This window comes from Aricia agestis, chromosome 14, assembly GCF_905147365.1.
Source record: "Aricia agestis chromosome 14, ilAriAges1.1, whole genome shotgun sequence".
NCBI lineage: Eukaryota > Metazoa > Arthropoda > Insecta > Lepidoptera > Lycaenidae > Aricia > Aricia agestis.
In genome coordinates this window covers 1,201,709-1,273,797 of record NC_056419.1, presented here as the reverse complement: position 1 = coordinate 1,273,797, position 72,089 = coordinate 1,201,709, and the positions used below count along the sequence as shown (strand labels likewise).

Below are 72,089 nucleotides of genomic sequence, written 5' to 3'. Positions count from 1 at the left end.
CGACAAGCTCTGGAGAAAACTCCGTGAAGATACGAATCTGCCATATGCATGTAATACGTTTTTATTACAATTTGTTTTTGAAATTAGAATAAACGTTGTGTTGTTCTGAAATAAGAAGTTTTATTATTATTCTCTATTATACTACAACATAATACTATAATTCTATAACATAACATAATTTGACCATACCTGAAATAAGAAAAACGACAATTAAAGTTTATTCTAAACTATTTTTTACTATTAATCTTAAAATATGAAAACTCTTGAAAAATATGAAAACTTGCTCGGTAATGCTTGTCAGTTGTCACAGATAAAACTCCTTCGGCTTCTCCTCTTGATGTTTGTCAAATTGTGGCACAATTAATTTTTGCCACTATGAATGGGCGCCAATTTTAAATAAGGAAATATTATTTCCTTTATATCTCCCCCCCTCAGAAAAAAAAATCATAAAGATTTTTCAGCCAAATCCACTAGGCACTGCAGCTGTCGAATGTTTTCTCCAATTCAGGAACGGGGATCAGCTTTGTGATGTGAAAAATATTAGATTCTGTCTTTTTATGTCCAGTATCTACTCTAAATATAGTGCTAGATAGTTTTTCTATAATTTTATATGGTCCAATTCTTAGTTCGTCTAATTTCTTTCTGTTTAGCTTATTCCCATTTTCTATGTATACATATTCACCTACTTTATATTCATGAAATTTCCTGTTTTTGTCAAATATTTTCTTATTATAATCATGTGATTTAATAGTATTTTCCAATGCTCTATTTTTGTCTCGAATCCAATCATTTTCAGATATTTTATTTTGCTTCAACTCTTTCGGTAAAATAGCAACGTCTCTTCCAAATAATAGGTAGCTCGGTGTATAGCCAGTGACTGTATGTGGGGTATCATTGTATAGCTTGACACATTCTTGGGCTATGGTTGTCCAGGCTCTTGTATTTCCCTGTTCGTTAATTTTACATCTAATTTTATTCACTAGGGTTTGATTTAGCCTCTCATTTAAGCCATTGGAAAATGGAGCATTAACCGCTGTGAATACTAGAGGTATTTGTTTTTCATCTAAATATTTCTTGAAATCTTTTGAATTTATCCCTGGGTATTGGTCCGATAGTATCATACCAATATTGAAAGTTTCAGGTATTTTTGATACTAAACTGATGAAATCATTAGCACTCTGTGTTTTGGAGGTGAGAATAAATGCATGTCTTGTGAAATGGTCGACTAACAAATGAAGATATCTTTTTGTAGATCTCGAACCTCCAAAGCCTCCAATAGTGTCTATGGAGACAATGTCGAAAGGTTTCTTTGCTGGGCCCAATTGTGACATCATACCATATTTATATTGACCTCTTGATTTATTTTTTACACATGTATCACAGTTTTTGCAAATTTTCTTAATATTTTCAAATAAATTCTTTGTTATATAATATGGACTTACAGTATTTTGCATCTGTTTCATTCCAATATGACCCAGGTTATTGTGCAATTTCTTTAAAAACTTCATGCTAAATTCTTCTGATATAATAACTTTTTCCTTTTCTCTACTTTTCTTAAAGTAAATATTGCACTTTTCAATCAATTTACTTTTGTTATTTTGAATATGAACATTTTTATTTTGATCTAATATAATATCTTCCAATGTAATTAAGTTAACAGTTTTTAGTTTTTCTTCTATATTATTATCTGGTTCTAATACCGGATTCCTGCTTAGACAGTCAGCTTCTATGTTTTGTTTTCCAGGTGCATATTTTATTTTGAAATCGTACTGTGACAGATAGTAAGTTAAATCACCTAAGTCTTCATCTGGTCGAGCTTTTAAATTTAAGTTTTCTAGTGGCTTATGATCAGTGTAGACAGTGAATGATCTTCCTATCAGCCAAAATTGCCAATACCTAACTGCTTCTTTGATGGCTAGACATTCAAGGTATATTGCTTTTTTCTTCTTCTGTGCATTATTAAGTTTCTTTGAGAAATAAGCCACTGGCTTTTCTTCGCCATTTGGTTGTACCTGTTTCAAAATGGCACCAATGCCTTCCAATGAGGCATCTGTATATATATTTATGGGTAAATTCCTATCATAAATTTCTAGTATAGGTTTTGAACACAGTAACTTTTTTATAGTATTAAATGCTTCTTGACATTTTTCAGACCAAATGAATTTTTCATTTTTCCGAAGCAAATTATGCAAAGGGTCCAATATTTTAGCACTGTTTGGTATAAATCCATGGTAAAAATTTATTTTCCCTAAAAACTGTCGTACGTTTTTTTGAGTTTTAGGGACTGGAAATTCCATTATTGAAATTAAGTTATCATTGATTGGCCGAATAGAATTGTCTTGGATTATATGTCCCAAATATTTTACCGAGTCAGATGCGAATATGCATTTGGTAAATTTTAATCTGAAACCTTCCCTTGTAATTGCTTCCAGTAATTGTGTTAGATGGCTAATGTGTTCTTCAAATGTTTTTGAATATATCAATATATCATCGATATAATTAACAGCAAAGCCGTTTAGATGATATTTTCTTAAAATTGTACTCAATATCCTTTGGAAAATAGCTGGTGACGTTTTGAGTCCAAATGGCAAACACGTCCACTGGTAGTGCCCTTCTTGGGTAACAAAAGCTGTTTTCTTTCTGTCTTCGATACGTAGCGGGATTGCCCAAAACGCAGAATTTATATCTAGGGTTGAAAAAAATCGACAGTTTCTCGTTTTTATCATCAGATCTTCAATAAGAGGAAATGGTTGGGCCTGTGGTACCACTAATTTATTTAATTCCCTGAAATCTATACAGAGTCTTGACTTTTTGTTGTCTTCTTTTTTAAACGCTAGGGTAACGGGTGCAGCAAATGGGCTGTACGACTCTTCAATAAGTTTATTTTCCAGTAACTTAGCTACTTGTGCCTCTATTTCTTTCTTGTCCTCTACTGTGCATTTATATGGTCTCTTACTACAATATTTATCCATTATCAAATCTATCCTTGATTCATACCCATTAACTGTACCAATATCGTATTTGTCCTTTGCAAAAACATTTTTATATTTAGAAATTAATTTCATTATTTCATGCTGTTGTTCTTCCTTTAAATGCTTTATCTTTATATCAAAATCTTCTTTTATAATATGTTCATTAAAATTAATCATGTTCTGTATTTGTCTCTTATCATTTGTTGTTATTTTCTGGGATCTTTCACATGTAGGTATAGATTTATGGATGTTCAGATTTTGTGAAACTGTTAAATTTTCATTTTGAATCAGTTTATACTCTTTTATCAGGTCCAATCCAATTAAGAAATCATGATGCATTTTTTCCTCATCCATAACATAAATATCAACATTTTTTTCTAATGCAAACATTTTAATTTTCAATTTCACCAAGCCACTTGTTTCCGTAACACCACTAATTGTTTTTAAATTTGTTTCATTCTTGCCAATACCTTTTCCTTTTAATTTAAGGAATCTTGAATTTATTAATGAAACATTTGAACCAGAGTCATACACTCCATATAGTTCAAGTTTATCATCCAATTGTAGCTTGACGTATATTAATGGTGTTACAACTCGTTTTTTTGGTCAGTTATCAATTCAGCTTCAATCACAGAGTTGTTAACATGTTTATAGTCCCTTTTTTTAACTTGTCCATTTTCATTTGACCGAAACCAGCAAGTAGCTTCCGGATGGTAACGGGTACCTTTATTTAACTTGTCACATATTTTACATGGACTTTTCTCTTCATTTTTACTCACATACTTCTGGTTTTCATATTTCCTTGGAGTTATCCTACTTCTTCTGTTCATCAGGTGTTCATATTTACCGAGTTCGTTAAATAAATCTACTGTGTCTTTTTAGGATTCCCTGTCAATCTTGTTTAATATGAATTCTGGTAAACCAGCCGCAATGATATCAATTAAAGTATCTGTATCTATTGATTTTCTCATCTCCAATAATAGTTTCTCCTTTCTCATTGCATAATCCACTAGTAAACCCTCTTTATATTTAAAAGATAATGCATATATCACTGGATTCCAACCTTTATTGATAAATGAATGACAAAACTTATCTTTCCATTGCGACCAATCTGAATTCATTGATAATTTTATAATCATTGAATTGTACCAGTCTAAACAACTTTTGTCCAAAAATAATCGGAGTACTTCAATTTTACTTTCATCGGTTGTGACATCACATCGAATGCACTCTTTCTCAAACATCTCAATCCATTGACTTGCATTTGGATTTCTTGTTGTAAATTTTTCTATCACAAATTTTTCTGCTATATTTTTCAAATTCTGTTGCTTATTGCTGCTAGTTTGAGTATTTTCCAGGAACCTCACAAATATTTTTTCTAATCTTTCTGTTTCCGTTGGCAATGTATTACCAGTAAGGGATTTCTCTATACTTATTTCCTCCAAATACTGGTCATTAAATTGAATATTATTATCTGCATCTAGATAAGTTTCGGACAGTTCTTTTGACAAGGTTATCCATATTCTTCTTTTTTGGTATCGTTTCTTTAAGCTATTTTTTACTTTAGTAAAGGATGTAGTAGAACATAAGGTCTTATGATGACTAACTCCTTGTAATTCTTCTGGTATAGCATATACTTTGCTGTCCGGTGTGCCAATTGAGGTTATACATAAAATATTAGATTTTCCATCACTACTAGGCAACAAAGTAAATTCGAATTGAAGTTTTTCCATTGTTTTTTATAAACAAATTGTCGTTTTGTAATACGTTTTTATTACAATTTGTTTTTGAAATTAGAATAAACGTTGTGTTGTTCTGAAATAAGAAGTTTTATTATTATTCTCTATTATACTACAACATAATACTATAATTCTATAACATAACATAATTTGACCATACCTGAAATAAGAAAAACGACAATTAAAGTTTATTCTAAACTATTTTTTACTATTAATCTTAAAATATGAAAACTCTTGAAAAATATGAAAACTTGCTCGGTAATGCTTGTCAGTTGTCACAGATAAAACTCCTTCGGCTTCTCCTCTTGATGTTTGTCAAATTGTGGCACAATTAATTTTTGCCACTATGAATGGGCGCCAATTTTAAATAAGGAAATATTATTTCCTTTATATGCATTTATCTCAATCTTGAAGTATTGGTATGCAAATCAGAGGAATTACGTGAAGTGGGCAGGAGTACATTCTGACATGTTCAGATTGGAATGCGGGGTGAGACAGGGGGGGGGGGGGGGGGGGGGGGGGGTAAGCTCTCCAACGCTTTTCAATCTGTACATAAATGGGTTAATTGATGAGCTCAGCAGTGCTGGTGTCGGATGCTCTATTGACGGTACCTTTGTCAACAATATTAGCTACGCAGATAACATGGTCCTGCTGTGCCCATCAATAAGTGCTCTTAAGAAGCTCATTGACATCTGTGAGCGTTTCGCTACGGCCCATGGCCTTAGGCATAATACTGCCAAAAGTGAGTTGCTGGTTTTTAAAGCTGGTAACAAGAGCTATCAGGTCCCGCCTGTGACACTTAATGGTGCTGTGATTGCTCAGGTTAAAAACTTTAAATATCTGGGGCACTGGGTCGGTGAAACGCTCAAAGATGATGAGGATATGGAACGGGAGCGCAGGGCTTTATGTATAAGAGCTAATATGTTGTCCCGTAGGTTTGCCCGATGTTCCAGTAGCCTTAGCACGGCCACCAGTAGAAATGCGAAAGTATGGACAAACTGTGGACATAAACTAAAGGTGCCGGTCCGATCTTTACCGCGGCCAATCGCGACCGACAAAAATTCAATTAAAATGCCACTTTATGACAGACTATAGTATACGTCATAGAGTAGGATATTGTTTGAATTTTTAGGACTTTAGTCTGTCATAAAGTGGCATTTTAATTGAATTTTTGGGAACGAAAAAAGATCGGAACGCTATCTTAAGTTTATTTCCACAGTTTGTCCATACTTTCGCATTTCTACTGGTGGCCGTGCTAAGGCTACAGATGAGTGAAAATAACGCTTTTTAAAGCGTATTGTCATTCTCTGTACACGGGCAGCCTATGGATCAACTATAGTCAAACTACGTATAGAGCCCTGCGCACCCAGTATAATAACGCCTTCAGGGCGCTGCTGGGGCTGCCCCGACACTGTAGTGCTTCAGGGATGCTAGCTTCAGCTGACGTTGATAGTTTCTCAGCTATCATTAGGAAATGTGTGGCATCCTTGATACCTGCTGAGGACAGTAGCGGAGAGACTGGATGTGGACAGTGCTACGATGCAGCACTGGACTCGCGTCCACCTAGTTAAGGACACCAATATCACGTATAATAGTTATATTATACGTGATATTGTGCTTGCCCCATAATATATAATTATTTGTAATGTTGTATTCTTACTAACGTAGTATTTAAGTAAAATGTTTACTAACACTATATTATGGTCACAGACCGAAATAAAAACGTTTTTAATTTTTTTTTTAATAATAAGGGAGTTACAATTTTTTTATGAAAGTAAAGAACACGGATCATTTAACAAAAAAACAATAGAATATGTCAAGTAGTGTCAAGTAGTTTATACGTGGGAGAGCCATGCTTCGGCACGAATGGGCCGGCTCGACCGGATAAATACCACGTTCTCACAGAAAACCGGCGTGAAACAGCGCTTGCGCTGTGTTTCGCCGAGTGAGTGAGTTTACCGGAGGCCCAATCCCCTAACCCCTACCCTATTCTCTTCCCTACCCTCAACTATTCCCTTCCCTTCCCTTCCCTACCCTCCGCTATTACCTTATTCCCTCTTAAAAGGCCGGCAACGCACTTGCAGCTCTTCTGATGCTGCGAGTGTTCATGGGCGACGGAAGTTGCTTTCCATCAGGTGACCCATTTGCTCGTTTGCCCCCTTATTTCATAAAAAAAGTAGTTCCAGACAATTTAATTTAATTCAGTTGGAAGTTTTAAATTGTTACTGGGGACACTGGAAAATCCTGGAAAAAGAGAGGGAACTATATCACCATAATAATTTCTTTCTTCTTTCTATTTGAATTAAGTTTTTAATTAACCAAAATAAAGTACCAATGGACAGATTTTAATTAACCAAAATGAAGTACAAATGGCGCCGTAACACAAAATATGCCAAAATGTGAGTAATAATTAGTACTATAATAGTGTGTGAGGATATAACGGCCAATCATGCGATTCCAGAGATATTATGCTCATTTTTCATGTCGGCTCCATACTAAAATTTCTTAAAAAAATTATTACTTCCTTATTATTACACGTAGATGAGTCTTTTTACATTTTATTATGTAATAACAACTAGGAAAACATATTTCAGCCCAAAAAAAGACATCTGGAAATTCAAGTTCCTTTGTCTATGAAACTCGATTTTCGATCCACTGTGCGGCGCTCTGAAGGTAGCGCGCGGCCGCCAGCGGCCGCGAGCGTCCACTAGCGGCCGCCCGCGGCGACGCGAGCCGCCTCTGCCGGCCTTGCCGCGCCTCGCCGCGCCTCTTCGCGCCTCTTCGCGCCGCTGCCGATCCGGTGTGAATTGGCCCTTAGTAGCTACGCCGAGCCGCTGCTATTATAATGGATTCCATTATCTTCGAGAACAGAGAGAGGTTATAATATAGCGATTGGTCCGTAATTGGAAGGGTTTGAGCGATCACCTTTTTTGGGGATCGGGTGCACCAAGGCACCAAGGTATTTATAAATCCGGGGCTGCTCCTAAAGGATAAAACATTATTTCGGGTGTGTGAAATAGAGGTTGACTCAGTCCAGTCCTTCCGAATAAGCAGTAAGCACTCAATACTTGTATTAAATCAGTCCAGCCCTCTCGTAGGAGTTTGTCAAAAAAACTGTTTCGAAGAAAAAATAAAACCGGCCAAGTGCGTGTCGGGGCACGCGCAATATAGGGTTCCGTAGTACCGCTAGTTTTTGATAATTTTTATATGGTCAATTAATGTACATTTGTAACGTTTTACAAAACTGACAACTTCATCTCAGGCCATTTAGCCGAAACTTTACGTTTTCACTTCGTTATATTTCATCAATTTTTTACAAAAAAAATTGACATTAAACGAGTCGAACGTCAACGTCATATTATTAACAATAAATAAAATAAAATAAAAATTGTTTTATTTCTGAATAAATTTGAATCAAATATTTTCAGAATGTTGAACTACATGTTGCCTACCACCGGTTCGGGAACTAACCCGGCGGGAAGAACCGGCGTAAGAAACTCGCACGGGGCCACTTTTTAGTAAAAAAGTGGAAAATTTGTCTTTTAAAAAAATAAAATTTACAATGTAAATAACTTAATCTATACAATATGAATACACAATTGTAAGTCACATATAATAAATGTAGAAGCAGCCTTGCAAGCAGCCATCCTACTCCCAAGATGTGCTATCGTTTAGGAAATCTTTGACCGTATAGTAGGCTTTGGCACACAAACGTTCTTTAATTACTTTTTTAAATTTATTAATTGATAGATTTTGAACGTTTTCCGGGATTTTATTGTAAAGGCGTATACATTGACCTTTAAAAGATTTACTTATTTTGCTAAGTCTGATCACTGGTATTTCCAGCTTGTGCCTATTTCTAGTGTTTCTACCGTGACTATCACTTTTAGTTTTAAATTTAGTTAAATTCTTTCTAACATACAATACATTATCCAAAATGTATTGAGAAGCAACAGTTAGAATACCAATTTCTTTAAACTTTTCTCTCAGAGATTCAAAAGCTGACATTTTATAAATTGAGCGTATAGCTCGCTTCTGCAGCACAAAAATTGTATTGATGTCGGCAGCGTTTCCCCATAAAAGGATACCATAAGACATTCTACTGTGAAAATAACTAAAATAAACTAGTCTTGCCGTGTCTTCATCAGAAATTTCCCTAATTTTTCTGACTGCATATGCTGCAGAACTGAGCTTACCTGCAAGATTAGCAATATGAGGACCCCACTGTAATTTACTATCTAATGTAATGCCTAAGAATACAGTGGAGTCCACCAAATTCATTTTCTCATCATTTAATAGTAAATTGGTTTGAACTTGCCTAACATTGGGCAAAGTAAATTTTAAACATTTGGTTTTCTTAGAGTTTAAAAGTAAGTTATTAACATTAAACCAATGTACTATTTTTGAGAGAGCACTATTTACCTCGTCGTAATTTGACTGCCGTCGCTTCACTTTAAAAATAAGTGAAGTGTCATCAGCAAAAAGTACTATCTCATTATCCTTAACTAGATAAGGTAAGTCATTAATGTAGATGAGAAAAAGAAATGGTCCTAAAATGGATCCCTGTGGTACACCTAATTCTATTTTGGTCCCATTGGATCTTTTACTATTAACTTCAACCCTTTGAGTCCTATTTTTGAGGTAAGAAGTCAAAAGGCAGAGTGCTGAGTCCCTTATGCCATAGCGGTGCAATTTTTTGACTAAAGTAGCATGCTCGACACAGTCAAATGCCTTAGAGAGGTCACAAAAAATACCTAAGGCATCCTGTGACTCCTCCCAAGCTTCAAATATGCTACAAAGAAGACCTATACCAGCATCCGTTGTGGAACGACCCTTAGTAAAACCGTATTGGTTATTGTGTAATAAATTATTTAAATTAAAATGTAACAGTAATTGCTGTAAAATTATTTTTTCAAATATTTTACTAAGAGTCGGTAAAATCGAAATAGGCCGGTAATTAGTCGGATCTGATTTAATTCCCGCTTTAAATAAAGGTACGACCTTACTGTGCTTCATTAAGTCAGGAAAAACACCACTCTTAATGCAGTCATTGAAAATTATTGCCAGATGAGGAGCTATGATGTCAATTATCGATTTAATAATTTTTGTAGACATGCCCCAGAGATCAGTAGTATTTTTAATATTCAACAATTTAAAGGTATCAATAATATCTCTAGGGCTAATTTCCCTAAACTTGAAATTGACATCACATTCCTTTACATTGTCTCTGAGTAGCTTTTCAGCAGCTTCTGGTGAGGAATTTAGATTTTTTGTAGTTGAGACCGGAATGTCAGCAAAAAACTTTTCAAAAACCGTCGCAACTTCGAGATTATTTGTAATCTTTTTCTTTTCAAAGTATAATTCAAAATCAGTGTTACGACAGGTGACGTTTCCAGTCTCACCAGATATAACCTTCCATGTAGTAAGTAACGAACGCTTATGTCAATTCCATACATTTTCTTCGGCGATTCTATAACGAAGCGATAACGAAAAGATTTTGGCTCACCCCCCAGTTCCGTTCAAAGGAATTTGAACGAAAAGTTCCTTTAATACTTCGCCGAATACATTTTTTTTAGTTATTGATCTACTATTACTCAATATCTTTTGAAGTCTTCTTAGTCGTGATAGTTTTCCTTTTAAATTCAGCTATTATATATTTCTTACCCCCGTGAGTTTCTTCACATTTCCAGAAACAACCGTTTAGCTGGTAGAAGGGGGGGGGGGGGGCCCACACTGAACTCTCAACGATTTTTTCCACTTTATAACTTCATATTTCACTTACTTACTACTTACTTTCTAAATCGGAAAATGATTTTTGAATACTCATAATATTTAAAAAAAACTTATCCAACGACACCCCACACGATGGGGTGGACGCGAAAAAAAAAGTTATTCCCACTTGATGTGTAGGGGAGGTATCATAAAAATATTTTGTAAAGATTTTATGTACTATTATGTCGCTAGCACAGATCAGACAAAACAGCTTTGTAGGTCCTATAGTTTCCGAGCAAAACCGCGGACAGACAGACGGACAGACAGACGGACAGACAGACGGACAGACAGACGGACAGACAGACGGACAGACAGACGGACAGACAGACGGACAGACAGACGGACAGACAGACGGACAGACAGACGGACAGACAGACGGACAGACAGACGGACAGACAGAAGGACAGCAAGAAACTATAAGGTTGTTGTTGACTACGGAACCCTAAAATCACTCTTGTTATTGTCATAATATTAAGGTGTCCAACACCGCGTGTGGGTCCGCGAAATATGTCTTAATCCCGGCGGTAGCGCTATCAGACACGGACAAGAATTTAATCACGATTTTATTTATATAAATCAATTAATATTATCAGTTAACAGCGGCTGTACTTAGCTACTAACTAAATTTTTCCGCGGAAATTGGCAAGTTGGATCAACACTTTGATAAAATCCAATACTTTACTTAATTTTATAAATAATATGAAAGTGTGTAGCTGTCTGTCTGTCTCTCTGTTACTTCTTAACGCCCAAACCGCTACCGCCCAAAGAATATTATGCCGCAAAATACTTTCTTATTGACATGAGAAGCGCAGGTTGGAGGAAAGAAATGGCCTAATGTGGGGAAAGTTATTATTCGTAGTCTATGAGTAACATTTATGTTTTCTATAACGACTGGTACTTAAGGTGACGCCGCGATAAAGTAAAAAAACCGTGTTGGATATGTTTTAGATTGCTTGTTTTCTGAAGAAATGGAACAGCAAGAGATGGAGAAGGTTTTTGTCGCGTAATTTAAAAACCATAATTTATATATTTCATATAAGCTATCGGCAAATTAAAGAGTATTAAACCAATCTATGTACAAATTTTGGAAGCTTAAATCACTCGATCTCTCCTCTGTTGGCAAAATTAGAATTCCTTTTTTTACAGAGGTCTTTTTGATTGATTATTCTGTGTTATAAAAGTTGACCAATCGTGTTATGCTATGGGTAATTCAAAGACAAAGACATGATGAATACTGACAACTTAGCTTTTGTCATTCCTGAGAAAAATCGATATCGCTACAACCAAATTATCAAGGCGTCGCCTTAAGTACATGAAATATTCTTTTGCTATGATTTAAACTAAAGCAGCTAACTTGTAAAATAACTTTGACGCTAATAACTAGTTCGTAATGTGTCATTTGGCATACAAGGTCCTAAACTATTGAAGAAACTTGAGATCGGGTGTACAGCTGTATTTTATCATCATCATCATACTAACTGAGGGCTGCTAATGTATAATGAAAATAATGAACCACAGAATTTCATACAATTTTTTACATGTAATTGTATATTAATGAACAACAGAATTTCATATTATTTTTACATATTATAAGTATAAAAAGTTTTTCCTCCGGGACTGGTCACAAATATTAATCACACCTTATCTTATGGATTAGTACCATGTCGCGAATCGCGATACTGAGTCGTACTGTAATTATCTTAATCTCAGTTGTGATAAAAAGAGGGCGTTTGTGACCACTGAATTACGCAATCAAAATATAACTACAATTATATTCAGAGACATTTAACACCTCCATCGTGGGTATCCTAGACAATATATTTTCAATTGTTATGTTGTTATAAGTATATCAATCCCCAAGTGGCTGCCGCTTGGGGATGGACGGGTTAGTGATAATTAAACTTAAATTTAATGAAGAGTTTGACAGATTGAGGCTTATGCCAAAATCTTCATTAATTAATTACAGTTAAGTATTAATATTCGTCTCTGATTGCGGCAGTAAGACGGTCAAAGGTATATTTATTTGCACCTTACTAACAAAAAAGTCGACAATTTGTAGACAGAGGGACGGAGCTATCTTTCAAGAAGAGAGCGTATTCCCTCATAAAACAACGCACCTGCAACTCTTCGTTCGATTGTTTTCTCGTTAGTCGTTTGCCCCTAATTAAAAAATGATACAGAATTTATAGATAAGTAATATATTATTATAAATCACTACCTTAGTATGTTCTTAATTTACATTCTAAGAAGCTAACCTATTCTTTCAAATGAAGCTATAGTCAACAAGGTCTGACACTCAGACAGATCCACTTAGCATTTGTAATATTAGTATGGATCTATTGGCTCATGAATTATTCAGACTTTAGAGTTAACGCTACCGGATGTAGATTGTAGACTCAAAAAATACTTTTCTCACCTCCGGGCGAAAACGTCAACTTTCTTCCCGCTGCGCTTACCGATGTTGCCGTTTTCCGCCTCCGTCGAAGAGAAAAATAGTATACGCACCATGGGCACTGCTCATGGTGCCCATGCAATTACATGTTTGCGGATTTAAATGTAGGCACTCGTGTTCATGGGCAACTAATTTGGGTACTACATTACTTCTGTTTTGGCTTGAGCTTACATATATGACTTTGGTCTTATTGTTGTTGATCACAAGCCCAACATCATGTGACCATTTTGCTAGCAAGGTGAAGTCTTCTTGTAAACGTTGGAGGGCTATGTTTATATCCTCGTCGGCTGAGATGAGGCACGTGTCGTCGGCAAATTGGAACAGGATACAGTTTTTAATTAGGTATACTAAGTCGTTTACATATGTAATAAAGTGGCATGGCCCAAGCACTGAGCCTTGGGCTGTGCCCGTTTAATAATAAATTACGATAAGATAATGTATAAATATACATTAAGTGCTCGTATTCGGCAATAAACGAAACAGCGTCATTTGCCGACAATATTTCGCCGACAAACCGACATATCGCCGACAGGTATCAGGAACCACTTGTCAAGCTAATCCTAGTATACATTTAGGCAGATATTATTGCTTTTCGATCATGGGAATCACCACCTGATAGAATATTAGATAACAATAGAGAACATAGGAGGAATCTAAACCAGTAACCTAACATTTGTATAATGCTTAGACTAATGATATTAACTTAAGTAATGTTAACATGACACACAACTGAATCGGATGAACTGTAGAAGTGTTTTATCTATAAAAATTAAAACTATAAAATCATAATAATATTACTTAACTATTATTGTTCACTTCGACTTTATTAAACAATCATATTAAGCTAATGCTAAGTATCTCGTTTTCCTAAACAAAGTACTAAATGAAATGAGCATAGTCCTTATTGAGAAAGTTAAAAAGCAGAAAAACAAAAAGTACATATCTCCTTTAGATGGTAACATTTTTAACCGACTTCATTAAAAAGGAGGTTATCAATTCGACGCGTATGTATGTTATATTTCCAGAACTACCCAATTGTCGTATATGTTAGTCTATATCAATTATCAGCGTCTGAACAAAATATGTGCCAAATTTCAAAAGTGTACTTATGTATGTAATATGTTTGTATGTAAGTATGTATGTATGTATGTATGTTTTTATGTTTGTGTTCGCATATCTCTGGAAGTACCATACCGATTTCAGTATTTTTTTTTGTTGTACTAGGTATTGTTCAACTTAGGGAATAGTAAAAGTTTCATCAAAATCGGTTTAAGTTTCGATAATCGAGTTTTAATTCTCAATTACGTACAATTTTGAAGTTGGTTTTATCTTTTTAAAATACAGTTTTTAAATAATTGTCTTACATTTTCCGTAAAAAATGTTACGATGACATACAAAATTGACATATTATCTTTGTGAAAAACGAAGGTACAAATTACAACTATTTTTAGCATTAATAAAATGCTTAGGTAATTACAGTATTTCTTGGTACCTATTCATATTCATTAAATGTTAGTTTTTAAGTAATTATTATCATAAAATATCGCTTTGAACTACTGCATGTATCTAACATAGAGCGGGCGCCATAGGTAGATGAGCATGCAAAATATGCGTGCGGGCGCCATAGGTAGATGAGCATGCAAAATATGCGTGCGGGCGCCATAGGTAGTTGAGCATGCAAAATATGCGTGCGGACGCCATAGGTACCTAGTTGTGCATGCAAAATATGCGTGACGAATTTCGCCAACGGATTATAATACTTAACTTTCATTATGCGAAATTCATCAAATAGTAATAACTAATACCTAATAATGTGAATCTTACCCCCTCTCCTTTTTTTAAATCATTTTAATGATATATTTCCGCAATAGTTTATACTTTATAGCCTGGATTCCGTAGCCAAATGGTAAAAAATGGAATCCTTATTATATAATTAGTCATAATATTATCATTTTAACGTTAGATATCTATTTACTATTAAGCAAGATGATGGTGACACAAAAATCTTGGTCATTTGTACCAGTATGGCGGTTCTTCAGGGTTCTAATTACGTAAAGGCAAAAAGGAAAATGATGGTCATAGCGCTTGCACCGGCGGCCCAAACGCGTGGGCGTTAATCGAACGCGTCGGATAAATAACGAGTGTTGAACGATTTGTTCCACAAAAATGCTTGTATTTTCAGATAGTCGAAAAAAAAGAAATAGGCGGTAGCGTAATGCCATACTTCTCTTGTGTAACTTACAGCCCGCCATACCGACGCGAATACATTAATTTAGATAAAAAACAATTCAACCATTTGTGCCAGGCTAATTTTTGCATAGCTAATCATCGTCATTCCCAATGGCTGCCATACGTTCAAAAATCGTTTAACGAAAAAAAAAATCACTCCTTTGCAGTGTAGGTATGGTGGCCATTGGGAACTGTCGGAAAAGTATGGCAAGGTGATGTTCGTGAATTACTCGACGATGATAAGCTATGCAAAAATTTGCCTGGCACCCTGGCACAAAATATGGTTGAATTGTTTTATTTAAATTAATGTTTTGACCAAGAATTTTGTGTCACCATCTCCCGGTCTATAACCAGTAATTAGTAAAGCCTAACTTCCTAAGTCTTACGCTATCCTAGGGACCTAGGAGTCGGGTATGTAACTGAGTGGTAACACCTCCGTGGTCTAGTGGTATTGAGCGCGGCTCTTGACTCGGAGGTGATGGGTTCGATTCCCGCGTTGGAAACATGTTATTTCCAAGTTTAGTTAGGACAGTGCAGGCTGAACACCAGATTGTCTGACAAGTAAGATGATCCATGCGTCGGATGGGCATGTAAAAAGTCGGTCCTGCGCCTTGGGCACTATAAAATTACTCCTGCGTAGCTGGCCTGGTTTCAATGAAACCGGCCACCGTCACCGAAACCGGTGTGGGAGCTATTATTATTATTATTGAGTGGTAAAACGAATTGATGACAAAGATGACATAATAATATTATGTAGAATTGCTACCATTCTTATCTACCACGGTTTACAACTTACAACTCACGTTTGCGGAAACATTATTTACTTACCATTAAATACTTCGTTCACAAAGTAAATAATTACTTTTAAGTCTGGTCTTTCGCTAAGTAATCAAGATTTAATTAATTGTTTTGATATCCATGAAATGATAATTGATAACGTAAGGAAAGTTGATACCTATTTTTCATGTTTTTAGGGTTCCGTACCTCAAAAGGAAAAAACGGAACCCTTATAGGATCACTTTGTTGTCCGTCTGTCCGTCCGTCCGTCTGTCAAGACCCTTTTTCTCAGGAACGCGTGGAGGTATGAAGCTGAAATTTATATCAATTACTCAGGTCTACTGTCCCTTGAAGCTGTGAAAAAATCAAACTTCTAAGCCAACGCAATCAAAAGATACAGCCGTTTATGCCGCAAATTTTCGACACTTGCAAGGGAATCAAAACCTACAGGGTGCTTCCCGTGAACTCAGAATCTTGAAATTTGGTACGAAGCAACGTCTTATAGCATAGATAAAGGAAAAATTACGAAAACCATAAATTTTTAGTTACATCACATAATATATATTTTTAGGGTTCCGTACCTCAAAAGGAAAAAACGGAACCCTTATAGGATCACTTTGTTGTCCGTCTGTCCGTCCGTCCATCTGTCAAGACCCTTTTTCTCAGGAACGCATGGAGGTATGAAGCTGAAATTTATATCAATTACTCAGGTCTACTGTCCCTTGAAGCTGTGAAAAAATCAAACTTCTAAGCCAACGCAATCAAAAGATACAGCCGTTTATGCCGCAAATTTTCGACACTTGCAAGGGAATCAAAACCTACAGGGTGCTTCCCGTGAACTCAGAATCTTGAAATTTGGTACGAAGCAACGTCTTATAGCATAGATAAAGGAAAAATTACGAAAACCATAAATTTTTAGTTACATCACATAATATTTTTTTTTTAATAATTTTAAACTTACTACCCATTTCCTCATAAACGCGTAGAGGTATTAAATTGAAATTCGTAACAAATACTCAGGTCTATAATACCTTTAAGCTGTAACAAAATCAAACTTCTATGTCAACGCAATCAAAAGAAACAGCAATTTAAGCTGCATATTTTGAAACTCGCAAGTACTCGCAAGGGAATCAAAACCTAAAGGGTACTTCCAGTCGACCTAGAATCTTGAAATTTGGCATGAAGCAACGTTTTATAGCACACATAAAGGAAAAATTCCGAAAACCTTAAATTTTTAGTTACATTACAAAATATATATTTTTTAATAAATATAAACTTATTACTTTTTTCCTCATGAACGCGTAGAGCTATCAAGTTGAAATTCATATCAAATACTTAGATCTTTGTACGGAACCCTCGGTGCGCGAGTCCGACTCGCACTTGGCCGGTTTTTTAATAATTTTAAACTTACTACCCATTTCCTCATAAACGCGTAGAGGTATTAAATTGAAATTCATACCAAATACTCAGGTCTATAATACCTTTAAGCTGTAACAAAATCAAACTTCTATGTCAACGCAATCAAAAGAAACAGCAATTTAAGCTGCATATTTTGAAACTCGCAAGTACTCGCAAGGGAATCAAAACCTAAAGGGTACTTCCAGTCGACCTAGAATCTTGAAATTTGGCATGAAGCAACGTTTTATAGCACACATAAAGGAAAAATTCCGAAAACCTTAAATTTTTAGTTACATTACAAAATATATATTTTTTAATAAATATAAACTTATTACTTTTTTCCTCATGAACGCGTAGAGCTATCAAGTTGAAATTCATATCAAATACTTAGATCTAATTGCCTTTAACCCGTGAAAAAAAAAAATCTAAGTCAACGCAAAAACGCAAAACGCAAAAGTACTCGTACAACCATTGATACCGCAAGTCGCGACCGACCGCCGCCGCCGCCGATAGTCTGCTGCAAGGCTAGTATAAGTGTTTCAGTTATATTATAGATAAATGATATGTGTTAATATAAAATAAAGGATTACTTAAACGATAAAGAGATCTTTGTCTTAAATTTATGCTCCTCCATCTTTCCCCATTGTAATGTTATGAATTTCATTTTGCAATAAAAATACCATAGTTATGACTCGATTGTCGTAATGAACGAACTTTGTAAACCTTGCAGGTTTGTACGGAACCCTCGGTGCGCGAGTCCGACTCGCACTTGGCCGGTTTTTTTTTTAAATATCTTTGGAAATTAATATTAAGAAACAAAATTGTTCGGTTAAGGAGTTTTTAATATAGATTTACTAACAATTTATTCAAATAAAATGTATAATTATCCTAGTTAATACTTATATTTCGATGAAATAGTGGGAGAAATACGTGGGAGAGCCATGCTTCGGCACGAATGGGCCGGCTCGACCGGATAAATACCACGTTCTCACAGAAAACCGGCGTGAAACAGTGCTTGCGCTGTGTTTCGCCGAGTGAGTGAGTTTACCTGAGGCCCAATACCCTAACCCCTACCCTATTCCCTTCCATACCCTCAACTATTCCCTTCTCTTCCCTACCTTCCCCTATTACCCTATTCCCTCTTAAAAGGTCGGCAACGCACTTGCAGCTCTTCTGATGCTGCGAGTGTCCATGGGCGACGGAAGTTGCTTTCCATCAGGTGACCCGTTTGCTCGTTTGCCCCCCTTATTTCATAAAAAAAAAAATAGATTTTTATCGGAGGTGAGTTTGTAAATTAATTACAGCCAAAGTATTACGTTTTATTGAAATGTTTATGGTTTAAGGTATTTTGAATATTGTGCTTTATATCTCATATTTTTAAACATTTTGTTATTATATTGGAACTAGGTAAACCGGGAGTCACGGAATAACAAATTGGGGTTTATCCTCGCCTTAAGATATTATTTGAATGTAATGAAGATCTTAAAGATGCAGTAAAAATGCAAGAAACAGTAAGAACGGCCCTTCTCAGAGCTTGTACACTACAGCCCCTAGCCAAGACTTTTTACGTGACTTCCAAAACTTCGTTATAGTTATGTTCGTCTGTTTATATTTTTTCTATGGAATTGTCATTAGACGAGTCGAACGTCAACTTCATATTATTATCGAACGCTTATGTCAATTCTATACATTTTGATTGGCGATTCTATAAAGAAGCGATAAAGAAAACGTATTAGATAAAGGGCCCGATTTGTTTTCTTTTCACTTTTTTACGTACTTATTCATAATTGTAGCAACATAGTGTAGCTAACTTTACGATCATAATTTTTACTACAGTACCGAAGAATGCTGATCAAATTGTATAATTTATTTTTCTACAGTTTTTTCTTACGTCATTTACTTTTATTTTCTCTGATTTCAAAACACCCAATTTCTGAATTGGATAGAACTAGGAGCGCGTGGGAATCGCAGACTCAATAGATTTTCAATTGTTATGCGACAGCCGGGTGCAGCTTGGGGATTGATAGGTCAATAGAAATGCCAAGTGGCAGGATTGTTGGCGGACAAGATAATCTTGCCCATTGTCGAGAGAGGTCTTTAAATCATATTAAAACATCACACAGTTCATAGCATAACAATATAAAGATCTCGACAGTACAGTATAACAAATTACGACAGTGCATTCAAATCCCCTTAAGTTACGAATACCAGAGTAAAGAGAAGTTAGTTCTGTTTACTCTGGTATCAGTAGGCCGACTCAGAAGAGATCTCGAAAATTATACGTTTGACATAACTACATATTGGCCGGCGCGCGCCGTACTAAGGGCCTGTCCATATTTCCTCGTCACGACGTCGTCAACGTGGAACGATACGTGGGACGGTACGTTTACGTGACGTGTAAATTACGTAAAATGCACATCACGTTCACGATATAGCAATATTGTACGTCGCCATCAGCCATGCCTTGTAAAACTGCTACATTCTTCACTACAGCGGGGCTAAAATGGTCGCTTTGAAGAATCATGATATGAATCATAATATGATTCATTTTTCTATAATCGCAAAATGCAACTCTGCTTGCAATTCATTTTTGTACTGATTTGACATTTGTCAGTTTGACAGTTTTGACAATTCATTTGCTGAATTGATTGAGAGGAATTGCTAAATGTGACCATTTTAGCCCCGCTGATCTAGATATGGACCGCACAATACGTATTCTGCTATTGTTAAAAACGGAGAAAGAGAAGAAAAAAGACATGCATTTAACGTTATACGTTGACGTAAATTTCCACGTTACATCAACGTACCGTGCCACGTTACCGCACCGTTCCACGTTGACGATGTCGTGACGTGGAGATGTGGACAGGTCCTAATGCGTAATGTAAGCCATACACGCTACAGTCTACCGGAGAGGTCCACCTGTGCAGGTATGCCTGCCCAGGTAGACCGGAATGTGTGTGGGAATAGACTTGTGCAGTTTTTTGGACCTGCGCAGGCGACCGGCGCAAAATCTATTCTCACACACATTCCGGTCTACCTCAGCGCAGGTGGACCTCTCCGGTAGACCGTAGCGTGTATGGCTTACATAACGCATTATGAAGCACTAGATGACTCCTGCAAATTCGTTTACCACGCGGGAACCGTACATTTTTCCGGGATAAAAAATATCCTATGTCCTTTCCCGGGACTCAAAGTATCTCCGTAACAAATTTCAGAAACATCGGTTCAGCGGTTTGGGCATGAAGAGGTAACAGACAGACAGACAGACGGATGGACAGACAGACAGACACACTTTCGCATTTATAATATTAATGGCCTGTTTCACCAGTTCCTGATAAGGCTATCCACCACTTAACTTGACAGATGTAGTATGGAGAATCTGTCAAATAAGCCTATCCGGCACCTTATCAGGAAGTGGTGAAACAGGCCCTAAGAGTATAGAAGTATAGATAGTATGGAAGTATGGTTGTTGAAAGTGACAGTCGCGTCCAACTCTCGTATATTCGCCCGTTTGTTTGAAGTCGAGGTACTCTATTAGTTCTGTCTACTCTGCGAATACGTTGTCAACAATGCTAAACCCTTGCAATTGAGGTGAGTGTGTCGGTCTGGTCCTTTATGGCGGAATAAGGATAACTCCTTGTCCCACTTACTGCTAACTGCTCGCTTCCTGCTCCGTCACCTTAACTACCATCCGTGTGAATCTGGAGGTCACACGATGAAATGAATACTAATTAAATCAAGTCTTTTTATGTAGGACATCCAATTGAGTTTAGTTTTTTCTGTAGGACGTTCAGTTTTTTCTATAGGATATTGAGTAAATTTTTTATGCCATGTCAAGCAAAGGTCCGAACATACCTAGAGTGCAAGAGAATCCTTCTCTTCTCCAGCAACAACTTTTAGAATGAGCTATAGATTTATAAGTACTCATTAGTAATTTACCTATTTAGGTATATAAATACATATAGGCGATACTAGACTAGGACCCATCTTAAAAAATCCACTTTTTCACTTTCTTCGCAAAAATGTAGTCTTTGCGTTAGCCGTTAGGAGGAAAGTGAATCGTCATCGGACATCGTCGGTCGGTGAATTATTATTAAATCGAATAGACGAAGAATTTTTGCGGCATAATATTTCACAGCAGATCCGAAAAATACGAGTATGCAGTCGAAAGAATGGTCTTAACCACGGAACTGATAACAAAATAACTTTAAATTATTAAGTAATAAGTTTTCAGAAACTTTTTTTTAGAGACACTTTAAAGAGCTAAGTAGACCTTCAAACATTTCCAGATGCAAGGTGCCAGAATGCGAGTCCAACCCCCCGACCTTCGAGATCAACGGGTGGGGGCCCTGGGCGTACCCTGAGGACGGGGGGTCCTGCGACCGCCTGCTCCCCCTCAACGACACCTGCGAGCGGGGGTCTTTCCACCCTATACTCACGCAGACCTGCAACAGCTGGGTCTACCAAAACACCGATAGCATGGTGTATACGGTAAGTTTTTTTCGCATATCTATATATTAATACGTGAGCCAAAAACTTTGTATACCTTTTAACGAAAAATGGGGAAACGTAGGTGAAAGAAATTTTGCATAGTTATAGTTTATATGGTGAAGGAGTGCATCGAGCTAATATTATTTTGAAATTATGCTTTTATCATAATTTTTTTTAACAAATAAAACCAATGAGTTTCTAAAATACTAGAGTAGCAATGTCTTACAAAAGATTCTCAGAAATGCGTAACCACTTTTTTGTTCAAAAGACAATGTCAAGTCATATATTCGTTATGTCATTATGTATGTGAGATATGCCTGCAGGCATCTTCGAAGTGGCAACGCGTTGCTACCGTAAACTTCCAATCTAGTTACGTTAGTAACATAGAATATCATTGAATAAAACATTACACACACTACAATACACACACTAGGAACGATGACAGATTTTTGAGTGACAAGCCTATACATATTACATACGAATTAAACTCTTTTATTTATGGTTGAAGTCTGTTGATAACAAGGTGACAAATTGAAATTGGATTATAGTTTTTTTTTATTGAATCTTAGATACTATTAGACAATGCTTACACGGCCAGTCTCAGATCAGCTGAGTCGCAGAGACAAGAGTTGAAAAGAATATTATGATAGTCAATATTTTTTCACAAAATATAGGTAGTAGTCCTAATGTCGTTGAAACTGAGGTCGAATTTCGACCATTGGGCGATCTCTAGTTCTATTTAGACATTTACATATTAAAGGTTTGGAATTTGCATTAAAAATAAGGCCGCAACAATTCTGGACCGGTTTTGATGAAATTTGGCACATATATTGAGATATTATACGGTACCATGATATACAAAACAAAAACACTTTTATCACTTGAAATAACTGGCGTGAAACCACTTCTAAAATTGCATGCATATTTCAATTATTCCATGCTGGTACTCCACTGTCTCCAAGCAGCTTTACGGTCATGCTTCAGTTGGAAGAACAAAATTTCAGGGCAGTTTTATAATGAGAATCACTCTATGATCACTTTTGTTCCCTTATTGAGTTTACTCGCCTTGTAATAAATAATTGTTTACTTTTCAGTTCGACCTGGCTTGCGAGGAGTGGAGACGTACGCTGGTTGGATCCATGCATAGCGCGGGGCTGTTCGTCGCACTGCCACTCACCGCATTCATTTCTGATACGTGAGTCCAGTATATCTGTCTGTGTGACTGTCTGGCGGTCCTTTTGTATGTCTGTCTGTCTATCTGACTATCTGTCTGTTACCACTTCACGCCCGAACCACTGAACCGATTATGCTGAAAGATCCATACCAAATTTTTTTGGCATCAACTCAATCCATCAGTCTTATCGGGATGAGACTGGCGCATACCCTGGGGTATTTCACTTCCCAACGGACATTTTCTGATCTATAAAGCTTCAGCACTTGATCCATCTTCTTATTTTTTCTCGTTTCTCGTTATTCCTTATACTACAGTCAGTGGCGGCCTTACCCATTGCAGACCCCGGGTGGCAGGTCTTTTCGAGGCCCTTTGGCGGTCTATCTACCGCCGCCAATACCGGGAGACGGGATTCGGGATCTCATCGCCAAAATTCAAATAAAATGCTATCTTATGACCTTTTGCTTGACGCGAGAGCCCTGCAAGAGTGAGGCCCCGGGCGATTGTCCTGAACGCGATCCCACAAGGCCGCTAGTGACTACAATGGTCTTGCAGGTTCGGTCGTCGTGTGGCGGTGATCGGTACTGCGGTGGCGCCGGCTTTGGTGGGCCTGATCCGGTCGTTCTCCACTAGCTACGTCATGTACGTGACGCTGGAGTTCCTGGACTCCGCTGTCGGCGCCGGCGTCTACAGCTCTGGCTTTATTCTTGGTAAGTATATTGCGTTTATAGACGACTCTTGGGATTTCTTTTTTACAAAAAGGGGGAAAACAAGCAGACGGGTCAACTGATGGAAATCAACTACCGTCGCCCATGGACACTCCCAACATTAGAAGAGCTGAAGGTGCGCTGCCGGCCTTTTAAGAGAGAACGCTCTCTTCTTGAAGGTTTTCCGGTATTGGTCCGGCAAAACTGCTGATGATAGTTCGTTCAAGAGTTTTACAGTCCGCGGCAGTTACGCGAAAAACGCTCGATGGAAGAGTTAAGTAAAGAGTTAAGTAAGAGAGAGCATCAAGGTGATATGATGAGAATAGTATATTTCGCGTTGAATTATGGCGAAAAATGGCGTTTGTGATCTGTATAAATAAATTTTAATCAAAAAACTTTTTGAAAAAAGGTTTAACTTAAAGTTAAAAAATTTCTCCTTTAATATTTTAACTTTAAGTTATAACTTATAACCTCAATATATTATACAATTTGCATGATAATAAAAGCTTGTCGCGAGACTTAACAATTTGTCAGTATAAGTTAAATAAAAGCTTTTAATAAAAAGGAAATCCTTAACATTATTTAAATTGTTTATGTTATTACTCGTGATTTTAAGATACGTATCTTTAAATCCCGTAGTACTTACGTTCATTATTTAATTTTCCAGCTCTAGAGATGGTCGGGCTCAAGCGTCGAGTCCTGGGTGGTAACATTATATCATGCACCTTCGCTCTGGGCCAGGCTTTCGTCGCCCTGGTGGCCTGGGCAGTACCGGAATGGAGAACATTGACGAGAGTGCTCTATGTGCCGTCGTTTATATTCATCGTCTACTGCTTCTTCCTAGAGGAGAGTGTGAGATGGTTGCTCAGCAAAGGGAATAAGAAGGAAGCGGCACGAATCATATTCAAAGCGGCAGAAGTTAATAAGAAGAAGCTATCGCCAGAAACGATAAGGCAACTGACAGAAGAAGACGAAATTGTGCAAGATAAGCCGGAAACTGAACCAGAAAAGAAGAAAACAGATTCCATTGTTCTCCAAGTGTTGAAGTCTCGAGTGATAATGATTAGATTGGTAGTTTGTTCCTTCTGGTGGATCACTGTTACCTTCATCTACTACGGTCTCTCTATCAACTCTGTGTCGCTCGCTGGCAATAGCTACATCAACTTCATGCTGACTGCTCTCATCGAGATCCCTGGGTACTTCATGAGCTTCGTCACTTTGGATCGCTTCGGTCGGAAGAGTTCTATCATGTCCGCTTTCTTCATCTGTGGACTCTCTCTAGTCTGTTTGCCGTTTATACCTGGACGTAAGTATTAAATCATTGTTTTGTGTTTTGATATCATAAATTAGGGGTTTTAATTTAATTAAACAAAGAAATTATACTTGATATTGTTTAAGTAGATCATTATGTTAACTTTTCATTTTCTGTCACAGCCCCGATTAGTATTTGTCCATCTAAGAGATGCTGCATTTCTTTTCTTTCTCTCGTATTACTACTATCAGATGTTTTTTTTCCCGAAGACAACTTTTAAGTGTCATTCTTTAATATCATCCTTTTTATTTATATCACCATTTCAGACATCATCTGGCTGCAGACCTGTCTTAACCTGTTGGGCAAGCTGTGCATCAGTATGGCGTTCAGCAGCATCTACATCTACACGTCAGAGCTGTACCCCACGTCGCTCAGACACACGTTACTGGCTGTGTGCTCGTTCTGCGGACGCCTGGGGCAGCTGGTGGCGCCACAGACGCCGCTACTGGTTTGTGCTATTTTATATGATAACTATACAAGGGAGCGCCCATTAATTATTATGAGAGGTGTTCTAGAAGGGGGGGACGGTGTGAAGCTAAATCTTTTCAAATCTCACTTAGGGGGGAGGCGGGGTCAAATAATCCTCAAAAATGCCCCACCCAATTAATAGGCCTGCCTATGAGTTTATTCAAAGGATCAGGCAAAGACCACAACTGCTCATAAAGTTAGCATGATCATTAAAGACTTGCAAGTGATATGATTTGTTGCGCGTTCCGCCATCTAAAAAGATCTAGTGATCCAGATGTCTTCTAAGTTATCAGAACAAAACAAGTTCTGATTTCATAAATAGCATTTTACAACGAAACTATTGTAATCATTACATTTCATTGATTACAGGTGGCATACATGGATTCGCTGCCCTACCTCGTGTTCGGAGCCATGGCTGCGACATCCGGTATGCTGATGCTACTGACTCCAGAGACCCTCAACACCAACCTGCCCGATACCGTTACACAGGCCGAGAACATATCTGTTGTACCCAAACCTAACCAGAGGAGAGATATCATTGAATAGTCGGTCTCAATTTACTGGAAAGAAAGTAGCTTGGTAGAAGGCGGTTAGCGAGTTTGTTGACCGTTTGTGCAGTCGTCATTGCACTATCAGATTCATAGGCAGATGGCGAATCTACGGTAATGATGGTTTTCAATATAATATCAATAGGCACCAGATTGAGTCATGTAACCGTAGGGTTTTTCGTATCAATAGTCTTGTCTGTTTGACACGACAATACTTGACACGAAAGACCCTTCGGTTACTTATCTCTACGGTGAAAATGAAACATCGAAAACCCTCATTGATTAAGTAATGGTCAATGTTACTTGTGATCTGGCAGATGGGCTTGACATAAAATGACCAATTTACCTATGTCTGCCATCTGAGGGGTTAGTGCGAGTTTTATTCGATCATGCGCATCGAGCACGTAAACGCGAATTTATATGGGATCAAAGCAGCGCCATCTACTGGCTAACGTGGATACTGCTTTGATCCCATATAAATTCGCGTTTACGCGCTCGATGCGTATGATCGAATGAAACTCGCACTAACCCCTCTGCCATTGAATCAATTACTCTGGTAAGTTTTATAGTACTATAGTAATTCGCAAATACATGGTTAGCTTAAGTAATCAGTTGGGTTGATGCAAGTCTATAGTCGTGATCTGGCACTCCGCACTGCGCTTGACATAACTCGACCAAGTTAGGTCTGCCATTTGCCTATAAATATTCTGGTGTGTTTCTAATAGAAACTTTCTATCATAGCGTATAGTGCGCCAAGTTTTGATGCTACTAATCTTGCGCATTTCAAGTTACCAAGCTCTAATGCACGATTTCGTATGCTAGGCGTTCTGTGATTTTTAAACTATTGTTTCAAGGATTTTATTTAAAAAAATCCAGCTATTTAAGTAAGACTTAGCTATAGTTAGACCCAGTTAACGTCACAAGTAACCCTTACAGGGTATTAAGGTTCTAGTCTACTGATAGGTTTTAGAATAATTTACTGTAAAGTCATAGTTAAATTATATTCGTTACAGATTTATTAAACATAATATTATTGTTAACAGTGTTAAAATATGTTTTAAATTTTAATATTATTATTATTGTATTATTTTATCATATTTTATAAAGACAGTGGTTTTGTTTTGTCCAGAAAATTGTTTTTGTCCTGACTTGTTTTTTTTGTCAGGATCAGAACCGAATTTTTCCGATAGTCAGGTCAATCCAGAGATTTCTGAAAGGACACAAAATGATTTTAATGTCCATGCTGTCGTGTTACATAATATGTCACACTTTTAAATTGAAACAGGCCTACTCTCCAAGTCGTTTAACGTTAAAACTAAATGCCAACTCTTTAAGTCTTTGACTGTAAATTAAATGGTTTAATTCAGGGGTTCCCAAAGTGTGCGCTGCGGTGCGGCGCGGCGCCTCGGTGCGCCGTGGAAAGGCAAGAGGGGCGCCGCGCCGTGAGTCGATACTGCATCTGAATCCACAAATATTATAAAATTAAATTACAATAATATTAATTATCTATAGGTAATCATTAAAGGTGTTTATTTATGTAGCCTTTTCTAATAGCTAGGTAGAGTATGGCGCCGCGCCGTGACAAAATATTGCGACGTGTAACGCAGCAGGCTGAAAAAGATTGGGAACCCCTGGTTTAATTCACTGAATTCGCTAGTCATTCAATCAAATAGCAGATTCAACCAGATATACATAACATAATATTACATAATAATAATTGTTATTATAGACTATAGTTCGAAGTTTGTAGGGCGTATAGTTGATCTAGAAATTATAAGTAAAGTACAAAAAGAAGTTGCATAAAAAGTATTTAGTTGATAATTTGCGTAGATCAAATTTTTATAATAAATTATTATTAAAATAATATTATTATTGAATAAATGGTGTTGATATTTTTCTATGTCAGTTATCTTTTTTTCATGAACCCTTATACAAGGTGTAACAAAACTATGATAATACCTTAGGATGCGTACGTGTTCCTTGTAGATAGTTCACTGTGAAAGTAGCAGTGCTGAAAGACTAATTTTTTTCACTTTTGTATGGGGACTCGTGACGCTCGAGCTCTTCTTCGAGACATCCTAGGAACACGTACACATCCTAAAGTATCACTTAGTTTTATTATACCCTGTATAGTTTCACTTTGTGGCTAATGTTACAACATTAGCTTGATCTGCTAGGAATACACATTTTCTATCAGAAATTATATTATATTGGAGAAACTTCAAGTTATAATCACTTTAAAAACAGTAATGCCTAATCACAAAGTTGCTGCAAGGAACATTTAAAAATAATATTCATATTTTGTTGTAGGCGTTGGGATTAGATTGCCATCCAAATTATTATTATGTTTATAAAATAAAAACTATTGAGATACTGCTAGAAATTACTACAGTATTAGATAGACTGATAAGTGATAACGATTGTTTAATATGTTACTTTATCAAAAACATAATTTATCATTTTCATCATTAAAAATTAATCATATTATGATTCATATCATGATTCTTCAAAGCGACCATTTTAGCCCCGCCGACTTTTAAATAACTTGTTATTTAAAAGTCGGCGGGGCTAAAATGGTCGTTTTGAAGAATCGTGATATGAATCATAATATGATTAATTTTCAATGGTCGCTTTGAAGAATCATGATATGAATCATAATATGATTAATTTTTCTGAAATCGCAAAATGCAACTCTTCTTGCAATTCATTTCTGTATTTTTGTACTGATTTGACATTTGTCAGTTTGACAGTTTTGACAATTCATTTGCTGAATTGATTGAGAGGAATTGCTAAATGTGACCATTTTAGCCCCGCAGATCTTCCAACGCCGCTCTCCCCCACGGAAAGTTTTTTATTACAACATAAAAACTAAGTAGCTACTTTTCCGTCATTAACGAAAAATATTTAAATTAATATTTTTTGGGTAACAACGTAAGTAAACAAGGGTATGGCAGAATATAATTTCTATAGCCAGATAACTATCGTATTGTTGTCGTTAATATAGGACTTGGTAACTGTAATTTACATCCTTTATCATTACATTACATATAACATATTCCATTGAAAAATGAAACAAGCGAACAATACTAATAATAGTTTAGCTGAACCAGGATTACCAGGTATATAAGGTGTAACAAGACAAAGTGATACTACTTTAGTACTTATATTATAGTCCGTGCAATCCACCAAGACGCGCCCCACTATCCCTCTAATCGTTTATAGTAAGTATATGTGTGCAAGCTTTCGCCAATGTTTGAGTGTTATCGGTACACACTAATTACCTATGAGTGCACGCGCACACTACAATAAATAGACCAATTAAGAAAAAGCGTCACGGTCAAAGGGAAAGATGCTCACCCAAAAAGTAGTGGGGCGCCTCTTCGTGGATTGCACGGACTATATTTAGGGTTTGTATATATAAGCCCTTTATATAGAGTTCACTGTGTAAGTAGCAGCGCTGAATTGCTTTTTAATTATTTTTGTGTGGCCATCATTTTATTCGTGACGTTGGGGCATTTGTAATATAGTTATACTAATGTTAAAAAGCTAAACAGTTTGTCTATTTGAACACTCTTATCTCAGGAATGACTATTAGGCCCCTTTTATCTTCTTCTGATTAATCGTTTTTCGGGCTCCAAGACATTTTGAGCATGTCCCTCGGGCTCCCTGAGATCATATAAAAGGGTTTTCGTGGTTGGATACCGCTGTCGATCCTGACGACACAGGAGATACAGTGGTGGGGTTGTGTGGTGGACAAAGCCACATAAAAATCATACATAACTCTTTCAGCGCTGCGCTAAGGTTCAGAGCATGGCTCTTGACTCGGAGGTCATGGGTTCGAATCCCGCGTTGGAAACATGTTATTTCCAAGTTTGGTTAGGACAATGCAGGCTGATCACCTGATTGTCTGACTAGTAAGATGATCCATGCGTCGGATGGGCATGTAAAAAGTCGGTCCTGCGCCTGACCTCTCGCCAGTCGTGTCGGTCTTCCGTCCCACTGGGTTATGAGAGTAAAAGGAATAGAGAGTGCTCTTGTGTATTGCGCACTCACTTGGGCACTATAAAATTAGTCCTGCGTAACCGAAACCGGTGTGGGAGTTATTATTATTATTTATTATTATAACAAAACTGATTAATCTTCATCCAGATTGTTACCAATATAGTTGAAAATATATTTTTAAATTTGGGCACATGTTTTACGAAACTCGTTTGCTACACGTGACATCGTCGCAGGTTCAGCCTCAAGTAGTGTGCTGTCACCTCAGAAGGAAGTCGTGCTGTGAGTATTTATAGTCTTGAGATATTTTTCAATGTTTGTTTTGTTTTTAAATTTATTTTTAAGGCGTTTGTAATTAAACAATTTGATGTCACCGTCATGGGCTGTATAAGTTTGTGGAAGTGGAAGGATGTATGATAAAGATACACGTACGCCTTGAAGAAGACCATAATGCAATATGCAGGTGTATATTGCACTACACAACACAAATACAAAATACAACATTTACACATAACATTAAGTTTGTATGTAACTTAAAACTTATTACTTTAAAGCGTGTACACTGTACATTTCTTAAGTTATGAAATCAGACTACACCAAATTAATCTGGTGCAAGTTTTTATAATTAAATTATAATAGCTTTCTTCCGCAGCTTTACGTACAAAATTTGATCCCCAAGTGGTGGAATTTTTAAGAAACCATTCCTTATAAGAATCTCTACATCATAAGAGGAACACGTGTGTGAATTTGAAGATTTTTTTCTATTTTCTATTTCTGCGTGAAACCCCAGCGGCCCCTAGAAATTCGTGTACAGCTCGGAACTGTACGTTTTGCGGAGATAAATAATAGATATTATCATTACATGTAATTTTCTGGGGTTTTAGTTTCAATTGTATCTCCTATTATTATCACGTTACAATTTACATCATTATCGGTTCAACGGTGTCGGTAGCGTGAAGCGGCAACAAAATAATAATATACTATACAACACATTGAATTTGCAGTTAATGTTATCTAGTGATAATATGCTAAGTACTCACATGCGGTTTTACTCGCTAGTTTTACTCCAAATCGAGCAATAACCACCGTGTGGACCACGGAGCTCATACGAAGAGGAGCTGGCCTAAGCAACTGTGCACTGTGATTTTCAACTAGGTCCTGACGTCATCATTGTGGGCGGGGCTTAAGTCAGTACACTTTCAGCGTTTGTCAGGTGCACACGTAACGAGACTCCCAATAAATTGGTGTTTTCTACGTTTTTAACAACGAAAGGATGAAGTATTGTGTTTTACAATGTCAAAGTTACTCAGACAGACGTTCTGATAATATATATAACATCACATTGCATCTGTAAATAATTTTAAATGTAATTTAAATATAAAAGTTCTAGAACATTTCAGATTTCAGCGTTAATTATACTACTTGACACTAGATGGCCAAAACTTTGAAAGATAATACAGACGTAAATGCGTATAATTTTGCATAAGTTTATTGCAATAATCATACTTGAATACTGGTAACTGTTATACACTTAGTCTTAAACACATTTAATAGCTAAAACCGTAGTTATATAGCTTTTATTATTATACTACTTATAAACCGCCATCTGTCGTCATCTATGATAACTATTTGAAACGTAACAAATATCCAGGGCTGTATTCAGAATTATTATTTTATTAACCGATTCAGTGCGGATGACACGGTAGCCGTGTCATATATGTTTTTAACGTGTGGCATATGACACGTGAGCCGTGTCATTTAGAAAGCGATTGTATCTCCCTTAAATTACACTTTAGAAGGTTTTACCCCGAACAAAACCGTCTTAATTTTCCACGTAATGCGTTGACATCAAAGTATTACTAATTCACCAACGATTTTTTTTTATTAATAAAGGGGGCAAACGAGCAAACGGGTCACCTGATGGAAAACAACTTCCATCGTCCATGTACACTCGCAGCATCAGAAGAGCTGCAGGTGCGTTGCCGGCCTTTTAAGAGGGAATAGGGTAATAGGAGAGGGTAGGGATGGGAAGGGAAGGGAATAGGGGAGGGTAGGAAAGGGAATAGGGTAGGGGATTGGGCCTCCGGTAAACTCATTCACTCGGCGAAACACAGCGCAAGCACTGTTTCACGCCGGTTTTCTGTGAGAACGTGGTATTTCTCCGGTCGAGCCGGCCCATTCGTGCCGAAGCATGGCTCTCCCACGTATAAAACAACTAGCTGTTACCGCAAACTTCCTTATCCATAGATCCATAGGAATTAAACGTTTCCATGGGGTTAAATGTGGTCTTGTACCTATGAGCTTTATTACTGGAACTCTCCTCCTTTTCGGAAGTCGCTTAAAAAACTTAACAACGAACTTGTTTAAATATATCTACGAACGTATAATAATTTACATCGGAAACCCCGATTATATTTAGTATACTCATTTTTCTAACTTTGAAACCTACATAAGGTTTGCAACATCTGAATAAAAAAGTCGCTTACCTGCCATTTTCAGGTTAACACTTAGTAAAACTACTCGAAGTCAACTCAAAACAACGTAGCCTTCCGTTAACATCAATGGTTTGGGCTCAACTAAACAATAAACCTTTTTGAACGTGGCGGGTGACACGGTAGCCGTGTCATCTACTTCTATGGCGTAGACACGGATAACCTGTCACGAGAAAATTGTGTGCCGCCACGACTGAAAGTCTTCAAAAATGTGCGCCGCATTGAATCGGTTAAGTATCGCAAAGACAGTTTTGTTTGCTAATGTTGACGCGCGCTGACATTTGGCCAGCCGTAGGTAATTGATTAAAAAAAATTTTATTAAATTTTTGAAAAAGAGTACTTACTTATTACCCAGTACGTACTCTTTTTCAAAAATTAGTACCCACCCCATTCCCTTCCCTACCCTATTACCTCTTAAAAGGCCGGCAACGCACCTGCAGCTCTTTTGATGTTGCGAGTGTCCATAGGCTACGAAAGTTGCTTTCCACCAGGTGACCCGTTTACTCGTTTGTCTCCTTATTTTACATTAAAAATTCGGTCAAAATTCTAACCCTAATTTTAATGATTGACCTTATGATAATTAATATACATTTTTTAAAGTTCTGAGTACGTCCCATAATATTTAAGAATTTTGACATCTAGTGTAAGATAGCTGAACTACGTTGTAACATCAACATCGACCTAAGCTAGTAGTTTTGCTTTTACACGATAGGTGAAATATGGAAAAGTGGGCGGAGCTCGACACCCCCTCACCCCGCAAATTGTCACGCGTTGTTTCTTAAGGAAATTTGATTACCACACCTCCTCTCTGTATTAGCTCCGTGGTGTGGACCGCAAAACTGACAGCTCGAAGGCTCGCTTCGAGTCGGCTCGATGGAATGTGACAAATATGTCATTTCCTTCGATTGCGAGTAAAACTATCGAGCAAAACCGTATGTGAGTACTTAGCAAAGAGGAAAGTTATGAATTCGATGCGTCCCTTACGCACTCGATGAAAGAAAAGCAAAACAAGTCGAATCGTCCACTGTTGATACACAAAGTCAACCTTCTTTTAATTATAACAGCGAAAAGGCACTTTTTAATACATAATATTTAATTATTGTGTATCGTATTGTGTCAGTGTAAGCTTACATCTAAAGTTTCTGGCAACTGCAGCTAAAGTCCCGCCACTAAATGGAACTCCAAAAAAAGTGACGAATGCTGCTCTTGAACTTTATAACGTGTTTTCAATATTAAGTACCTACCTATATTATTTTATTTTCGTTAACAGTAATATAACATTTATATTCAAATAGATTACGGAGAGCATGAGATAAAGAGGTTGTAAAAGGATTGAGTATAAATAACAACGGTACCACCGACGGGCTCACTCCACTCCCGCTGGTATTGTGACCATGCCGGATATCAACTGCGTGGGCCGGGAGAAGGTGGTAGACCTGGATGAAGTGCTGGTGACGGAGCTGGGGCAGTTCGGGTGGTACCAGACCAGGAATATCCTGCTGGCCGGAATAGCCATCATATCTTCGGCGTTCTTCAGCGAGTATGTTTTCACAGCTGCCGCTGTACCACACAGGTTAGTAATGCTTTAGTCAGTTAGCGTTAAGGCCGGCCATACACGGACTGCAAGATGCGGTTGCCGCACGGCGATGCAGTTTTCATACGAGTACTATATTCATATTACACGGACCGCATGAGCAGTTCTTGAGCGGTGAAAATTTGAACGTGACCGGTCTAGAGTCGGTTCCGACTCCCGACTCCCGACTGCACCATGCGCTCCGTCTATGGCCAAAGACAGCAAATTAATCTCGCTATCTCCCGTCTAGTCACGTTCTTACTTAAGGCGCTGTGGTTGTTGCAACTACGTAAAATGGTTTTTTTAAAACACGTTTTTAGTAACGGAAATGTCATTATTTAAGTATAAAATAAGTACCGTTTTAAAATTGAGAAAATTTCCTGTACGCAAAGGTATATCAGTACAAAATTTGAAAAATTCTGCTCGATAGAAAAAAATCTCAAATATGACCGTTATAACGCTGTTTTTCATAATTAAATCATTTTATGGCTAAATTACACACTTTCTAGAAAAAACAAAAAATGTAGTATATGTGTCGTAACCTAACGTAAACGATTTGATATATTTGATTTGTGTAATACTAAAAACAAAAGGTTTTTACTCCTATTTTCTATTATCAAAGCACGCGGCGAGCGCGTAACAGCCACTGTACAAGGCGCGCTGATATGAATGTTATTTTAATGTACTTAACGTCGATATTCGTACTGACAGACATCGACCTGCTTATTTTAGGGACGACTGGGCCTTAAATCAATTAAAATGCCACGTCCATCGCTATCCTGTCGTACAATGGTCGCCGTCAGTCTCGAGTTGTAATAATTAACCGACTTCCAAAAAACGAGGAGGTTATATGTTCGGCTGTGGATATATTTTTTTACTATTACTTATTCAACAAATAAACTTATCAATATAAAAAGTAGCCAGTAGCCGATTCTCAGACCTACTGAATATGCATATAAAATTTGGTAAAAATCAGTAAAACCGTTTTGGAGGAGTACGATAACTACCATTGTGACACAAGAATTTTATATAAGAGAAGATATTGAGCCTCCTCCTTTTGTTAAAGTCGGTTAAAAATCACCTCTGAAATGATTTTTTCTTCATTGCTCAATAATAACGTGACTGGTAAACGATTAACAAAAATATTATTTTGGGCTGGCGGTGTTTTTTATAAGCGTTTTTGGTCAGCTTTAGATTTAGATTATTTCAATTAATTACAAATAATTATTTATTTCAAAACCTATATAACTTTGAAATATACAGAACGTTTACTGTCGGTAGCAAGCGTGTTAAAGTTTTCTTATCTTGTGTTTGTTATTAGTATAGTACTGTGCATTATAATCGCAATAGGAATTCCTGTGATATAGACACACAAATCAACACGACGTTTAATGACAATTTAATTATATTTTTATCTTTTTATTTAACTTTATAATTATCATCACAAAAATAAGATTTTATTTAAGGCGCCAACCCACCGCGGCGCACGCTGTGCACGGCCACGCGCACGCACGGCGTTATTTCCGCGCGATTCGCGAAAATATTAATAAATTCGCGAAAATATTAATAAATTAATATTTTCGCGAGTCGCGCGGCACATTGCTGCTGCACGTGACCATGGCGCTTGTGGCCAACGAGTTGCTGGCGTTTATCCAGCACGCCATCGACACCAAGGACGAGGTCAGCATCATGCAGATATGCAAATCCTCCTTCACCAGTGAGGAGATTTGCAAGGGAAGCAGCTGCTGTATGGGACGCTCGGCCAGAGCGCGAACATGCCGTCGCGACGAAACCGAAAGGAGCGTGCAGGACATCATCTCCCTGCAGAAGCAGACTGACCCAGATGAGGTACCGGCTTTTGTGGCTAAAGAGCTGCACAAGCTGCCGCCCGTCACGTTGAACCACGTCGACGTCGTCAGCCTACTGAAGAACATCAGGTTCCTGAAGGAGGAGCTGACCGGAGTGCGGGGTAGATTGCAGGCGTCAGAAGCTATTTAGTGATCTACGTAATGAATTATCATAACTAAAAAGTAATAATTCATTATGTAGGTCACCTGACGCCGCATACGTCACCCATCGCCGAGGCGCACAAGCGAACACGTTTAGCCCGTCAGCATTATCGGACGGGTCAACGAACACCGCTGCTGCCGCCCCCGCCCGCGCTCCCTTCCCGGTTGCGCCGACGCCGAGTCCACAGACGACTCAGCAAAACTACGCAACTATTGCTGGTCGCCCCGCGCCTCCCCCGCGGGCGCATAAAAATGGGGAAAATGAGAGCCGTAAGGCTTCGGAGAGTCGCAAGACAAAGGAGAGCCGCAAGGCTACGAAGAGCCGCAAGGCTAAGTCTTCTCGACCTGGCAACGACGAGAGCAGGAGGTGCGATGAGGAGGGCTTCATACTGGTGCAGAGAAGGAAGAAGAAGCCCGCCGCCCGCAACCATCGCCGCACCGCGCCATATGTACCTGAGCTGCGTCTGCGGAGCGAGGTCCCCGCGACGCCCCTGTACATATCCCGCCTGCACTGGTCCATGGAGGTCGAAGACGTCGTGGACTACATCAGTAAGAAGACATCCCTCCACTTGAGGGTCGAGCGTCTGCAGTCTCGCCACAAGGTCAACTTCAGTTCCTTTGTGGTGAGAGTACCGACGCATCTTCTCCCGACCTTTAAAGCGGAGGAATTCTGGTTGACTGATGTGGTTTACCGAAGGTTCCGGGGGAGACTCCGGAATGAAGCGCGCGTCACGTCGCCGTTAATTCGTGATAATGTGTAGTTGTTAAGTTTATATAATTTTTATGTATGTTAGTCATTAAGGTATATTATATTGTATGGGCCTACGTGCCCTGATTTAAATAAATAAATAAATAAAAATAAAATAAATATTAGTTTATCGCGTAGGAACCGTACATATTTCCGAGACAAAACTATCTTATGTCCTTTTCCGGGACTCGAAGTATCTCGATGCCAAACAGCAAAATCGGTTCAGCGGTTTGAGAGTGAAGAGGTGACAGACAGACAGACACACTTTCGCATTACTTATAAAATTAAAAGTAGTATGGATGGATGGTTAATAGTCAATTATAGTACAATCAAAATTAGGTCGATGACAAGTTGAGCGAGGCCTTTACACCGACAAGTGTACACTTGTGATGTTTGTTAACAATTGATTTGAAGTGTAGGAAGTCAAGTGCTCACTTAACATTCCAATTTTATGTATTTAATAACTGGTATCAGTCTTTAGAAATGGGAAGCACTTTTTATGTCGGGACGAATCTAAATATAACCAAATTGTTAGTTCCTGAATCAGTGATGGCAATAGGCAATGACATAGTAATAAGAATACATTGCAGAATAACAATTTTGGATAAACTATTTGCAGAAGAATAACATTGAATTAACTTCTTGCAGACGAACGGCACTTGTCGACGGCAGCCGTCGAATGCCGTCGACAATTAGTGCCGTTCGTCTGTATTACTCGATTTAATTTTATGAGTCGGCGGGTTGAGCGGGCGGTAGGTGGCGGGCGTAGACACTAGACATGCAAGTAAAATGAGGACATAAGGTGGTAGGACTAAAACTTTTTATACCCAACTAGTATTTATTATACGTAGTACGCAACATGGACTATGTTATTAGAAAGTGAGACAACGGTTACCCGGTCAGTCTGATATCAGTTCAGTGCAGTCTGAAACTGACGCCAGCATGATGACTGAAAAGTACATAAGAAATGATCAGTCCGTCAATCAACCAGTTATACGATCATTCTCCTGTCATTCTTGACCAGATTGATGGATTGAACTGATGAGAAACTGAGCGTGTAACCTACGTTTTATAAATTCATCTCCATGAATTCGATTCCTGCGCTACAAAAACTAAAAATGTTTGTAGAAGACTAGCGAATAGCGCACAATCCATTGCGCTATCCAAGTTCCTGAGAACCGCAAGACATATTAATATGTATACAACGTCTGAAATGACATCAGTGGGCTTCAGCCTGACCTATAGGATAGCAAGTCGCTTGGTCGGAACTCGGAAGATCTTATAATATTATGCCATGATTAAAAACTAGGTCTTTACATCCGTTGTGGATGATTTATACAGCATTTTTCAGAGCGAAGTAACCACTCCTCAAATACTGTAGTGCCTGGGACAAGATTTTTAAATGTCCGTATGGTTGCCCAAGCGCATACGGCATTCTCGCATCATAGTCGGCCTAGTCCAGAGGGAAGAACTAGTCAATACGTCTGGGACCAACTATGTGCGGGTTTCCTCACGATGTTTTCCTTCACCGTACGAGCGTCCGTATTATGTACTTGAGATCAGAAAATGTCTCATAGGTACACGCCTCCACCCGGGTTCGAACCTGCACCCTCTAGGAGTGCGAACCGAAGGTCTACCCATTAGGCCACGGACACTCCATGCCATGATTACACTCTCATTAAATTGTCTGTTCGCATTGTCTCGCCAGGTCGCCCAGGTGTAACAAGGCCCTTACTTTGTGATTGTGACCGCCAGGCGCCAGCATACCTCCCAAACAGAGAAAAATGCTAAGCGAGCCCTATAATGTTTCATTACAAATTCCCTTACCTTTTTCATTTCATACATTTTATGACTAAAGCGAATATATTATGTTTTTACTATTATTATCATTTATCCAACTTTACAATTGAATAAGCTACTTAATCTTCCTGATTACTCCTTAAATAATGGCATTTTCGTTACACGCAGTTATCATATTATCAATTTTTGCACGTGATCACTAATCTGTTATTGATAAGAAATATTTACCTGATAGTATGCCAATATATTTATTTGTTACTATGGTCCAAACCAAACACAAAATTTCATACAAATTTTTGTTCGCTTCGTGGTTTGGACTAGGCACAGTTGAACGTAATATTATCTATTATTATCACTAACTGCTTTACCGTATCAACTACTAGTTCTGTTGCGCCAAAACTCGTTTATCGCGCGGGAACTGTACATTTTCCAGGATGAAAAGTACCCTACGTCCTTTCCCGGGTTCTCTCTCAACTCCAAGTTAGTATGGTGGATGGAGTAGCATAATGGGTTCTTTTAGCAGTGACCAACAATTAATGTTTTACCCACTTGCATTTAATTACTGTATCAACTATTTCAGATGTCGCATCCCAGAATGCGGGGAGACGTCCAAATCGGACATCTTCGAGCCGGAGTGGATAACCAACGCTATTCCTCTCACCGGCTCCGGCAGCCTGGAGAGTTGTGAGCGGTTCGTGGGCCTCGGCAACGGGACCTTGGACTACTGTCCTGCCAGCCTGTTCGGCCAGGCCAGGGAGGAGTGTGAGGAGTTCGTTTATGGTCTGGATATCTCTGTCGCTTATGATGTGAGTATGGAACTTGTATGGGGAGCTTTGTTTTGGGGGGGAAATTGGAATTCTTACTACTCTTCCTACTTCCTTCTGAGTAATTTCGTTGCGGGTTCCAAGGCAGTTTTAGCATGTCCCTCGGACTCATATCATATCAAAGGGTTTTCATAGTTGGATACCGCTGTCGATCCTGACGACACAGGAGATACAGTGGTGGGAATGTGTGGTGGGTCAAAGCCCGTTTAACAAAAAATATCATGTGAGTAGCTTAAGATGGAGGTTGTGTCTGTTGTTTTGCTCATCTCTTTTAAAACAGAAGAGGAAGGTAAGGCAGCAGACAAGTCAAAAAAGGAAGTGATTATATTCACCCACTAGAATAGAGGATACTAATGATAATAATAAAAATTCTTTATTTGCACATTAAAACATAGCAATACAAATATTATAAAATTAAAGGATTTGCGCAAATTGGCGGTCTTAACGCTACTAGCGGTTTCTTCCAGACAACCAACAGAGGATTTGTGTTACCGTCCTTTTAAATTGCAATAGCTTTATTTAAAGCTATTTATCTGAACAAAACAACAAACAATTTGTAAACATATTGTTCTACACAGGGTTTTACTCAAATTAACTTAAGTATTATGACTAGGTAATGCACGATACAATGGCTTAAAAGTTAAAACACGTAGATCATGTTTCTTATAATATTATTTAGCTTGTCACAACCCGCAATTATCAAAATCTTATATAGCTTAAGCTGCATTATAATCTAATATAGTAAATTGGATGCTGTTAAACTTTCGTGTGTCATCCCACATCGGACTAGTTTTGAGTAATCGGCGTTTTAATTTTTTTTTTAATAATCTTTATTTTCTGCTTATTTTAAGCAAAAAAGTGTTATAGTGCGGTATCTTTTTTTTTTTGAAATGCGTAGATTGTGATTATGAAAAAACATTTTAATTTTACATTCAGTTTTAAGAGAAAACGTATAAAAATGGTTAATGCAATATTGCTATAGGGCTTATTACATAGCATTAATGTCCTTTGTGATATTTCTCATAAATGCAAAATTCTGATTTGTTCTTTCAATACAAATTTAAGTGCTTTAATTTTAACAAAATGTTATAAAATTACCTTGTCACGCCCAAACCGCTGAACCGATTCTTCTGAAATTTGGTATGGAGATACTTTGAGTCCCGGGAAAGGATATATTTTTACTTTTTTTATTCCAAAAAAAAGTACGGTTCCCAGGCATTAAATAAAAATGATTTCAGCTTATACCACTACCGGCTACGTGGATTTCGATGATATTTGGTATACAGATACGTTATGTCTCGGGAAAGGACATATGATAATTTACATCCGGGAAAAAGGTACGGTACCCGTATGATAAACAAAAAAGATTTGCGCCTAAACCACTGAACCAATTTTGATGAAAATTGGTGTGCACATACTTTCCTTTCGTGCTCATTATGAACACATTATTTGCAAAGCTAATCAAATTCAAGGATTTGTTTTAAGGACAACTAAAGATTTCAAAAAACCTAACAGTACTCTATATCTATTCTCCACTCTCGTGAGGACTATCTTAGAGTATGGGAGCCCCGTATGGTCTCCAAATTATAAAGTCCACGTAGAGGACATTGAGCGCGTACAAAGGAAATTTGTCAAGGTTCTTTTTTACCGTTATAACCCAGGACGTTCTAATTTAAACTATCGCGATAGGCTTATTAATCTCAAAATACAGACTCTTGAGAATAGGCGCATCTTCTTTGATCTTCTTTACTTCTATAAAATCATAAATAATTTATTAGACTCACCTAACTTGCTGTCGCATATTAGCTTCAATATTAAATTTAGTGCTCGTAGAGCAAATAACATTAACTTGTTTGCCTTGCAAGTATACAAAAATAATATATCCTATTTTAACCCCTTAACACGCATGGCTCGTCAATACAATAATTATTCAAAACAAAATAAAAATTTAGACATTTTTGATAAGCTTCAATCGTTTATAAAGATTGTTAAAGACATCCTCCATATCACCTTAGAAGGTTCCAAATAACCTATTTTTATTGTTCACCTTTTTTTCTTTTTTTTTTTTAATACATAAATTATAAGTATTAATAGTTAATGAGCTAATGTTATAGTTTAAAAGTATTTTTTTTTAATAGTGTGCACATATGTTACTTTACAATCCAGGTCATAAACTGTATTTATCATGCTATTTCATTTCGATTGTAATGTGTTTTGTGCATTAAAATAAATAAATAAATAAAAAACATACTTTGACTCTCGTGAAAGGACATAAGATAATTATTGTCTTGAAAAATGTACGGTTACCGCGTTATAAAATTTCCTATTTTGCGCCTAAACCGCTGAACAGATTTTGATGAAACTTGGTATGGAGATACTTTGAGTCCCGGAAAAGGCCATAGAATCCTTTTTATCTCAGAAAAATGTACGGTTCCCAGGCGTTAAATAAAATGATTTCTGCTTATACCGCTACATGGATTTTGATGATAATTATTTGGTATGCATATACGTTATGTATCGGAAAAGGACAGAGAGTTCCCGCTTCTTCTTCCCTTCCCGCGCTTCCCGCAGAGTGCTCTTATGTATTGCGCACACATTTGGGCACTATAAAATTACTCCTACTTAACTGGCCTGTTTTCATTGAAACCAGAGTGCTCTTATGTATTGCGCACACACTTGGGCACTTTAAAATTACTCCTGCGTAACTGGCCTGGTTTCATTGAAACCAGAGTGCTCTTGTGTATTGCTCATACACTTGGGCACTGTAAATATTACTCCTGCGTAACTGGCCTGGTTTCATTGAAACCAGAGTGCTCTTGTGTATTGCGCACACACTTGGGCACTATAAAATTACTCCTGCGTAACCGGCCTGGTTTCATTGAACCCAGAGTGCTCTTGTGTATTGCGCACACACTTGGGCACTATGATATTACTCCTGCGTAACTGACCTGTTTTTATTGAAACCGGCTACCGCCACCGAAACCGGTGTGGGAGTTTTTTTATTTATTATAATTACCAGCATCAGACATTGGGCATAATTATTGAAATACTCGTTAGTCTAATTAAATTATTAATGTAATTGCAAACTAAAATTAGAATACATTTTATACATATTATTATTATTAATCAACTTACGGGTAATTTCAGATGCGCAATAATTACTTCATCAATCTGATTAATTTGTAATCTGACTAAAATTACTAATTACTTTTTGCCCAACTCTGCACGTGATAAACTAATTATTTCTACATTAACTAAATTTAATCAAAATCGGTTCAGCAGTTTAAACGCAAATTAATAAATTTAATTGCGTGAAAACCGAACATTTTCCATGATAAAAAATATTATCCTATGTCCTTCTCCAAAACCTTACGTTAATATCTACATGTACTCAATATCGATATCATAAGCCAAATTAATTTTTGTTGACTGCGCGGGAACCGTACATTTTTCGGGACAAAAAGTATCTAATGTCATTTTAATTGATTCAAAATATCTGCATACAAAACTTTATCAAAATCGGTTCAGCGGTTTAAGCGCAAATCATTTTAGAAACATAGTACATAAATGCTATATACAAAACCTCACTTACAGGAATAAGCATTAACCATTTTTGTACTCTAGAATATGCTACAGTGGGTTTTCAAAAAAATGGATTTCACTGGATGGAGAGCAATGGATGCTAAACAGCAGCCATATAAAAATAAGTCGGGTTTTCCTTCCTGACGCTATACCTCCAGAACGCACGAACCGATTTCCACGGTTTTGCATTCGCTGGAAAGGTCTCGGGCTCCGTGAGGTCTACAGAAAAAAAATCAGAAAAAACTTCAAGAGAAAAGCAAAAAAACAGGGAAAATAATTTTATGGCAAAACAAAGTTTGCCGGGACAGCTAGTAAAGCATAATAATGTTTATAAAATTATTTTCAGTTCGACCTCGGCTGCCGTGACTGGGTGCGGGCTCTGTCCGGGACGGTTTCCAGCATCGGAACACTTCTGGTGCTTCCCATCATCGGATACATCTCGGACAAGTTCGGTCGCAAGATCGCCCTGGTCATCAGCGTTTTCAACCTGGCGTTGTTCGGCGTCATCAAAGCCTTCTCCGTTAATTTGACCATGTATATGATCATGCAGCTCGTCCATACCACCCTTGGAGCCGGTATCTACAGTTCTGCTTTTATATTGGGTAAGATGCTATGTGTTTTCCACCAAAACTTTATTTGATATATACCTTTAATCTTCCTGGACGTAATTTACACAATGTGTCCCAACACCGGTGTCCGATCCTTTAATGTTATAATATATGGCATACTATATTGACTAATTGGCTCTCAAATTGTTTATTTCTCTAATTTATGAATCTTTTTTTCTCTGGCTCTAGAAAGACTAAAACATCTGCCGTTAGAGAGAGAAAAAAATTTGAGAGTCAATTTGTCGATAAAACATGCCATACATCCTGACATTAAAGGATCGGACACCGGTGTTGGGACACATTGTATAAATAGGCAATCAACATATTTTTTGCTATCTTATTAATATAAGATGCTAATGCGTTCTGTAGTAGCTATAAGAAACACTATAATATTATGTATAATTGCTATGTCCATCTATCCAGCTACCTTACATTGGATAAACATTTACATAGATAACATTGGCGATTATTTAATATACTCCTGTTTTCAGCGGCTGAAATGGTCGGTCCAAAATATCGTGTACTGACCAGCGCAATACAATCCTCGCTTTTCGCATCTGGTCAGATGTTGATGGGTTTGATTGCGTGGGGGATACAGCCCTGGAGATACCTGATGCTGGCTCTATACACACCCTGCTTCCTCATGGTCAGCTACTATTGGTTGCTATCAGAGAGCGTGAGATGGTTGCTGTCGAAGCACAAGTATGAGGAAGCAAGGAAGGTACTAGAGAACGTGGCTGAACTGAACAATACAACAATCAGCGAAAAATCAATTATAGCACTCATGACGCAAATAGAAAATTCCCAACCTGAGGTAAGCTGTACCAACAATTAAAGTACAACACACTTGATTATAGGTAGAAGTAGAACGTATTTAATTGATGAAGTTTAAATAATTAATAATAAATACGGAAAGTACATAATAGATAAGGATAAAATGCGATAAGTGCTTATGAAATAAATAATATGATAATCAACCTATCGGAGATGATGCCCTTCTCAAAGAGGATAAAGTAATCTTGATCATGAATAGTGATAATACAAATTACGATGAATAAATATACATACTACATAAAATAAACTCAATAAAATGAAGATAATCCTAACTAAGCCATACAGTTTACGTAATATTATAATTCTATGTCACATGCCTACACAGAATATAGTTGTTACAAGTCATAATACTAATTTTAATGTTTCTTTTAGGAGGATAAACAGAGTTTGGTAACAAGAATTATTCGATCCCCTATCCTTCTACGAAGAGTTTGTACTACACCTATTTGGTGGATAACAACCATTTTCGTCTACTATGGACTCTCTATCAACTCGACCAGCCTTTCCGAGACAACATACCTGAATTACATTGTGACTTGTGGCATCGAAATTCCCGGATTCTTCACGGCTGTACTGATTTTGGATAAAATTGGCAGAAAGGCCACGCTGACATCTGGATTCTTCTTAAGTGCGGCCTGCAATATCGGTTTTATCTTTATCCCTGCTGGTAAGATAATAATTTACTTCCTCAAAAAGTAGTTTTAAAACTTTTTTCGCGTGCAAAGTGGAAAGTATATTGTACTGGCATTGATAACGCATTATAATATCTGCACGTTGGTTATCATGATTAATATTTTAAAGTAATTTTAAAATACGAACTATATTAAAAATTATTCAGGAAGTCTTAACATTACTGTTAACTTTACTAGGTAATGTACGAGTGCTTTTAAAAATGTTAGTTAATATTAAATAAATAAAATAAAATAAAACATTTTTATTTCAGTCTGTGGACCATATAGTGTTAGTAGACATTAAAACTAGATGTATGATAACTTGATAAGCTACGTAGTACTTACATTTTTTTTGTATTTTTTTCAGAAATAACCGTCGCTCGCCTGATAATATTTCTACTTGGTAAATTCGGGATCTCCGTAGTTATGACATCTCTCTATCTCTACACATCAGAGTTGTATCCGACTGAGTTCAGACATACTCTGCTGGCGTTCTCTTCTATGATTGGAAGGATAGGATCTATCACGGCGCCTCTAACACCTGTATTGGTGAGTTTATTTAAAAAAATCTTCTGGTTTTATATCACGTGATAGTTTCGCTTGCTTCATGTAACTTCACAAACATATTTCTAATGTATATTGCCATAGTTGTACCCTGCTGTACCTCTATTAATATTATGTTATGAAAGTTACATGTTAAAGTTACATTAAAGTTAATTACAATTACGAGAAATTATAATTGATTTTTGTTTTTCAAATTAGTTATTAAGTAGTACAGATTTCTTATGATATTTCTTATGATACGATGTATTATATTTATAGTTTTCGTTATAAAAGTATTCGAACACCGTAATGGAACGACAAATTTTGAAATTCTTATACTCAACTTCTCACCATAGAGTTGCTAGTTAAAATTTATTGGTACGACGCGACGTTCTTTATATTATCTTTAGAAAAATTTCATAGGAATCTTGAATTGATAAATTAACATTTTTCAGGCAAACTATTGGCACGGCACTCCCTCAGCCCTGTTTGGAGGCATGGCTGTTGTATCTGGTCTTTTAACTCTAACTCAACCTGAAACCCTCGGAACAAGGATGCCAAATACGCTAGAAGAAGCAGAAGCGATAGGAAAACCAGAAATGAAAATACGAAATGAAGCGTAGGTAATATTTAAGAATTACATGAAATGCTGTAAAGTGCATAATATTTAATGCACTCTAGTATATTTTGATATCAATTTTGTATTTTACGATGTACTAGGTATACAAAAATTTGACAGTCTGTCTTTCTGTCTGTGTGTCAAAAGATAGATCCGATTTTGCTGATATTTGGTATGGAAATACTTTGAGTCCCAGAAAAGAACATAGGATTTTTATCCTGGTAAAGTGTACAGTCCGGCGAGGTAAACGAATTTTGGCGCAACGGAGTTGCAGACGCTACACATACAAACATAGTTATTTTATAAATTAGTGATGAGATGAGACTAAGTCTGTGTGAAGGTTGTTAAAATGTGTTTCAAACATGGTATTAGATGTATTGATAAAGAAAGAAATTTTAATACTTTCTTTAATGAAGGAATTAGAGAAATTCATATATTTACGATAATATACCGTTTCGTAACATATAGAGCCAGAATTGTTTTAGTAGACTGTTTTTGTACTTAATTATAAGTGTAGTTTTAAGTAGTGATAATAATATTATTTAAGTTAAAGAGATTTTATGACTTTTTTTTAATTTGTTGACAATTTATTATTGTATATTATTAATTTACGTCTATGTAAGAATATTGAGCAAGACAATATAAATAAATTATTCAATCAGGATGTTAAATATGATTTAAAATTCAATTATTGGAAGATAATATTATAGGCCATCGTTTACGTAATATACCTAATTTGCAAGTTTCTTTGCAATGTTTCCTGTTTCTAGCAAAAGAATTCAAGATTGTCTAAGTTCGAAAAATCACAATACCTTCTGCAAAGTTTATCTACTTATACATAATATTATAAAACAAAGTTGCATTTTTTCCCCATGTCCCTTTCTTCCCTTTAATATTTAAAACTACGCAACGGATTTTGACGATTCTTTCAGTGTTAGATAGTCTATTTATTGAGGAAGGCTATATGCTATATATTTATATCACGCTAAGACTAATATGAGAATGTGGAAAAAACGGGGGAAATTATTTGAAAGGGCTTATCTCGCGAACTACTGGAGTAATTTTTATGTTATTTGGCACAGATAAGAAGTAGACCACGTGAAGGATCATAGGCTATCGATTTTAATCATTTTTTCAGTGGCTATATATTTTATACCCGTGCGACGCCGAGGCGGGTCGCTAGTATCCTTATAAAGCTAAGTACTCACATACGGTTTTGCTCGATAGTTTTACTCCAAATCGAGCAATAACCACCGTGTGGACCGCAAAACTGACAGCTCGAAGGCTCGCTTCGAGCCGGCTCGATAGAATTAAATATGTCAAATATGTCATTTCCTTCGATTCGGAGTAAAACTATCGAGCAAAACCGTATGCGAGTTCTTAGCATTAGTAATGTTTATATTAAACTAGTTTTAGATAAAGTAATATTCAGATTATTTCAAACTAGTTTGGCAAAATGTGATGCTTAAAATGTTAGAAATGGAAATGTATTGGAATAATTAAACAAGAAACAGGCTTTGTTTAAAACCAGTCTTCTATTCCAATGTAAATATAGACTATAACAATAAATTATTTGTAAATAAAACCTTTCATTATTTTAATCTTACGCAGCTTGGAGAGAAGAAATTAGATTACGCTAAAGAGATGGCTTCGGCTATGGTGTCTGGTAGTTGTCGATTTAAAGTCTCAGAAGTTGTGAACGCTAACGCTGCAGTCAGTAAAGTCGCACAATCGAACAACGAAGGGCTTCGTACTTTTGAGCCTGAAAGAAAAATATATGTAACATAGTTAGGAGTAAGTAGTAACTCAAACAATTAGAAAAGAGAACTGAAAATGTAGCTGGTTTTATAATGAGAAGGTCAATAACTTAATGATCGTGAAAATGTGAAATTATTGGAACGAAGTTCCTTATCGCGCGTTCGGCGTAAATCAGAAGGCTAGACAGAACGATATTTGACCTTGATTTGACCTCGACACTTTTTTTATTAAACTCAAGTTTTTAATATATTTTTCAAAAATATATCATAAAACTGAAACACATACTAAAAGCAAGACGAGAGGAGCCAGTACAGTCCCAATTCTGGCGAGCATAGAGCACGTGCCCATCAGGAACCCTCGAGCGGAAGTAGGCATTAGTTCTGACGTGTAAACATACAGGGTGTTGAAGCAACATGTCATCGACATCTTTTCTACTAGAAACACTATTAGCTGTGGTATCTTGTATACTACAAACAATAAGAAAAAGAAAGAAATTGTATAAAAAATATCATAAAAATTTATCTGATGTTTCATCTGAAATAAGATACCAGCACATTCGCTGGAGTTACTACATTCTTCTTATTCTTATAAATATCATAAGTACCTGGAGGAATATACGCTAGAACTACATTACACACTCCAGCTGTGGAACACGATCCAATAAACGTTTTCTTCCTTCCAAATCGGAACCACATAAAGCACCATAACGTGGTAGCCACCAAATTTTTTATACGTGGGAGAGCCATGCTTCGGCACGAATGGGCCGGCTCGACCGGAGAACTACCACGTTCTCACAGAAAACCGGCGTGAAACAGCGCTTGCGCTGTGTTTCGCCGAGTGAGTGAGTTTACCGGAGGCCCAATCCCCTACCCTATTCCCTTCCCTACTCTCCCCTATTCCCTTCCTCACCCTCCCGTATTACCCTATTCCCTCTTAAAAGGCCGGCCACGCACCTGTAGTTCTTCTGATGCTGCGAGTATCCATGGGCGACGGAAGTTGCTTTCCATCAGGTGACCTGTATGCTCGTTTGCCCCCTTATTTCATAAAAAAAAACCACGTCTAGGAGACCTGTAATTTAATAAAGCTGCAGTAGTCTCTTTCTTTCAGTTACTATGGTGTCAGATTTTTTCCCGAACACGGTGAAAAGTTGGCCAATGGCGGGGTGATATTTTAGTTAAGTACTTATTATTATAGGCAGTTCGTATTTATTACAGGGAAAAGGTGGTAATGTGGCCTCTGCATATATATTGGCCCCCTTCAATATTTTAATGTTTTAACAACGCTATTCAGTATAATTTTGGTGGAACGGGATGCTCGCGGCATGCTACTAATTTAGCACCATACAAATCCAACAGAGGCTGGATGGAAGTTCGTGTATCATTTGATCGAGTTTAAACTTGCGACCGGTGAAACTTTTAAGTGTGTGTGATTTTATTTCGATAGTTGTAGAGCCATGGGTACAGTATCAAATTTTCGACTAATGGGCTATGTAGACTGTGGAGGCTCCAAAGGTGATTATTACATTTGTGATTTTTGCCGTTAAGTTTCACTTGTGCAATATATTTAATGTGACATCACACACGTCACATTACTATCACTTGATCTCAAAATACCAAATGTGATTGATTAGAATAATAATTAAAACTTTCGATTATCCTGCACGAGTTTTATTTAATCCCTAATAAGATATTATGTTTAAACAAATGAATAAGAAGTCCCACAATGTATTTTTGAGACTTCTGACTCCTATATTTTTTAAATAAGTCTAACCTAAGCTAAATTTCTGACGTTAACGAAATATACTTTTAAAAATGTTTTGGGTAATAATGGAAATAAGTATATGGCTAATAAATTCCGTAGTCAGATAACTGTCATATTATTGTTGTCGTTGATATAATAGGGCTCGGTAACTGTAATTCTTCACATAGTTTATCATTCCATAGAGAACGAGCGTTCAGCTTTATCATGATTCATGAACAATACTAATAATAGTTTTGCTGTACCAAGATTACCAGGTGTAATAAAACCAACTGATAATATTTTAGGGTGTGTATGTGTTCCTTGTAGGGAGTTTACTATGAAAGTAGAGAGCGGTGAAAGACCAATTTTTTTCACTTTTGTATTGGCAAACGCCCCAGCGTCACGACTTTCCCCATACAAAAGTGAAAAAAAAAGGTCTCTCAGCGCTTTTCACAGTGAACTTTCTGTTAGGAATACGTACCCTAAAGTATTATTAAATAGTTTTGTTACACTTTGTATAAGGTGTAACAAAACGGTTTTGTATGAGCCATTTATACGGATTTCACTGTGCACTTGTGTGCTGAATCTTGTGCACAAACACGTGTGCATTGTTTTTTAATTATTTTTGTGTGACCATCATTTTACTCATGACCAAAACTAAGATCAATCTTGATCTAGATCAGGGGTCACCAAATGGCGGACCGCGGTCCGCATCCGGACCGCCCGCCGACCTATTGTGTGCGGACCAAGCATGTTCGGAGATGATCTTCGTTCATGTAAGGACTTGAACATCTCCAGGATTTAATGTCAATATCTATAGCTTGCACCAATATTTCACTCCAAACTTCAGAGAGATAATTAGCTACAAAAAATGGTTACTTTTCTCATTGATATCTAAAAATACTTTTGTAATTTTCGTAATTACTTTGTTTTTACCTTTGTTTAATTTTTTTTTAAATAAAATGTGTGGACCGCGAAGAATTTCATGTCTTAAAACGGACCCCGAGCGAAACTAATTGGTGACCACTGATCTAAATTATTACAAATATGGTTGACAAATGACAATATTATTATCTATTTAAAGGACACGTGTTTTATGAAACTAGTTTGCTATAAGTAACACGTGATGTATCTCGTCGCAGGTTCAGCCTCAAGTAGTGTGCCGGCACCTCAAAAGGAAGTCGTGCTGTAAGTATAGTATTCAGTTTTTTAATTATTATTCTTAAACCTTTATTTATGGGTCTTGAGATTTATGAATGTTTTTTTCATATTTAAACTCCTATTTATATTAAGGCTTTTGTAAATAAACAATTTGATGACATTATCTTGAAGGGTTGTAGAAGCTTAAGGCCCTGTTAGTGTTAACAGCTTGTTAAAATGTCATGTCTTCTCTTTCATTCATACGAAAAACGAGAGAGGTAAAATTATATTGTTCGATCGTTAACAGTCGTTGGTGAAATTGCGACTAAAACTTAGATTTCTAGATGATAGACCTTTATTCCTATAGTTTTCAGTTTGTTTTGTTTAAGAAAATGACAGACCATATTATAGCGATATACAAAAAATTTGATACTTAAACAAAAACTTATATATTGCCCCATACTTACGTTTATTCAAAATTTTGCATTCAAAATTTTGTCTTGGTATTGGTCTTGTTCTTGCACACCTAGTCATGGTCTTGCTATTTTTGCTAAGACTGCAAGACCAAGACCAATTTTTTAGTTATAAAAGAACAATACGCATTTATAACTAAAAAATAACTGTTTAAATTTTAATGATTTTTAGATGTTCCTTGTAAAGTCCATGTACTCTAGTAAGGCCAGCCATCAAATCTTTGGTTGGTTTGCTTCGTGGTTTGGACTAGACAGAGTTGAACGTATTATCACTAACTACATAATTTATATTTTATGAACCATACTTATTTGAAATTGAGCCGATATAAGATTGATTTGTAACAAAAATCGGTCAAATACCAACTGAACAGTGAACTCCTGAAAATAAGATAAAATACAAAAAAAAAAACAATGAACACAAAACCTTGCGAATATTCAAATGTGTAAATGCTACGGTTCACAGGACACAACATAATAATATTTTATCCACTTTAAAACATTTTTTTTATTAGGATCAGCGGCTTAAGCATGTAGAATGTAGATGGTAGAGCTAACAGACAAACTTTCGTATTTATGATAGTACGGTAGTATACATTTAATTCTTTTAGCAGTGACCAACAATTCATATTTTACCCACTTGCATTTCTTTACCGTATCAACTGGATGACGCCCGCAACTCCATTACGTCAAAACTCATTTATCGCGCGGGAACCGTACATTTTTGGGGATAAAAAGTATCCTATGTCCTTTCCCGAAATTCCATACCAAATTTCAGTAAATTCGTCTCAGCGGTTTGGGTGTGAAGAGGTAACAGACAGAGAGACAGACACACTTTCGCATTTATAATATATTTTTTTGTAATTAGTATGGATTCTATTGGCAGTGACAAACAATTCAAATTCAAATTCTTTATTAAGCATACAATAATATACAATAGTATAAAAGCTAGGTAGCGTACATCACGTCGTCTAATCCCATGCTAAGTAAAAACTTGTGTTATGGCAATCAGACAACGGATGCACGCCGAACAATTTTATCCTAATATATATTATTTATACATTCACACACACAACCACACTACACTTTATCACGTAAAGTCTCTTTCGGCGACGTGATGCGCGCTTCGTTCGGGAGCCTCCCCCGGGACCTTCGGTAAACTACACCGGCGGGCCAGAACTCCTCCACCTCGAAGATGGATAAAACTTGAGTCGGCACTCTCACTACAAAGGAACTGAAATTCACTTTGTGGCGAGAGTGCAGACGCTCCACCCTCAAGGTGTAGGTGGTCTTCTCGCGGATGTAGTTTACGACGTCTTCGACCGTCATGGACCAGTGCAGGCGCGACACGTAGAGCGGCGTCGCGGGCACCTCGCTCCGCAGGCGCAGCTCGGGCACATAAGGTGCGGTGCCGCGCTGGTTGAGGACGGTGGGCTTCCTCTTCTTCCTCCTCTCCACCAGAACGAAGCCCTCCTCGTCGCACCTCCTGCTCTCGTCCCTGTCGAGTCGAAGATTTTCAGCCTTGCGGCACTCCTTTGCACCCCTCGCACAATTCGAGGCATCCAATCTACCTCGCATCTCGTCCAGCTCTGCCCTCATGATGTTGAACTTCTGGAGCAGGCTGGAGACGTTGACGTGGTCCGTCGATACCGCCGGCAGTTTGTGGAGCTGCTTGGCCACAAACACCGGCAATTCCGCAGGATTAGTCTGCTTGAGCAGGGAGATGATGTCCTGCAAGCTTCGTTCGCTTCCGTCTCTCCTCCGGGACGTCATCTACGCTTTCTTGCCGAGCGCTTCGTACAGCACGAGCTTACCCTTGCAGATCCCCTCGTTGGTGTAGGTGGACCTGCACAGCTGCACGATGCCATCTTCGTCCATGGTGTTGACGACGTGTTGTACGAACGCCAGCAGCTCGTTGGATACGAGCGCCATGGTGTCGGTGCAGCGGCTGTGAGCCGCGCGACTCGCGAAATATTAATTAATTTTATTAATATTTGCTACGTGTGTTGCTGAGCGGTGCGCGACCGTTCGCTACCGCGATCAAAACAACACTAATGCAAGTGGGTAAAATTAATGTTTTACCCACTTGCATTTCTTCATCGTATCAACTATTTCAGATGTCGCATCCCAGAATGTGGGGAAACGTCCAAATCGGACACCTTCAAGCCGGAGTGGATAACCAACGCTATTCCTCTCACCGGCTCCGGCAGCCTGGAGAGTTGTGAGCGGTTCGTGGGCCTCGGCAACGGGACCTTGGACTACTGTCCTGCCAGCCTGTTCGGTCAGGCCACGGAGGAGTGTGAGGAGTTGGTTTATGCTCTGGATATCTCTGTCGCTTATGACGTGAGTAGCTTAAGATGGAGATTCTGTTGTTTTGCTTACCGCTTCTAAGACAGAAGAGAAATGTAAGGCAGCAAAGGAAGTGATTTCATTCATATCAGCTGCACTGTGCACACCCACTAGAATAGAGGATTACACACGGTGCTGCTCGCCAGTTCTGTTATGCTGGAACTTGGCTTGACAAGCTACCGCGTGCCTAGATTCGTATCACCGTCCTTTCAAATTGCTATAGGTATGATGTTCTTTCTTTAAATGTCTGTATCTCAGGTACAAAACAACAAATAATTTACAAATTTGTTCTATATACCGTTTTACTTAAATTAAGTATTATGACTAGGTTATGCACGTTACAATGGCTTAAAACAACTTAGGTAGTTAAATTTTTAATGTTTCTAATTTTGTTTAGCTAGTAACAACCCGTTACTTTCAAAATCTTACTTAATAATTATAATAATTTTAAAGCAAATAAACATTTAAAGGCCTGCAGCTCTTCTAATGGTATGAGTGTCCATGGGCGACTGTAGTTGCTTTCCATCAAGTGAACCGTTTGCTCGTTTGCCCTCTTATTTTATAAAAAAAACATTTTCAGTTCGACCTCGGTTGTCGCGACAGGTTGCGGGCTCTGTCCGGGACGGTTGCCAGCATCGGAACACTTCTGGTGCTTCCCATCATCGGATACATCTCGGACAAGTTCGGTCGGAAGATCGCCCTGGTTATCAGCGTCTTCAACCTGGCGTTGCTCGGCGTCATCAAGGCCTTCTCCGTCAATTTGACTATGTACATGATCATGCAGCTCGTCCATACCACCCTTGGAGGCGGTATCTGCAGTTCTGCCTTTATATTGAGTAAGATGACGCTGTTATGTGTTTTCCACCAAAACTTTGTTTTTTATTTAATTGAACATTAAAACTTCTTGTACGTTATTTATTTATTTTAAGGTATAAAAAGGGAACATAATTTTTTGTGTAATGAGTAATGACTAATAAACACTCAGGTATTTAATTGCTCTGTCCAATTTAAATCCATCTATCTTCGATAACATGGGTGATTATTTAATATACTCCTGTTTTCAGCGGCTGAAATGGTCGGTCCAAAGTATCGTGTGCTGACAAGCGCAATCCAATCCTCGCTTTTCGCATCTGGTCAGATGGTGATGGGTTTGATTGCGTGGGGTATACAGCCCTGGAGATACCTGATGCTGACTCTATACACACCCTGCTTCCTCATGGTCAGCTACTACTGGTTGCTATCAGAGAGCGTGAGATGGTTACTGTCGAAGCACAAGTATGTGGAAGCAAGGAAAGTACTGGAGAACGTGGCTGAACTGAACAATACAACAATCAGCGAAAAATCAATTGCAGCACTCATGTCGCCAACAGAAAATTCCCAACCTAAGGTAAGCTTTACCAACAACAGTACAAAACACTCGATTACAGATAGAACGTATTTAATTGATGAAATTTAAAATTGATTAACTTTAAATGAATATAATAAATAGGTAGGGAAAGTGCATAATAGATAAGGATAAAACGCGATAAGTGCTTATGAAATAAATAATAATATTATGATAATCAGCCTATCGGAGATGATGCCCTTCTTAAAGTTATCTTGATCATGAATCGTGATAATACAAATTACGATGAATAAATATACATATTACAGAAAATAAACTCAATAAAAATAAAATATTTACGAAACCATACTTATAATATAATATTATAATTCTATTTAACATGCATACACAGAACATACTTGTTACAAGTCATAATACTAATTTTAATGTTTCTTTTAGGAGGATAAACAGAGTTTGGTATTAAGAATTATTCGATCTCCTATCCTTCTACGAAGAGTTTGTACTACACCTATTTGGTGGATAACAACCATTTTCGTCTACTATGGACTCTCCATCAACTCGACCAGCCTTTCCGAGACAACATACCTGAATTACATTGTGACTTGTGGCATTGAAATTCCCGGATTCTTCACGGCTGTGTTGATTTTGGATAAAATTGGCAGAAAGGCCACGCTGACATCTGGATTCTTCTTAAGTGCGGCCTGCAATATCGGTTTTATCTTTATCCCTGCTGGTAAGATAATAATTTACTTCCTCAAAAAGTAGTTTTAAAACATTTTTCGCGTGCAAAGTGGAAAGTATATTGTACTGGCATTGATAACGCATTATAATATCTGCACGTTGGTTATCATGATTTCATGATTAATATTTTAAAGCTATTTTAAATACGAACTATATTAAAATCAATTCAGGAAGTCTTAGCATTAACTCTACTAGGCTTAATGTATGAGTGCCTTTAAAAATGTTAATATTTAAAACTAGATGTAAGTTATTATAAGCTAAAGTTTTTAGCGAAGTATGCATACTTTTAATTTGTTTATTTTTTCAGAAATAACCGTCGCTCGCCTGATAATATTTCTGCTTGGTAAATTCGGGATCTCCGTAGTTCTTACGTCTCTCTATCTCTACACATCAGAGTTGTATCCGACTGAGTTCAGACATACTCTGCTGGCGTTCTCGTCTATGATTGGAAGGATAGGATCTATCACGGCGCCTCTAACGCCTGTATTGGTAAGTTTAGTTTTATGTAAAGTTACGTAATAATAATAATAATAATAATAATAAAACATTTATTCATGAACGTACTGGCAATACAGTATATTAGAATGTGTTTCTTATGAAAGTTAGCTTCAATGTTTGTGAAAACTGAAAATACCTTATAACTAACTTTGATTATAATATAAGGATATAGTACCCTAACACAAATAAAAATTAAATATGAATTAGCGCAAAAAGAAATTGTCTGTCATATATCGGCTATGGATGGTTTAATAGAAATGGGACGCTACAATGAGGAACGAGTAAACTCTTTGCTCAATAACTGTCAGTGTCTCAGAAATGTAAATCATTCACAGCATGATCTTGACATTTCAGTTACCTGTTCAGAGGTAAAGGCTCATACTGAACCCTCAAAAAATAATTATAATAGGAACAACGCCCCAGTTAATATATACTGTGATGAAATAGGACATAGCGTTAGTGTACTTATGAATAAATTAAGTGTGGGTCAGCAAGTAATTAGCACTTGTTTGCCCGGGGCATCATTTGAACAAGTAATTAGCCGGGCAATAAATTCTGCTTGCTGTCCCAACACAACCATAGTTATCTTAGTCGGGAGAAGGGGAAAGATAAACAAAAAACAAATGACAGATTATATTAATACATTAAGTAGAAAAGAAAACGTTAGTCGACTTATTTTGTTTACCTTTCCTTATATAAAGAAATTGCCACACGAGAGTAAGGAAAATTATATTAGGTTTAAGCTGAACAGCCTACTATGTAGTGCAACAAATCAAAATTGTTTGGTATTAAGTAATACCTTACCACAAATAGATGTGGTGGACATTAATAATATTTTCAATTCTAGATTAGGTAATTTGACATATGATAAGTATTTCTTATCTAATTTTTTAACTCGACATTTAGCTAAATGGCTATACAATTTTATAGTTTTAAGACAAGCCAAAAAATTGGCTAAGCCGACCACTGCTTTTATTGAGCAGTGTTCTTATTCTAATCAATATATAACTGAGAGCTTGGAATATGTTCCAAATAATTTAAATTAGATTCTAGGACAACAGAGGCACACTCTAGCAGTATATTATTAAACAAAAATAATAATACTAATGCCTACCACCAACAACCTAGTAAGATTTCTAGACAAAATTGTAATTTTAATATAAACTTGGTGCATCAGAACTTACAGGGAAAAATAGGAAAAGAATTAGAAATTGAGTTATTTTTAAATGAATGTAACATTGACATTTTGTGTGTATCAGAACATTGGTTAAAAAATTATGAATTGTCATTTAATTATTCTGATCATCAGCTAGCAAGTTCGTTCAGTCGAGAGAATGCTATTAGGGGTGGCTCCTTAATATTGATTAAGAAAAAAACTTAAATTTAAAGAACGTAAGGATATTGTTAGACTGTCAACTGAACGAATTGCTGAGTTAGCCTGTATCGAGCTGAGCCACCTTATTATTGTAAGCGTATACAGACCTCCATCCGGCTTATATGATTCTTTTGAACAAATAATGGAGCAAGTGTTAACAAAAGTGTGTGCATCTAACAAAAAGATTATAGTATGTGGTGATTTCAATATTAATTTACTAGACTTAAACTCCACCACTGTTAGATTCACATCATTGTTCAAATCGTATAACCTTATTAATTTATTCAACGAGCCGACAAGAATTTGTGATACAACTGCGACTTGCATAGATAATATTTTCACCAACATAACTCCCTATAGGAAGGAAATAATTAATGTATTAAGCTCTGATCACTGTGGACAGCTAGCTTCATTTAATATAAATTGTGATACTAATTTAAAAGAAAAAATTGAATATATACCTATAAATACAAAACGTATTGAGAAATTTAGAAGTAAATTATCATCAAGTTTTGAGAAGTTGAATGTATCAAATGATCCAGATAAAGCGTTTAACAATTTATTCAATAGAGTAAATCAGCAATATAACGCTGTATTTACTTCTAAAACGGTCAGTTTGAATAATAAAAGAAATAATTTTAAAAAATGGGCAACTGCAGGTATTATTGTAAGTAGACAAAAATTATATGATTTGTATAACGAGAAAACTATAAACCGGAGTGAAGCTTTTAAATTGTACGTCAAGAAATACTCAAAAACTTTTAAAAAGGCCTGTCAAGCAGCAAAGGCACTTCAAATTAAAGAGAAAATTAGAGACTCTAAAAATAAAGTGAAAACCACCTGGAAAATAATTGCGGATGAGACTGGAAAAGTCGCCTGTCGTAACTCTAAATTTGAACTTTTAATTAATAATAAAAAAATCAATTCTGATCTTGAGGTTGCGACAGTCTTTGAGAAGTTTTTTGCAGACATTCCAATCTCAACTACAAAGAACTTAAATTCATCACCTACAGTTGCAGAAAAAATACTTAGAGAACATGTCAAGGAATGTGATGTCAATTTTATTTTTAGAGATATTGACTCCAGAGATATTATCAAGACTTTCAAATCAATCAATATTAAAAGTACCACTGATCTCTGGGGTATGTCCACAAAAATTATAAAATCAGTAATTGACATCATTGCCCCTTACCTAGCTTTAGTTTTTAATAATTGTATCGAAAGTGGTGTGTTCCCAGACTTAATGAAGCACAGCAAGGTGATGCCTCTATTTAAAGCTGGGAAGAAATCAGACCCAGCCAACTATAGACCAATATCCATATTGCCGACTTTAAGTAAAATCTTTGAAAAAATAATTCTAAATCAATTACTTGCTCATTTTAACTCAAATAATTTATTACATAATAATCAATTTGGTTTTACTAAAGGTCGGTCTACAACAGATGCAGGCATTAGTCTTCTGTGTAGTATTTTTGAAGCTTGGGAGGAGTCGCAGGATGCACTTGGTATTTTCTGCGATCTCTCTAAAGCATTTGACTGTGTGGAGTATGATACTCTAATAAGAAAACTACACCATTATGGTGTAAGGGGCACGGCACTTAAACTTCTTAAATCTTACCTTACAAATAGAACGCAGAGGGTGGAAGTTAACTCCATAAGGTCTAATGGAACCAAAATAAAACTAGGTGTGCCACAAGGGTCCATTTTAGGGCCTTTTCTTTTTCTCATCTATATAAATGATTTACCTTATCTTGTTAAAGATAAGCATGAGATAGTACTTTTTGCTGATGACACTTCACTAATTTTTAATGTGAAGAGGCGACAATTTAATTATGACGAGGTAAATAGTGCTCTCTCAAAAATAGTACATTGGTTTAATGCTAATAATTTACTTTTGAACTCTAATAAAACAAAATGTTTAAAATTTATCTTGCCAAATGTTAGGCAAGTACAAACCAATGTACTATTAAATGATGAGAAAATGAATTTAGTAGACACCACCGTATTCCTAGGCATAACGCTGGATTGTAAGTTACAATGGGGTCCACATATTGCGAAACTGGCAGATAAGCTTAGTTCTGCAGCATATGCTGTTAAAAAAATTCGTGAAATCACTGATGTAGAGACCGCGCGATTAGTTTACTTTAGCTACTTTCATAGCATAATGTCTTACGGCATCCTCTTGTGGGGAAACGCGGCGGACATTAATACAATATTTGTGCTGCAGAAGCGAGCTATTCGTTCTATTTATAAGATGTCGTCTTTGGAATCTCTAAGAGAAAAATTTAAAGAAATAAGAATTCTGACCGTCACATCTCAATACATTTTGGAAAATCTCTTATATGTTAGAAAGAACATAAATATTTTCAAAAAGAAAAGTGATAATCATAATGTAAATACTAGAAATAAGAACAAGTTAGCAATACCAATGTTCAGACTAGCCAAAATAAGCAAATCCTTTAAAGGCCAATGTATACGCCTATACAATAAAATCCCAGAAAATGTTCAAAATCTACCTTTAAACAAATTTAAAAAAGCAGTTAAAGAACGTTTGTGTGCTAAAGCGTATTATAAAGTCAATGATTTCTTCGAGGACAGCACACCTTGGGAATAGGGTGGCTCCATGCAGGTTACTTTTCTTTTAATTTTGTTACATAGCTGTAAGCCATAACATTGTAATTTTCCATTTTTTTTGCAAAAGATGGCCCCGTGCGAGTTTCTTACGCCGGTTCTTCTCGGCGGGGTAGTTCCCGAACCGGTGGTAGGCAACGTAGTTTCTTCGTTCGACTTTCAAAAAGTGTATCATGATACCCATTTTGAATAAAAAGATATTTTATTTTTATTTTATTTTATAATATTAATATTATGTTTCCGAAACTAGTTAGTAAAATTTGGCAATACAGATTTCTAATTAAGGTACCGATATTTTTATTACTTATAATATGTTTCTTTATTGTAATGCGTTGAATGTTTCTAAGTTATAAAAGGACCAAAACACCGTTATAGAAAGACATATTTTGCCAATATCTTACTCCATTATTTGTAGGACTAATCGTTAAAAAATGTCTTAAACCATAAGTCGAGTTCTACTCGAATATCTTTGTGTTATTTTTAATTTACAATGTTATTAATTTTCACATACACTGTGATAAATCTATATAAATATAAATTAATTTTAAATTTTGTTACTCACGCTAAAACTAGAGAACTGCATAACTGATTTGACTGATTTTAGTGTTGAAATATTCGTGGAAATCCAGGGAAGGTTTATACGAAACGAAGTTCACCGGGTCAGCTAGTAAGATATGAATTTATATTTCAGGCAAACAATTGGCACGGCACTCCCTCAGCCCTGTTTGGAGGCATGGCTGTTATATCTGGTCTTTTAACTCTAACTCAACCTGAAACCCTCGGAACAAGAATGCCAAATACGCTAGAAGAAGCAGAAGCCATAGGAAAACCAGAAATGAAAATACGAAATGAAGCGTAATATAAAAAATCATAATATTGACGACTATAAAGTATAATAGTATTTCTTTTTGGAGCACAAAGACCCAGAATTGTTTTAGTAGACTGTTTTTGTAGGTACTTATTTTTAGCATAGTTTTAATTAGTGGCATAGAACGATGATTAGTGATATTAATTTATCATTTTTTTAAACTTTATTATAATATTTTTTTAATTTGTTGACAATATTATACCGTACATTATTAATTAATATTCATGTAAAAATATTGAGTAAGCCTTTTCAAATAAATTATTTATATTTTGACCAGGATAATAAAGATGACATAAAATATCAATAATTGTAGGCTAAAGGCCATCGTAAAGTTTTTCTCAATGTTTCCTGCATTTGTAGAAAAGAGGTGTTGTTTGAGAGGTGTCAAGGGACACCCGGATAGAACGAAAGTCCAGTTTATTATTTCTTATGTACAAAAAACTTGTACAACGATAGCAGTTTTGCTATAGTTGTAAGCCGTGGAGTTGTAACTAACGACACTTTTTTGTCGTGTCGTTACTTTTCGTCTAAATTTCTGTCTAACCCCCTTTCGCAATAAGGAACTTCGTTCCAAAAATGTAAGATTGGCTAAGTTCCGTAAAATACGATGTCTTTTATAATGTTTAATAATATTTAATATTTGTATAAAACTAGTTTCAGATAAACTAATACGCAAGTATTTAGATTATTTCAAACTAGTTTGGCAAAATGTGTTGCTTAAAATGTTAGAAATGGAAATGTATTGGAATAATTAAATAAACAGGCTTTGTTTAAAACCAGTCTTCTTTTCTTATAATGTAAATACACCAGACTATTACAATAAATTATTTGTAAATAAATCTTTCATTATTTCAATCTTACGTAGCTTGGAGAGAAGAAATTAGATTACGCTAAAGAGATGGCTTCAGCTATGGTGTCTGGTAGTTGTCGATTTAAAGTCTCAGGAGTTGTGAACGCTAACGCTGCAGTCAGTAAAGAAGCACAACCAAACAACAACGAAGGAAGAGCTTTGTACTTTTGACCCTGTAAGATAAAATAAATAATAATTATAAGATTTCAAAATTTCATCAAGTTTTGATTTTTTGTTTAATTTTTTTTATGAGCTGGAACCAGAAAACAGACTACAATCAATCACCAGTCACCACCGACCGGACCATAGATACTCGCAACACAGATCTTACATACACAAGAAGTGTTGGTGCTGCGCACTTTTGTTTTTGTTCATCATAATCACCGTCTTGGGCTTCTGTTAACTCCACTTACTCAGTAAAATGGAGCATTCTGTATATTGTAGTATTTATCCGATCAAGCTTGCCATTTCGTCCCAAATAAAAAGTCCCCTTTGTATAATAAAATTAGAAATTAGAAGACGTACCAAAAGCAAGACGAGAGGGGCAAGGACAGTCCCGATCCTGGCGACCATAGAGCACGTGCCCATCAGGAACCCTCGAGCGGAAGTAGGCATTAGTTCTGACGTGTAAACATACAGGGTGTTGAAGCAACATGTCATCGACATCTTTCCTACTAGAAACACTATTAGCTGTGGTATGTTATATACTGCAAAGAATAAGAAAAAGAAAGAAATTGTAGAAATCAACTATAAAATTTCTGATGTTTCATCTAAAACAAGATACTGCACATTCGCAGGAGTTACCTCTTTTACAACGGAAAATCAAGATTGCTCGTTTGAAGGTCATTGATAAACATACACATTATACGTCATGCTGTTTTTGGTAGAACAGACAGGTAATAAAGGTAGGTCATACTTCTACAGTATACAGGAAACTTTAGATGATTTTGGGCATTAGGTCAGTTTACAATGTAAGTATATTCTTTATTTAGATGATAGTAAAAATATTATACCTGGAGGAATATACGCTAGAGCGACATTACACACTCCAGCTATGAAACACGATCCAATAAACGTTTTCTTCCTTCCAATTCGGTTTAGTAGAGGTAGTGGTATAAATTCACCAAATATAGATATGAATCCAGAGAGAGCATAGTTTGTATACTTATTTCCCGGAAGATAAACCGAACTGAAGATAAGACCATAGTATACAAGGGATACGGAAAACCACCAACATGCACAAACGATCAACCTGAAAAAAGAAATGTCATAATTATTTACTGTTTGCTGATTGTGAAAATAATTAAATTCTTCCGAAATAAGGTTGCAGAAATGATATTGCTTATCTAATTGCCTACCTGGCAGTTTTAGTAATAAATAAATTTTATTTAATCGGCGAAGTAACTAACAAATTAGCAAACTAGTGAAATTATTTATCTTTTATAAAATAAATAATTACAGAACAATGTGTTCATGATCCTGACCTTTTAAATATTGCAGGATATCTAAACAAAAGTTTCACGTGAAACTCCTCTTTTGAACCACCATCTTTTTCTGCTGCCAAACTCTTTTCATCCATAGCCTTTTCTGGGATGGAAAACTGATTCCAATTCCCAATTTTCTCCAGTAATCTCACGGCTTTTTTTGTTTTTCCATTAGTTAGAAGCCACCGCATACTTTCCTCCAGGAAAATGACGTAAGTCAGGAATATAAGACCAGGAAAAGCGATGATAAGTTGGAAGTGTCTCCAGTAGGGAAAGTTATATACGATGAAAGCTAAAATAATTTCACCCGAGCAAATCGCGAGTCCCAACAAAGCCGATGCTATTATTCTTTTGTCAGTTCCAATTAGCTCTACAACTGTAAATAAAAAGGGCATATTACTATCAGTTATAGAGAAATAACTAACAAAATACACACACGTTAAGTAATTGATCCAGACGGTCTATATTTTTTCATCGTAACTATAGGAGTACTAGAATCTGATGGCAAAAAATGGAAAAAATAAATTGACGCTACCAATACTGGGGCAATTGGAGCAAAATGTTTGATTTTTTTTTCTTATAGCGGCTGATTCTGTGTGTGATACATGCAAATGTAAAAAAATGTCCAAGGATATTTTTTGAAAATCTCCCATCCAAATTTGCCATGAGATTCTGGTAGACCTAAAGAAGAAATATTTAAGTAAGCACATACGTTTACTTAAATTTTCCTTGTATGCTAATGCTATAAGTATTAGGTACTCAACGGAGAATATAGCAGCTGGTGTAGGCGCCAGTAACCAAAGCGGCTTCGAAAAATTCGATCACGACATATTGATTGTAATTGCTGGTCAAAGTCTTCAATGCTCCAATACAGAGGCAAACACTGTTCAAAATGACGCCAGTTTTACGTCCCCATCTAGAAAATTAGCCTGATTTTAAATAATTCATGACAATTCAAAAGTATTAATAGGTATAATTGCTTATAATCAATTAAGTATATTCCAAGAGCTTCCTATCTAATATATAAAAATAAGTCGGGTTTTCCTTCCTGACGCTATAGCTCCAGAACGCACGAACCGATTTCCATGGTTTTGCATTCATTGGAAAGGTCTCGAGCTCCGTGAAGTCTATAGAAAGAAAAATCAGAAAAACTTCAAGAGAAAAGCAGGAAAACAGGGAAAATCATTTTATGGCAAAACAACGTTTGCCGGGACAGCTATTAGTTTATGAAAAATAAACAAAAAATAGCTTACAATTTAAAGCAAACCGCCGCTTAGTAATAAATTGGCAAGTTCAACGTTTCCATAACTAACATTCCTATAAAAATTTTAACTTCAAAAATCACAGTGTCGTCAGGCTATGTGGCTATGTCGTCATTCCACGTAATACAAACAACCATCCATCATGGAGATGGATGTTCTGTGTGAGTTACCTGTCATTGATGAGGCCTATGATCGGCATTCCCACCAGCACACCCAAATTGTGAATTGTGCCAATCATAGTTACCTTCAGTTCCTGGCATGCGAGACCAAACTAAAATAAAAGAAAAAAGTCTAAGAAAATCTGATAGATAGCACATTAACTTTTTGTGAGTGCACTTTATCGGTGTGCACCAACTTACTATAACTCTAACTGTAACTTTAACAATAACTGTATAACTACAACGCAAAATGTCAAATCTTTGGTTAAAGTCAATAATGAACGTCATATTTAACCGCTCTTTCAAACTTAATATCGAAATTTTATCTTGAAAATTTTATATGGCTCACAAGTATTTTTCATGACGGTTTTTACGGATAATTCATTTTTTATACTCTCATTCCAATTAACTGTAACTTTAACAAAAAATAAAATAAACGCAATAGACATCTGTCAAATTCTGTGGTCAAAGTCAAGGTTAAAGTTAAGTTAGCCTTATCTATAACCATAACGATAACTGTAACTATTACCACGCCTTTGATGCAATCCCTTAGTTTATCTATCGTTGTTTTTCTTCTTTATATCATCATTAGATTTCATTACTTTAATTCTAATTACTTTCGAAACCTGAAATGCTTACCTCAGTAACTACAGAATTATTATCCTTATAAACCCAGTCGTGGCAAGTGTCTGTGCCTAGGACAGCATCAGGATCACATGTTTTGTTGTGTTTGAATATAGGTCTAGAGCATTTGTAGTCTTCTACCGATGATGGCCACCATTTTGGAGGGAACGAAGAATTTATCGTCTCACATTGTGGTACTAAACATCTGAAATAAAAGTATACACACTGCCACAAATATACTCAAATCAAATAAGACTAGTTCCAGCCGAAGCGTAGAAAAACGCAAGAGTTTTTCCTAAATCTGTACCAAATTTTTATGAAGAATTATTGTTAAAATTTTCTTAATGATTTATCTAATATTTAATATGCCCCATTACATCAAATTATTATTATTCTCATAAGAATATAAGATGCTTTATGTAATTCAACATATTGTACTGAAAACAACCTCAATTGTCAGTCAATTGTGCTATTATCTCTATTAATACAGCCACAATAAAATTGCGAGTTCCGTATTATTTAATTTATCCACTCGTTGTTACCGCATGCTTAACGAAATTATTATTTCCATTATATTATGAAAATTGAAAGCCTATTGTAACTCATTTCATTATACTATTGTGTTCTAGCCATAATTTACTTGGTATTTTACTACCATGATAACCTTTATGTTTTCATGATTTTTCATTACACTGCTTCATACTACTACAGTAATTTTAGAATAAACTTTAATGCATAATATTGTAAATTTTATTTTTATTTATAAGACCCTAAGAATGACTCATTACCTAGTCAATGGTACAATATTCTATTTTTTATTTTATTTTTATTTTATTTAATGTACAAAACACATTACAATCGAAATGAAGTGAAATGATAAATACAGTTTATGACCTGGGCAACACATTATGTGCACACTATTAAAAAATACATTGCAAACTATAACATTTGCAACAGCTAATACCTACATAATAATTTACCAATCTATATTAAAAAGGTGAACACTAAAAATAGGTTATTTGGAACCTTCTAAGGTGATATGGAGGATGTGCTTAACAATTTTTATATACGATTGAAGCTTATCAAAAATGTCTAAATTTTTATTTTGTTTTGAATAATTATTATATTGGCAAGCCATGCGTGTTAAGGGATTAACACGCATGGCTCGCCATTATTCGAAATAGTTATACTTAAATAATAATAACAAATAATTAACAGTTATAGCCGCATCAAAAAATATATATAACAGCTAATAGATTATGTAATATAAGATGAATTATTTTAAATCTCGTTTATTTATTTTAATTTGAACGTATTTTGCAATGAGTTTCTAAAATACGTATTTTGGCAGCAATTTCACAAATGATGTACTTACAAAAATAGTAGAGGTTAAGTACCTGGTAAAACATATCAAATTATTACCTATATTCTGTAGCGGCGGCAGAGAATACAAAATTGGTGTTGCTCATGCTAACGAAAATGACTGGGATAAAAATTAGTAAGCACTGGAACAGCTGATACTTCTGGCAGCCGCTGACCAGATCAGAAATGTTGTCACCTATCACAACCTTCTTCACTTTCTCCTCATTGATGTTCTTAGGCATTTTAACAAGAAAAAAAACAACAGTATTAAAAAACAGTAACGATCCTCCCGCGGTTGGCCACGGAATGCCATGGTCTTACTATATGGTACGCATACATTATCTACACTCAAATTAGCATCACAATATTCCGGTAACTAAGTTAGGGGTGAAGCCAAACAAGCATAATTTGTGAGTTGTGAGCCGCAGAATTTCGGTTGGCAGAAATTCTGCTCCGAATTTCTCGAACCGAATTTAGTTAAAAACAACTGTTAGGGTGAGGCCAAACGAGCGTAATGGGGAATATGCAAATATAATATAAAAAAATATAAAAGATTAATAATCCATACTAATATTATAAATGCAAAAGTGTGTCTGTCTGTCTGTCCGTCTATCTGTCTGTCTATCTGTTACCTCTTCACGCGCGAACGGCTGAACCGATTTTGCTGAAATTTGTCATGGAGATACTTTGACTCCCGAGAAAGGACATAGGATAGTTTTTATCCCGGGCTCCCGCGCGATAAACGAATTTGGCGCAACGGAGTTGCGGGCGTCATCTAGTATTTTATAAAACATTGTTTTTTTTTTAAAATACGAATTAAATGTACTTAACTTGAAACGGAACGGATTTTAAAACACCAATCAGCGTTCAGTGACGTCACACATGCTATTCCCGCGTTCCATTTAGCGTTAAAAACTAAGCGTTTTGATCGTTTTTCACGCTAAATGGAACGCGGGGCATAACAACTTTTTGAGAGGTACGATCAGGTGCGGCCATCGTCAATTATAATTGTCAAACAGTAGTGACGTCATACAGACTATAGATCCGTTTTGGCGCCAAAATTTAAATTGACAATTTTAAACCGCATTTTTTGCAGTAAATTCCAGTGTTTTGATTTTTTATATATTGTGGTCTATTCTACATGGAGTTCTTTAAAATAAACACGAAAATAAAAATATCTCATCTTCCCTATTTTGTGAGTCGTGAGTCGCGGAATTTCGGTCGCGTAAATATTTTTCATAGAAATCATGACTCACAAAATTACGCTCGTGTGAATCAAACAGTATGAAACTGTTTTTTTTTTGCGTTTATTTACGCGACCGAAATTCTGCGACTCACGACTCACAAAATTACGCTCGTTTGGCCTCACCCTAACAGTTGTTTTTAACTAAATTCGGTTCGGTTTCGAGTTCGCAACAGCAGTGGTATGTATAGCGATAAACAAATAAAATATATTTTTGTAATGTTTTGTAATTCTATTGAAAATGTAATGAAGAAAGTAGTTTTGATTGTTCGATTCATTTTGAATGATTTTCAGTTCATATTACATTCAGTTCATTATACACATAATTCAAATGTAATAAAATGTTAAATATGTATACACCTGTTATATTTATTATAAAAATAAAAGAGAGATAAAGAAACTTCTTTAGAAAAAGTCTATGTGTTGTCTTTATTTTTCTTTAAGTAAAAAAATGTTCTTGATAAAACATCTTTTAATCTATAATCATCTTTAAAATATTATCTTTTCTTTAATTTAAATTTCCGCATTTTGTGTTTTAGTAATTTCACTTCCGATATAATGTTAGCGTCTTCAATAGATCTGATAAGACTACCATACTATAATATTCGGTTATATAATAATTGTTCTCTGTAATATTGTATTTCGATCTGTACGGTGCGCACAATCTTTTTATGATAGTTTGATATTGATTTGATAGAAAGCGAGAGAAAGTCCGTTTTTGATACTAATGTCGTTTATTCGACTTATAGAATGATATGAGTACGCGCGGAATGATTGATGACCGAATGCGAACTGAAGTTATTGCTAACAATTACTTAAATCGTGTAAAATGCTGATGATACAATTCTGTGTACGCGCTTGCCCGTACATGCTCCCGGGCGAGAAGATGAGGAATAAGAGATTGATGTTATGTGAGTGACGTGCTATACAAGGTGATTGAACAATGTGTCCTTAAAATTAAAGATGATTAACAAGGTGATGATACAATATTGACTTAAAATTAGAGCGACTGGTTATGCTTAAAAAGCACGGGCGACGTGCCTTTATTCACTACACGCGTACTTGAATCGAGCTTTGAACCATCGCACACATGAGACTCACTTTTGCTATGCTTTTCACTCAAGCCGTAGCACTGATTTACACCACTTGGTCACTACACTGATTCACTGCACACTCACTAACACAACGAACCAGAGGTGGCCGCCGGGAGCCCAACGGGTGGACCTTGACGACTTCTCCTTCTGCTTGACCCGCCGCCGGACGCGCGGGCTGCGTGCTCCCGCGGTAGCGCCGCCACAGCAGCGCGGCGCCGAAGACCGCTGCTATCGTCACTACCACGTATATGACCGTGTAGTGATGCACATCATGATACGAGATGCGCTTTGTTAGTACTTCTTCTGATGCCCTTTTAAGCTCCTCTATTTGTCTGGAGACATCCCTAAAGAGTCCTCGATTTTCGGATATTGATTCGCTGTCGACGACTGAGATGGGAACTGATAAATTGAAGATCTTGTTGATTGGCGGAATTTCTATTTTTAATACATCCGCTTCTTTATTCAAAACGTTCGATTGTAATTTGTGTGTAAATATCGTAAATGAGCTACCTTTAATTACACACTTGTCGCTAAGTGTCATTATTCCCACCTGGTGTAATGTTTCTGCTGCAATATGATGCTCACATATGATTGTTACGGTGCAATGACCGCAGCAATAAAATAAATAAGTGTTTATTTTGCTAAGTTCCGTCCATTGCTCTTTACAAATCGATGTTTTTGTTTCACAATTATCTGAAGATAAATCTTTTTTACATAAATTCTTTTCTAATTTATTTTGCTGGATTGGCTGCTTTGAAGTACATATAATATTAATATCATAGTTTAAACAATTTCGCAAGTCCTCGTCCGACATACGAATATAAGAATCTTTGTGTATATTTATTGCGACGTAATCTGATACTGGCACGATACTGATCGTATTGAAATTAATTCTTTTTGGGATAGGTATAAGCTTAAAAATTTCGAAGTAGTCTCTACTAACCAATGGAATTCTAACTTCAAATATGATAAATTGTTTCGATGCTCTCGCTTTTAAATTAAGTAAATGATACATTTTTGATAGATCTGACTGAATATTTTCTAGGGGTAGCGATACATCTTTTGTTAGTAAACCCGCAATAATGTTCAGCTCGTCCCGTAACTGCTCGGGAGGTAAGAGATGATAGTTTAGTTTCCCAGAGTAGACACTAGTGAGTGTGTCAATGAGCGTCTCTTGAATGTTTTGTAGACTGGATAACATGTTGTAGGCAATAATCGATGACAACGTAAATTCATTGCGCGTCGCTACCTCTTGAAGTACATCTCCTTCCACGCGGACAGCTTCCTCTAAATCACTCAAATGTTCATTGTATCTTCGACCCTTTTTATCAAGTTGAGTTCTGCTTCGACGACCGACGTCTGGTTTTTCCACAAAATTGCTAAATGTTTTTCATTTTCTCTGACTGTCTCGATATCTGTTTTGTACTGTTCGGCGAATTGTTCGTCCAGTACGCCGAACAGACTGTGAGCGATATATCCGACACCGTTGATAAGGCCTCGACGTAGTCGCGTGCGCGCGCTTCGCCATGTGAACTGCTGACCGAGTAGAATGCCATTGTTGTGCTCTAGATCGTTGAACCCGTGACGTAATTGTAAAAGGATTATGTCACATTGTTTTATCTTGTCGTTAGGGTTACTACACATGTTTTCTAAATAATTAATATAGTTAGTGAGCAGTTTCGTGCCCTACCAATACGGATCCATGTCATAATAAATTACGAGTTTCCATTCATCTCGTTGGAGCCGCATGTCTGATATTTTGTCAAAGTAAAATCCTTGTGTTGCATTTAAATTTGATACTTGATATTGGCTTGTAACTGATGAAATTGATAAGATTAAAAACATAAATATCGAAAACAGAAAATTGCTATATTTATTCGGACGTCTGACGTGCATGGTTCCGTAACTCGTTTTAGGTGATGCTGAGGTCGATGCTGCTTGCTGCTGATCTGGTTTGGAAGACGTAAGGTTGGTATCATTAGCGTTTACAGGTAATCTTGATATTTTAGCAACGGGTCTTTTGATAACGCCGTTTTTAGTTTTGATTGAAACTACTCGAACATAGCTATCCTTTCCGGGATGTAAATCTACTATTTTTCCAAGAGCCCACTTTCCTGCAGGTAAATTGGCGTCGTGGATGATAACAACGTCATTGATGTTGAGGTTCTCCTGTGGTTGACACCACTTGCTCCGTGCTGATAGCTGACACAGGTACTCGATTCGCCACCTCTTCCATATGTCATCAAAAATTTTCTGAGTTAATTGCCATCTTGTACGGTGATCCTTTTCAGTTTCAATGATTGTTAAAGTAGGGCCGCTCGCTAGGAAATGCGACGGAGTGAGATAATTGAAATCTTCTGGATCTTCGGTTAGTGTACATAAGGGACGTGTGTTTAAACAGGCTTCCAACTGTGCTAGTAATGTAGAAAATTCCTCGAATGTCAACTTTTGTTCACCGATTACTCGTTTGAGATGATATTTAAGACTCTTCACCGCTGCTTCCCATAGACCACCTGCGCTCGGCCACGAGAGGGCGTTGAAGTGCCATTGGATTTCCATTTCTGTGATAGCCGTAAAAAATTCGCTGTCTAATGTTGATTTCAAATCTAAATATTCTTGATTTATAATTCTGCTAGCTCCGACAAAATTGGTACCATTATCACTATAAATGTGGCGAGGTGTTCCTTGTCTGGCAGACATTCTTCGTAATGCCGCCAGGAATGATGATGAGCTGAGATCTGATACCAGCTCTAAGTGCA

The 72,089-nt window shown here is 36.7% G+C and overlaps 3 protein-coding genes and 2 long non-coding RNA genes across 7 annotated transcripts in view; 2 read left to right on the top strand and 3 right to left on the bottom strand.

Annotated features, from left to right (window-relative positions):
• The window catches only part of LOC121733992, a 17,131-nt gene extending 5,976 nt beyond the window's left edge, over positions 1-11,155 (bottom strand). Inside the window, exons 1-2 of the long non-coding RNA XR_006036633.1 lie at positions 11,143-11,155; positions 10,490-10,499 (exon numbers count right to left, since the gene is read on the bottom strand). This is a non-coding gene — a long non-coding RNA (uncharacterized LOC121733992). The remainder of the gene's footprint in view (positions 1-10,489; positions 10,500-11,142) is intronic.
• LOC121733977 (organic cation transporter protein-like) overlaps positions 1-26,444 on the top strand; it is a 41,470-nt gene extending 15,026 nt beyond the window's left edge. Inside the window, exons 2-7 of the mRNA XM_042124392.1 lie at positions 21,629-21,830; positions 22,925-23,025; positions 23,557-23,711; positions 24,376-25,014; positions 25,287-25,468; positions 25,858-26,444. Of these exons, the coding sequence (XP_041980326.1) occupies positions 21,629-21,830; positions 22,925-23,025; positions 23,557-23,711; positions 24,376-25,014; positions 25,287-25,468; positions 25,858-26,034 (1,456 nt within the window). The 3' untranslated portion in view covers positions 26,035-26,444. The remainder of the gene's footprint in view (positions 1-21,628; positions 21,831-22,924; positions 23,026-23,556; positions 23,712-24,375; positions 25,015-25,286; positions 25,469-25,857) is intronic.
• LOC121733994 lies at positions 3,460-5,108 on the bottom strand. The gene is made up of 2 exons (XR_006036635.1): positions 4,872-5,108; positions 3,460-4,787 (listed from the first exon to the last, which is right to left on the bottom strand). It is a non-coding gene; the product is annotated as an uncharacterized LOC121733994 (long non-coding RNA).
• A 7,435-nt stretch (positions 26,445-33,879) lies between the features above and the next one.
• On the top strand, positions 33,880-61,274 carry LOC121733975 (solute carrier family 22 member 4-like). Of its 3 annotated transcripts, none has more exons than XM_042124389.1 (7): positions 33,880-34,100; positions 39,238-39,463; positions 54,376-54,631; positions 54,860-55,182; positions 55,579-55,873; positions 56,189-56,370; positions 61,077-61,274. In XM_042124389.1, the coding sequence occupies exons 1-7, from the start codon at positions 33,922-33,924 to the stop codon at positions 61,242-61,244; spliced, it is 1,629 nt and encodes a 542-aa protein (XP_041980323.1). In that variant the 5' UTR covers positions 33,880-33,921; the 3' UTR covers positions 61,245-61,274. The 3 variants fall into 3 exon arrangements, with proteins under 3 accessions (XP_041980323.1, XP_041980322.1, XP_041980321.1); XM_042124388.1 differs by lacking the exon at positions 54,376-54,631 and adding an exon at positions 43,410-43,665; XM_042124387.1 differs by lacking the exons at positions 54,376-54,631; positions 54,860-55,182; positions 55,579-55,873; positions 56,189-56,370; positions 61,077-61,274 and adding exons at positions 43,410-43,665; positions 44,163-44,485; positions 44,878-45,172; positions 45,544-45,725; positions 46,175-46,475.
• A 761-nt stretch (positions 61,275-62,035) lies between these two features.
• LOC121733980 (organic cation transporter protein-like) lies at positions 62,036-67,286 on the bottom strand. Its single transcript, XM_042124394.1, has 8 exons — positions 67,054-67,286; positions 65,647-65,836; positions 65,020-65,120; positions 64,352-64,503; positions 63,588-63,963; positions 63,117-63,355; positions 62,629-62,810; positions 62,036-62,276 (listed from the first exon to the last, which is right to left on the bottom strand). The coding sequence occupies exons 1-8, from the start codon at positions 67,233-67,235 to the stop codon at positions 62,139-62,141; spliced, it is 1,560 nt and encodes a 519-aa protein (XP_041980328.1). The 5' UTR covers positions 67,236-67,286; the 3' UTR covers positions 62,036-62,138.
• Between the last annotated feature and the right edge of the window lie 4,803 nt (positions 67,287-72,089).

Bases quoted from the DNA above. Each gene is read 5' to 3' on its own strand.
- LOC121733980 (XM_042124394.1), bottom strand. From the start codon at position 67,235: ATGCCTAAGAACATCAATGAGGAGAAAGTGAAGAAGGTTGTGATAGGT. The intron at 65,837-67,053 runs GTAATAATTTGA...CTTTTATTTCAG, and splicing joins GCCGCCGCTACAGAATATAG to ATGTTTAGTACCACAATGTG. The intron at 65,121-65,646 runs GTAAGCATTTCA...CTTTTATTTTAG, and splicing joins ATAATTCTGTAGTTACTGAG to TTTGGTCTCGCATGCCAGGA.
- LOC121733975 (XM_042124389.1), top strand. From the start codon at position 33,922: ATGCCGGATATCAACTGCGTGGGCCGGGAGAAGGTGGTAGACCTGGAT. The intron at 39,464-54,375 runs GTGAGTATGGAA...AAACATTTTCAG, and splicing joins ATATCTCTGTCGCTTATGAT to TTCGACCTCGGTTGTCGCGA. The intron at 55,874-56,188 runs GTAAGATAATAA...TTATTTTTTCAG, and splicing joins TTTTATCTTTATCCCTGCTG to AAATAACCGTCGCTCGCCTG.